General features: G+C 44.6%; 1 protein-coding gene and 1 long non-coding RNA gene across 4 annotated transcripts; both read left to right on the top strand.

The window, feature by feature from the left end:
• The first annotated feature begins 11,733 nt into the window (after positions 1-11,733).
• GDF6 (growth differentiation factor 6) lies at positions 11,734-30,169 on the top strand. Its single transcript, XM_060610959.2, has 2 exons — positions 11,734-12,208; positions 27,029-30,169. The coding sequence occupies exons 1-2, from the start codon at positions 11,785-11,787 to the stop codon at positions 27,991-27,993; spliced, it is 1,389 nt and encodes a 462-aa protein (XP_060466942.2). The 5' UTR covers positions 11,734-11,784; the 3' UTR covers positions 27,994-30,169.
• Positions 30,170-45,653: 15,484 nt separating this feature from the next.
• On the top strand, positions 45,654-52,978 carry LOC132664317 (uncharacterized). 3 transcript variants are annotated; one of them, XR_009603589.2, is made up of 5 exons: positions 45,654-45,760; positions 46,310-46,394; positions 47,737-47,948; positions 48,809-49,434; positions 52,779-52,978. It is a non-coding gene; the product is annotated as an uncharacterized LOC132664317 (long non-coding RNA). The 3 variants fall into 3 exon arrangements; XR_009603590.2 differs by lacking the exon at positions 46,310-46,394 and having other exon boundaries at positions 52,779-52,977; XR_009603588.2 differs by lacking the exons at positions 46,310-46,394; positions 47,737-47,948 and having other exon boundaries at positions 52,779-52,976.
• Positions 52,979-71,740: the final 18,762 nt, after the last annotated feature.

The following is a 71,740-nucleotide window of genomic DNA, read 5'->3' as shown; positions in this document are numbered from 1 at the left end:
GTCAAAAGGACAACTTTCAAGGCAAGACGGCAAGAAGAAACAGTCCTAGGAGGGCAGAAAATAGTGAGAATTCAATATAAATAAGGCATTGGAATAAGAGGGATCTGGGAGAAACTGTCTCCAAGAACCCCCAGAAATATCAGGAACAGAAAAGATGCTGGTTTTCCTATGTAAGACGTAGATTCTGGGTATTTTAAGGTTAATTATTAAAGAAAGGATGCCCCCACATGGCAGCAAGGTGCACCAGCACCCAGCTGGCTGGCCTGTGAATTACACCACCTTTCAGACTCTCCTAAGATTTTCCCACAGGCTCTTAATTCATTTCCTTATAGGTATTCAGCCACCTGGTTCTGAAGCATGTTAGCATCCCATGAGAATAAATAGCATGGATGGAGTTTTTCTACATTAAAAAATTGCAGACACAGTGATTTGACAGGAGCGAGGAAGAGGGTGAGGAATAACTGGGTTAAGTTTGCCTTCTATGTATTTGAGTTTAATAAAAGAGAGTCTTGAATGAAATAACCACACTGAACAGTTGCTGCGAAGGTCTCTTTGTGGAAGAGAATGGCAGCTTGAATTAATTGGCCTATTTTTTCTTTTTTTTTTAATCTCCAGCCGTGTGAGAAAGATAACCACAGGACTGTGGTAATTATAGAGTAATCAGAGTGATTTGTTAAAGGTAAACCTAGCTGGTGGTACTAGGGATTCTGTAAACATTTTGTCACTTTGCACATTTTGCAGACAACTTTTAAGGGAGCATCAGCTTGTTTAACAAGTTCCTTGGGTGAGCTCTGTCATTGGATACACGGACTTCAGCTTTTAATCCTTCTTCCATTTGAGCTGATGCCTTTAATATTTTTTCAGGCATCAATTATGTGGCCAGTGCAACATGTCCTGGTGAAAACTGGAAGGCTATGGTCAGGGCTCTGGGTCTGGCTGGCCCACGGGTTGGGTTTCCAGAGAATGGCAGCAATGAGCAGTCGCCTCCTGCAGCCCACTGTTCCTTTACTCTTCTTTTCTCCAGGTTCTTTTGCCTGGAATGACTGATATCATTACAGTAGGTGAGCACACAGGCGAAGGAATTAACAGAAAGGGGCTTTGCTGGCGGAGCCATGTATTCCAAAAAAATTAGGGAGGTTTTCCTCATTGGTTTCCTATTTTGTGGCTATATGCAATGCTAAGAAGTGTTAGACAATCTTTTGACAGAAGTGTTTTTTTTTTATGTCAACCGCATCCCTTAGAATTTTATGGGGGCAACCCACAACACATAGTCCCCACACAAACACTCCCACACACATACACACACACACCCTTCAAATAAAACTTTTCCATTAGAATATTTATACTATGCACAGGAATTCTGATCTGTTCTGTTCTGCTCCATTCCTTTCTTTTGCTTAAAAAAACTGCTGATCATTATCTATTGCTCTGATGTCACAACCCACAGTTTGTAAAATACTGCGATCTAGACCATTTGGCATTAGGTCACAACAGTAAAGCTGTCAATTTGTTTTTTAATACCGCATGGCAGGTAAATGATTAGAAGAAGGCATTAGTAGGAATCTCTGCTCTTTGGTCAGTCCTTTTCCTGCTCTATTTAATCATCCTTAAATAAAATCACTATGACCTTCATGAAGGGGCATCCGCCCTTCTCTTACTTGGTTGAATGGGGGTCAGGAAGACAAGGTTTTTCAGCCCAGCTCTTGTCCCCACTCTGTCACCAACTGTGAGACCTGGACAGGGTCCAACTCACCCTCATTTCTTTCATCTGTAAAATAATAGTACTATTAACAGCTAAAGTATTTCTATGCGCCACTCACTAGTCTAAGTGTTTTACATAAACTACTTCACTTAATCGTACCGCAAAGCTGTGAGTTTGAGGCTATGTTGACCCCACGTTATAGCAAAAAGTAAAGACCTAGAAAGGTTAGGAGATAGGTGAAGGCTGCAGACCTACAATGGCAGAGACAGGATTTGTGCCTGGGCAGCCCATAGCATTATTCTACACTACCTATTTGGGGCCAGTTAAGCTGGGTGGTCTCCTAGGCCTTTCTCAAATATGAGTTTCTGTGATTCTCCTTGTCATGGTAATTCGGAGTTTCTCAAAAGTGAGTCTCACGGAAATATTGTCCCTGTCGGTCTTCAGGAAAAGTTCTGTGATATATGACCTTAGAGAATATATGTCTTACATCTGTACGACAAACTCCAAGCACTGTTTCTTACTCTAGAAAGAGGTTGTGTGTATGTGTGGAGGTGGTCAGAGAACATGGAAGGCAGGAAAGTTGATAAAATCACCCAAGGAGGTTTTTTTCTTTATCCTTCATATCCACATATACTACAGCCTTTCCCCCTGCAGGACACATCAGGAGCTGTGGTCGAGGCAGGCACCATCAAATATGTCTGTTACAGTTAAGAAGTAGAGAAGTACAGTTAAGAAGGCAGTCAGGCCAGCCTTCCTGAAAGGACACATCCGTGAGCAGGAAGTAGGTGGCGAGAAAACACAGGCAGGTTCAGAAGAATCAGAAGAATCCAGCCATGTGTCAACACAACTGCCAGGCGTGTGCTCAGGAGTGATGGAAGACAAAGTTAAGGCTCAACGTAGCAGGCCTTGAATGCCAGAAGAAGCCAAAATGCCTATTGAAAAGACCTTTAGCATTAAAATTATACTTTCAGGTATTATTGAGTTACACTCCTCAAGTGATATTCTTGGCACGTTGGATACTGCCTAATATTGCTAAAATATGAACAAACTTCTAAGTGCGGGTCAAACAATCCATGGCAGCTATTTAAACCTTCAAAAAAAAAAAAAAAACCCCATCAAGGGAATCATAGTGTTGGCTCCATCCAATCGTAAAAATGCACCCCACAGAGAAATAATCAGTATTTATTTGATGCTATACTTAAATGAATATCAAATAATAAAATCCTTATGGGGAGATAGGGTTCCCCCCCCCACCATCAGGGCCACTGTGGGAAAATAAATCTATCAAGGGACACATTTAAATAAAAAGAAAAGTAGATTAGTTTCAAGTGGTAGGGTTTTGGGGTTTTTAAGGAGAAAAATATTTCAACTCACTCGGTGCTTAAATAAGGATCAACAGGAAAGCAAAGTTTTTTTAATGTGCTTCAGTCCCAAATTGTTCAAGGACAGGAATAGAAAGAGTGGTGGAATGAGGAGGAGAGAGAGGAAAGGAAGGCAGGGAGAAAGAAGAGGGGCGGGGACAGAAGGAGAGATTGAGGAACCAGGTGTGGGGATGAGAGCCAGTGGCCAAGCTGAGCCTGAAGAGCATTCTCGAAGGATGCTGTGACCGGAAAGTCTCAAGGAGTCAGGGAAGTGGAAACAACTGAAGGCGAACTGTGGTGCTCTTAACTGAGGGAATAAATAAGAGGAATTGAGGATGGTTCACATAATATAGCTGGAGAGGTGAAGAATTGGATTTTAATCCCCAAAAGACTAATATGAGTTTTCCACTTGAAACTTGTGTAGATAGGTATAAATTCACCCTTAGTTACGCGTATTAACAGAGTCTGTGCAAAGGGGTTAAAAAGCCAAAATTGTCAAAAAAAACTTGTCTAGATGTTTCTGCCTTTATAAACATTATTTTACAAATGGGCATTTCTTGAATTGTTTTATTAAATCTTTGTCTTTTTTTACTGAAGTAAAATATACACAACAAGAAAACTGCCCATTTTAGCAATTTTAAGCGTACAATTCAGCGGCATTAAGTATATTCATGTTGTTGTCTTATTGGGACCACCATCCATCTCCAGAATTTTCTCATTTTCCCAAATTGAAAATTTTTATTCATTAAACATTAACTTCCCATTCTGACCCCTACCCCTCACCCTGCCTAGGCCTTTGGCAACCACTATCTACTTTGTCTCTGTACTTTTTCTGAAGACCAATTCATTATGACTTGTAACTGTGACATTTCATAATCTTAGCATTTGGGAAACAAAATCAAGGAGAGAAGTCTTTTTGAGGAAAGGTAGGGCTTACACTGACTTTTCGAACCTTAAGTTCCATATTTATCAATTTCAAAATGAAATTTCAACCATTTCTCAGATTTAAAAGTGTTCATTTAATTAATGTTAAATGAAGAGGCAATGAATTTGACTTTATTTTTAGTGATTCCCAGACAAGATAGAGTACTGTTTTCTAAAAGTGCATGAAATTAAATAGTTACATCAGTCATTTCTATTTGACTGGAATATATTGAAACTAGTCAGTGTAGGTTCATGCCCTAAATATTAACATAAAACAAGTGAAATTGTTTCTAAAACAACTGAGGAAGCATGCACTATTTTTGATGGAGTAGTTAGTTGTTCTTTGCGACTTCTTTTACAAGTTAAACCTGGCCTTTAAACAAATGGAGAAGCGAGCAATAAACAATAGACACTGAAATCATTTAGCTAATACGATTTAGAGTTCTGAAGCAAAAATAGATTATGATACATTCATAGTAAATGTGACGTTCTTAGTGCATGTAAATAAACCCTGAATTTGAGAACCTTTGTTTTCCCAGAGCCCTAGTAAATACACTTTTAACAGAGATCTCATGTAAAGTAGCCATATGCTTATAATTATCCAAATATTGTAGATCCCCTGTGTGAGATTTCACATCTTTATTGCTTCTATTTTAATGTTTACAAAGTTGGTAGTAATTTTTAAAACCAAATCTGATCCCAAACAGGAAAGACAATTTCCTATGTAATTGTAATTCTCTATGCGAGATTTGGCAAGGAGCAAATCGTTTCTAGGATTTAATCATCTTTACTCTTGTAAGCATCCTCTACACTCATTTGAGAAGGCACTTTGTCTGCTCAGTTTAAGTATCCCAATACCTATTGGCAAACTGCAATGTGGTTTTAATCTAGAATATTTGGACAAACATAAAACATGTCGAATCATTACAGAAGAAAAGTGTTGCCACCAATCCACAGTGAAATACAGTAAAAGCTCACTATGTCAAACACATTTAGCCTTTTGAGAGGAGTTGCTTAACAAAAAGAAATTCTTAAGAGGACAAGAAAGCTAGTCAGACTGATGTTTTGAAATGTAATTTTGAAAAAAAGTAAAATGTAATTTTGGAGCAAATGTATAAAGATTGAGAACTACTAACAGAACTATTAACAGAACAGAGAACAGAGAACTATTAACAGAATTATTTGAGACTTAAATCCAAATGGTCAACTAATGAATGACCTCCATACTTACTAAACGTCTGCAATAAAAATTTATATGTGCTGTTGTATGTGTAATCTGCATAAAAAAAACCTAGAGGGACAGATTTTTACCTCCATCTGAGGGGACAAACGTAAAGTTAGAAGATTTTGTGTTCATGGAGCTAGAGAGTGAGACAGAGGTGGGATCTGGGATCAGAACCATCAGCTCCAATCCCCTCCTGTTTCTTTCACATCCGTAGTACATAAGATGTCTACACCCTGCTTCATTCTGATGCAGTTTCTGTCTCCCTTCCAGGTTCCAAACAGGCTCAACGTTGCTTACATCTAGAGATCTGACCAGATTAGGCACATTTGGCCTGCTATGACTGTAGACAATTAAATACACCTGGTTCGCGTGGGGAATGAAAATTATTTGCTCATTAGGAATAAGAATCACTAATTTGAGAATAAAGTTGCATACTATGCATTTCCTTTACAGCTTTCTCTTAAAAATCAAAGCATTTCTCGGGGCGCCTGGGTGGCTCAGTCGGTTAAGCATCCGACTTCGGCTCAGGTCATGATCTCGCGGTCCGTGAGTTCGAGCCCCATTTTGGGCTCTGTGCTGACTGCTCAGAGCCTGGAGCCTGTTTCAGATTCTGTGTCTCCCTCTCTCTCTGCCCGTTCCCTGTTCATGCTCTGTCTCTCTCTGTCTCAAAAATAAATAAAACGTTAAAAAAAATTTAAAAAAAAAATCAAAGCATTTCTCGAAGTTTTTGGCAGGTAGATTGCCCCTATTTCATGGCACAGACAGTGTGGACCAATGGTTCTCCAACCTAGGCAAGCATCAGAATCCCCCGAGGGCTTGTTGATGTGTAGGTCTCTAGGCCCCAGCCCCAGAGTTTCTGATTCAGTAGATCTGAGGTAAGGCCCAGGAATGTGCATTCCTAAAAAGCTTCCCGGTGATGTTGATGTGATGTCCCTGGTCCAGGGACCACCCTTTGAGGACTATTGGTATTGGCAAACTACAACATGGTTGGACATCTCTGTGCCACGCGGTGCAACCAAGCAAAGGAGAGCAGTGAGTGGCTGATGTGACACTCCAGTGGGTCTTTGTGCTTCTCGTGACATTCAGAACTGAAGCTCAAGTTCCCTGCCAATCTCAGTGCTGTCATACTGGAGGCAGGCGTGGGACCGGCCACATCTGAGTCAGCCGATGGAGTGGGGAAACCGAGGCCAGAGAGGTTGTGAGTAGGATACCAGAAGGCACGACGCTTCATTCTGTTTCATCTAACTTGTCTGTGATTCATTCTGGGAAAGAATGGGAGTGCCAAGACAACAAGCAGAGGAAACAACAGAAGAACCAGAATCATCAGTCCCAACACAACAGGAGGCTGTCAGAGCTGGTACCTCCCAGTCTGAGGTGTGAAGAAGTTGTATCTTACGTGTACCCTTTCCTCCAAGGTCTTTTTCCCATAGCGTTTGGTTAGGTTTGCTTTCGTCCCATCCTCTGCCGAGAATCGTCACCTTTTTCCTGCTGCTACATTTTTCACTCTTTAAGGAATGTTGTTCATTCATGACTCTAAGCCAATGGCTTCTTTTTTTCCTTTTGGAAGGAACTTTTCTGCAGGTGAAATTTTCTGAAAATGTCAAAAACATAAGAGCGGGGCTGCTCAGGTTGGAGTGAGTATGGTTGATGTGAGCCTCACCTGGCTGGCTTCCTCCTCAGCACTTTAAAAAAAAAATTTTTTTAATGTTTATTTATTTTTGAGAGACAGAGAAAGAGACAGAGCATGAGCGGGGAGGGGCAGAGAGAGAGGGAGACACAGTATCCGAAGCAGGCTCCAGGCTCTGAGCAGTCAGCACAGAGCCCAATGTGGGGCTGGAACTCATGAGCTGTGAGTTCATGACCTGAGCCGAAGTCGGACGCTCAACCGACTGAGCCACACAGGCGCCCCTCTCGTCAGAACTTTAAACCCACTTATTGGACCCTTTCTGTCATTTGCTTACTTTTAACCCAAATCTACCAATCTTGAATCTCATTTCTCTTGGTCCACATAGGTCACAACTAATCTTATCAGATGACCAGTTTATCAATTTATGCAGAATAGTATAACGCTGGTCATAAAATACGAATGGGGACTCTACTCAATAACATTTGTATTTTAACTCCAGAACCTTTAAAGAATGGTTACCTCACCTGTGGGTGGGGCCCACATTAAAATTCAAATCTCTGCAGTTACTTAAAAAAATTCTATTTATTTATTTTGAGAGAGAGAGAGAGCAAGCGAGCGAGCAGCGGAGAGGCAGAGAGAGATGGAGAGAGAGAATCCTAAGCAGGTTCTACTCCATCAGCACTGGGCCCGAGGCAGGGTTTGAACTCACGATCCGTGAGACCATGATCTGAACCGAAACCAAGTGTAGGACACTTAATGGACTGAACCACCCTGGCGCCCCTCTTCAGTTACTTTTACTAAAGTTGCTTTCCAAGTGACATTTCAATTAAAAATGACATAATAAAAGATACAAACTCCTTTATTTAAGAGCATCTTTCTCCTTGGGTAAATATGAAATTATAATTTAGAGACAATGGCAGCTCAGATTTCAGATAGTAACAGGCCATTTCTACTTGTTTTTGGTCCAATATTTCTGGGCAGGCACATCTCTCACCTATGGAGACTTTGTTGTCAAATGCTACACACATTCGAGAGTCAAATGACTCTCTAATTTCTTAAAATCATGTTCATAGATGTCCCTATCCCTCGCTGATCTTGGCAAGCTCCTATCAACATTCTGTGTCAGCATGGTTTGGGTGCTCCAAAGATAACTCCCTCGCTGTCCACAGGGGGGCAGGACATACCATACTGCACGTTGTCCCTATTCCCTTCTACGTGGGGGAAAATCTAACCGTGGAAAAGAATGCCCCAGGAAACTGCTAAAGGTGCCTACGCCAGACCTCAGTTCAGCTCAAGAAACTCTTACCCCTTTTTTATGTTCTTCATAGATGAAACCACAGAGGAAATATGAGAGAATTGAAGACTGGACTGAAACTTAACTCCTATCTACTATTTCAAATTCTCAAAATGTTGTGAGAAGATCTAAAAGCATATGTTCACTTGTAGTTTTTTCTCTGTATATTTTTACCACACACACACACACCCACACACACACACACATGCACAGCAAAGGCCTTGGCATGGCCTTACTAACATTGGGGTGAATTCCTATTTGAAACGTATCCATGAGGGAGGAAGAGATAAGACTTTATACATGACTGGGGATCATTGCCACGATATTTGAAATATGAGATGTTTTTTAATATATGGGAAGCCTTGGATTAGGAGTCACAATGACTTGCCTCCCAGGCCTGACTAGACTACTGACCAACGTTCGACCTTGGGCCCAGCCCCCGAGTTTATTTGCTCACCTGTAAGTCAGAGCTGCAGCCCATCAGGCAAAGGGCAGCCTACACTTTCCTTGCATAGACCAGAAATGGGTAGTTATGTAGGAGAGTAGTATTCCCCTCCCCACCGCCCCCCTGCCGGGGGAATCTTAGAGCTGGGAAGACAGACCACATCCTTTGTGGTCCCTGTCTCAGTGTCATTTACACTAACACATGACTCTATCTAGTGTGCTGAGAGATCCCAAGCCACAGCAAATAGGCTCATTACTTTGTTTCCTGTTTACCGATAACTTGTAGCTGATAATGATTGCTGTGAGCAAAATGAAGAGAGAACACGCTGGGTTGCAGTTACAGGCAGGAAGCATTCTTATTGGATGGAGGGTCTGAAACCATGAATCATCATTAACCAGACTCCATACTGATAGAAATTAAAACACTGATAACACAAACCACAAGTGTTCATTTCCCCGAGGGAAAGGATGGAGAGAGACCACAAGGAGGAAGCCTCTTCTGGATGACACTCAGGAGACGGATGTACAGAGCCAGAAGCGGGGCCAGGCCAGGAGAGACGGCGTGCATCCCAGGGGTGACAGGTAGGCAGAAGGGGGGAAATGCTGCTTCTGCAGGTGAGAAGTGACTTTTGAGTCTGTGGTTTTGCAGAGGTGGCATGTGCAGGCCTGGAGAAAGGGGGTGAAGACCTGCAGAGAGGGGCAGGAGGGCACAGGGGAGAGATGTGGGGGGAAATGGGCTTGGCCTTAATACAAAAAGCAAACAAAAGAATGAAAAGAAGGACCAGCAGATGTGCTTTGGGCATAATGTTAAGTGACAAGGGCAGGATACAGCACGGCATCTACCCCTGGATTGCAGTAATATGGAAATGATGTGCACAAAAAAGTAAAGAAGGAATGGAAGGGAACTCATAAAGGTAAAAACATTTTAATTTGGTGATTTGTTGGAGCAGCTAAAAATCTGAGAAACAACTTTTCCCCATTCAGTGTCATTCCCTTTTATGTTCCTAATTTAGTAAATAGTAAACAATTTTAATGCACAGACAGGAAAGAAGGCCATGGTAAAGCATCCCTTGAGTCTAAAGGTCAGAACCTGCCAATCACAAAGTTAAAACTAGGGGATGTACATGGGATTGCTATAGGGCCACAGGGGCATCTGTGGAGGAGATGAGGAGGAGAACAGCCAGCACAGACCCTGGAGCAGTGTGACCTGAGGTCTCAGTTTCCCTACCTGTAAAATAGGGATAATACAGCACTTATAAGACTATTTTGAAGATTAAATAAAATAATATGTGTAAAGGGCTTACAATCCTGCCAGTTCACAAGTTCTCTTAGGTGTTTGCTATTATCTGGGGGAGGCCAGTGCCGAAGAAGCCAAAGCAGAGCCCAAACCTTGAGAAAGTTAAGGCATGAAGGGAGAGGGGAAGAGCAACTTCCCCCTGCAGTCAAGCCAGTGGACCTCTGCAGGGACAGAAAAAGGCAGGGAGAAGCAAAAGTGAGAGGAAGGGGAATAGAAGACTGGCAACACATACATACAAAACAAGTGTGGGAGGAAATCATCTGAGATCAAATAAAACCATAAAGAAGAAAAAGGCACAAATGCGATAGAGGTTTAGGCTCCGCGATGCATTCTTCTATGTTGGAATGGGAACACTGGATTTGGGGTCTGTGCCCTTGGTTCTCTCCCTGGCTGCATGTCCTCTTGTCTGAGTGTCCTTGGAAAAGTCATTTATCCCCTGTCTCATTTTTTTAAATCTGTGAAAGTGAAAATGGTGAGGCCAACTGCACAAAGCTGTTGGGATGACTAAAGGAGAGCATGTTATGGTTGGTGGCTGAACACCCAAAAAATGCACAAGGAGATTCTAGGACCATAGCATTCCAGGGCACAGAGCACTGTGGGAGAGAAGCAGTCCTCCGCCTTGACTTCCAGCGTTCAGGCCCAGGAATGAGCGAGGCAGTGGGCGGGGAAGACACGCACGGGGAATCTGGGGACAGATAAAGGAAACTCGTGATGGGGCGAGGCTGGGCTGAAGAGAAACAGATTGGGGAAGAGCTGCAAAGGGAGGGGTCCGCTGAAAGAGGAGGGGGAGGCCGCGGAGGGAGAGGGTGGGAAGGCAGAGATGGGAGGGCAGTGTGAGAAGAAAAGCAGGCTGGGGAAAGAAGGATTGGAATGCAGAAGGAACTTAGGGAAGGAGAAAGTATTGAAGGCGGGAGGGAAAGACGAGTGGGAAAATGGGGATGCAGTGGAGCGGGGGACCAGGCCGCGCGAGGAAAGAGGACCCCGGGAAGAGACGGAGGAGAAAAGCGGCTAAAGCCAGCGCCAGAAGAGTCTGGGGACTTCGAGAAGAGAGGCTGGGGCCTGCAGTAGAGCGCGGCAGCTTTCAGCATCCATCCGGACTCTAAAGACTCGTGGCCTTTGCTTGACCTCGAGGGTCGGGAACAGACGCCCTGTCTTTGTGGAGAGCGGTACCCCACCGAGAGAATGGGGCTGTTCGGGGTTGGGCCCTGCGCCTGGAGCCCGGTGAGGCTTCGCTGGCCCCGGGAGGGCCCCTGAAGGCGACGAACGGCCAGCCTGGAGGTCGGGGCCGAGGAAGGAAGGTATCACCAGCCAGAGCCAGAGCGCAGTCCGCTGCAGACGCGCCTGCCGGGAGCAGTCTCTGGGGGGCGCCGCCGCCGCTTCCCTCCTCCGGGGCCGCTTGCTCCCCGAACAGTGGAGGCAGCGGGAGAGGACTTAGCGCCCGCGCTGCGCTGCAGGGGAGGTGAGGGGGCGGGGGCGAGCTTCCGACGGTGCTAGGGGGACTCTGGCGCTGCGGATGCTCCTGGCCTCCTCGCCGCCGGGCGACCGCGCCCGCCTTCCCTGGCCCAGCGCTCCCGGCCCGCTCTGCGCACGCCGCCCGGCAACCCCGCGCGCGTCCCGCGGGGGCGCTGCGTCTCCCAGCCACACCGGCACACCGCGGCCCCTCTCCCCCACACCTCCTGGCCACACCACCGGCCTCTCCTCCCACCCTCCGCTCCCCTCCTCCCCCCACCCCTCCCCTCCCGACGAGGGGCGGGAGGGGGCGTGGCAGGGCCGGGGTTTGTGTGGCTGGGACCCGGCTCCTTGCACTCTGAGTCCGCGCGAGGAGCCGGGCCCCGGCCGCTGTCCAGCCGCTCCGTGCCCCTCACGCCCTGCGCCGCCGCCTCTCTGGGAGACGCTGCCACTCGCTCGCCATGGATACCCCTAGGGTCCTGCTGTCGGCCGTCTTCCTCATCAGTTTCCTGTGGGATTTGCCCGGTTTCCAGCAGGCTTCCATCTCATCCTCCTCGTCGTCCGCGGAGCTGGGCTCCGCCAAGGGAATGCGAAGCCGCAAGGAAGGGAAGATACCGCGGGCGCCACGAGACAGTGCCACGGCCGGGGAGCCCCAGCAGCGCCACGAGCCACAACCGCGGCCACAGGATGAGCCCCGGCGGCGGCCGCCGCAGCAGCCCGAAGCGCAGGAGCCCCCCGGCAGGGGCCCACGCGTGGTGCCCCACGAGTACATGCTGTCAATCTACAGGACTTACTCCATCGCCGAGAAGCTGGGCATCAACGCCAGCTTTTTCCAGTCTTCCAAGTCGGCTAATACGATCACTAGCTTTGTAGACAGGGGACTAGGTAAGTGGCAAAGAAGACGCCCCACTCCTCTCTCCCTGGAACTCCGCAGCCAGGGCGCTGCTTCGGCTCTGGCAGGAGGCTGCGTTTGTGAATTACCATTCCGCTCTGGACGCCTCCCCCTTTCTTTTCTTAAATTGTTTTTCTCAAGCCCGAATAAGTTTGTGACTGCAGCTGCAGATTTGACTCCAGTTTTCAACCCTCCCTTCCTCGCTTCCTCCTTTCCCTTCCTTCCTTCTCTCTCGTCTTTCTTTCTCTTGTCTTTTGCAGAAAGCAGCGTGGTGGCCGCTCGTCTGGTGGCTGGTGGAGGAAGCGTGGAGGACGGGAGGTGGCAGGCAAATCACTGGGTCTGGAGAGGGGACGCGGCGGGGACTGACGGCACCCTTGCCACGGGGTCTCGGGGTGTGCGTGGTGCGCGGTACAAGGCCTGAGCTGTGGTGGCCGACCGGGAGGGCCCTGGGGCACGAGTGAGCAGTTGTAAAGCCCCGAGCTCCCGTTCGCTCCGGGAAAAGCCGGCAGAAGCAAGTCCCGCGGTCGGAGGAGCGAGTCCTTGAGCGGCGTCTGGCATTGCCCCGACCCAGCCGCAGCAAGGGTTCTCAGCTCACCCCAGCGCTGGATGTGGGGGGTATTAACAGCCTGGAGGGAGCCCCGCGCCCTCGGGCGTTTTTGCTCCTGCAGCGTGCTCTCTGCGGCTCCGAGGCGTCAACTTGGTCGTTTCTGCTAAGGCAGCCGCGAGCAACTGGCAGGGCGGGGCAGGGGCAGGACAACTAAGTTTGGGGTTTGTTGGTACTTAATCCATATGGGTGCATGGATGTGTTCATCCACCTTTCCCGGCCAGGCATCGCTCCTCTCTTTGAGCTTCTCCCAGGGGCCCTATTCGTGGTCCCCTCCGAGGGCGTGGGTGCATGAGTGGGTGCCTGCGGAAACTCGTGCACCAGCTCCTTGCCACCTGGGATGGCCCACGTGGTGAGTGCCTTCAAGAGAACCCCGCTCTCCCCATGGCCCCCAGAAACTGAGGAGGGATCCACAGGCACCAGGAACTCAGCAACTAAAGAGACAATAATGTGGAAGGAGGTAGGAAAGGAGGGGAGAAAAGGGAAAGAAAAGGGAAAGGGGAGGAAGGAGTCGAGAAGAAAGGGAGGAGGAGGTAAAAGAGAGCGAGATTTGGGGGCAGCTATCCATTCCACCATCCTGCCCAGACTTAGCTCCGCGGCTTTGACCGGTTCCCCTCCTCCTACTTCCAGGTCAGTGAAAGTGGGGTCGCTCAGGAACCCGCGAGCGCCAGGGTTCAGGCGGACAGGGCTGCTCCGCTCGGCCTGCCTTGAATACACGCAGGTCCTCGGACCTTTTCGGAGGAGGCTAACGGCCCCCGAGCCCCGGGCTCTTCCCGGGCTTCAGACCCCAGCCTCCACCCTTGCAGCCACCTTCCTTGCAGACCAGGGTTCCTGCCCACGCTGGATTCGCTGCTGCAGCTGAGGTCAGCGAGGTTCATGAGCTGCTGAAAGGTCCAGGCAGCAAATTAACGCCGGCTATTTTATGGTGATTTTAGGGCTACTAAAGTCACCTTTGCAGACACACGTGGCTTCTTCGTAGCGCTGCAACTGGATCCCCAACCTCGGTGCCGGCAGCGCAGCTCGCCCCCTCCCCCCACCCGGTCTTCTCCCTGCGTCTGTTGTCTCCCTCCCTCTAAATCCTGTTTACCGTCCGCCTTCTCTGCTACCCTAGTCAAAGACTACCCTACACTTCCCTGGTGGGGACACTAAAGAAGCTCAGAGAAAATTGCTTAAGAGGCCTTTTCCCAGGGGAAGAAATCCCGGAGGCCCAGGCTGGCGGGAGGCTGGGCGCCTGTTTTCTTTTCCCCAAAGGAAGTGGCAAGAGTCTCCGCCCCTCCCCCAAGCAGGCACCCCTAACTCGTAAGCTGCGCCCTCCGAGTTTGGCCCGGGACCAAGGGACCCTGCAGGCTGTCGGGAGGTGTCTACCGAAGCCTGTGGCGTGCAGGCAGGAGTGGGAGGTCTCTGGAGGGTTCAGCTCCCGCGCCGACGCGGCCTCCCTTCTCCACTGCTGGCGCTGCAGTCTCCCCCCGGGCACCGCACTGGGCGCCCCGGGCGCCGGAGGTAGGGAAAGGGACTGGCCGCGCGCCCAGGCCTGGGGGCCTCTGTTCCCCAGCCAGGTCTCCAGGCTAGCGGGACCAAGACCCAGACGTCGGCTTCAACTCTGGAACGCGGTCCCCAGCCGGAGGAGACGCGGAGTGACCACTTGGACCTCAGCTTCGAAGGCGCGGTCTCCTCCACTCTCTCAGGTTCCCAGAAAACGCGAAGAAAGGCAGTTAGTTGACTGGGAAGGCTGTGCGACTCGTCGCACGCCGCTCGGGGGCGAAGGCGTGCGGAGCTCGAGGCCGGAGGGGGCGCGCAGAGGAGGGGTTGCGTTGCGGGCTACAGCGCCAGCTTGATAAAGGGAAAGCCTCACTTTCCCTCTCACTGATTTTGATTTGATGTGTCACCGGCGGTGACCTCGGGCTGGACCTTCCGGGGCTTGCTTAGCATCGGGCCCCTGATTGGAGTGTTTCAACTCAGCGATCTAATTGAGGGTTCATGTCATAACACATCAAACGGTGTCTAGTCTCCCGTGATGGAAGGGACCCGCCAGCCGCGCATCCCCGGCTCCTGGCGAGGACTTCCGCCCCTCTCACGTGGGGACTCTGAACCGCGCCAAACCCTGCTACATCCCCTCCCCCAACCCGTGGATGGCAGGGCAAGTAGGAGAGAGCAGCGGCCAGCCGAGAGCTGGGCCCGCCGCGCTAACTTGGCGCCTTGCCTCGGGGATGTTTAAATCGCCGTCGAATGCGGCAGGCTTGGCTTGGAGCTGCAGGGTCCCTCAGGGGGAGGAGCAAAGAAAATGCAAGGAGTCCTGAAGCCGGTCCGGGAGGCAGGAACTCCTTACTTACCTACAGTATTTGTAAAAAGCCTTCCTCACCCGGGAACCCCGGAACCTCAAAAGTCACCCCTCAAGCTTGCGATTAAGAGTGGGCGAGTAGGGATAAATTCGTTCGGAAGTGAATGAAGAGCGCTTTGGGTCTATAAAGATAGCACGTTCTCTGTTACCTCACCCTTGCCACCTTCTCCCCACCCCATACACACACCTAATGAGGAGACCTGATTGCAACTTTAAAAAAAAGGTCCCTCCTTTCGGTTTGCTCTTCCAGCATCTAGGGGTGATAATAATAGCCAACATATATTGAGCATTTACTGTATACCAAGTACTGTGCTAAAATCTATTACCTGAATTATTTCATCTAATTCTAACAACGATCCCTGGGGAAAGTGCTATAAACAGTGTTTTACAGGTGAATTAAGGAAGACAGAGAGGTTAAGCAAGTTGCTTAAGGTCACACAGAGTGAGGGGTGAAACACACATCCAATTCTAGATCTTGCGTACTTAACGATGACACTATATGGATAGGATAAGGGGTGAGAAAGTTTCTAAAGGATGGTGGCAGGAAGCGGGAACAAAAAAAGGGAGGGGGGCAGATTTGCCACCCGGTCTAATATTCTATGATTTCTAAGAACCAGTTTGGAGTTGGAGCAGATCTTTGGATTTGATGGTCTGAATCTGTGCTGTGCTTTGTAGTCTCTGTAAAGGCACAAACCACATTATCCCTGATGTTTACAAATTCTTGCAATGACTTTGGATCCACAGAGATGGAAACTGCACGTTTGTGCTGGTGCAGTCATAAGATCAGAATAGATCAGTTTGGATACAGAGAAATTGCAATTAGCACATGATATAACCATTCAAAGGCCACTAGTACTGGAGTCCTGGGGCCTGGGAAAGGGAGACAATTAGAACTTTTATGAACTCAACATGGCTGAGAGATAGAGGATGAGAGAAAGAGAAACAAATCTGGAACTCTCAGCTTTGTAGTTAGAAGTGCCACATAAACAAGGGGAGAAAAAAACCTCCCCCTTGGTTTTGGAAGAAACCAAAATGAGTCTAGGAATACTGCTGTAAGTTTGGTTTCCAGATGATTTGGAAATAAGACTCTTTAAAAAAAAATTTTTTTCCCTGGTGGTGGTGGTGGTGGTTGTTACAATAGCCTTCTCAGAAAGGCGGCGGTAGGGGACAGATTAAAAACCAAAAATGAGATCGGAACATCCTTGAGGAACTTGACACCCTAGAAATGAATCGCTGGAAAGTCTGCCGTTGACTGTTGCCTTCTTGGTTTACCTTGTGGGTCTCCATTATCAGAGGGCAGGGCAGGACAATTGTGGGGATAGCCGGGCCGCGAGGAGGGCATTCTCAGAGCTGCAGAGTTCCCTCGAGATTGAAGTTTGTCCGGCACAGCATGTTTATGCAAAACAGCGAGTTTCTGGGTGGATCTGGGCCGCAGAGTGGCGTAATCAACGCAGCAGCGCTTTTGCCCCGACCCTGTTGTCGTTGGCAAACGGAAAATGAAATATAAGCAGGGAAGTATTTTAATGGGGACGGAGGGAATTCACAACTGTTAATTATTTGGTGACCTTGTATTCGATTTGTTTGAGTCCCTTATAAAAACACTAATGCAGACCAGACGGCCAAGTGAGGAAGCCGGCAGAAGGTTCCAATCTAGGCTTTATTTCCCCGGAAAGAGGGAACAGCCTTGGAAAAGGATTGCTGAGCGTTCAGAGTGTGCGCGTGAGGGTGCGCCCGAGTGAGCGTCCGCGTGGGGTTTGCTTTGCTGTCCAGGTTCATGATCTTCTACCAGGCCGGTGGACTGGAAGGTCCTGGGAAAAGGCCGAGGGTGAGGGAAGGAAGCTTTAAAGCAGAAGTTTGTTCCTCTCTTCTGGCGGGAAGGATTAAAACATTTTCAAGGCCACAAACCACAAACACCTAAGCCATTGGCTTGCTGTTAAATATCAGTTACTGTCACCCCCTTCCCTAAGGCCCTAAGGCCTTTGAAGACTCTTACAAGGGCCGCCTTAGCAAGTAAGCTAAGAACACCTAGTGTCTTCTGCAGCGAGAGTGCGAGTGTGGCCAGAATTCTGGGCGAGCTTCCTCTGCAGGGGAGGCTAATTTGACAGGGACACTGAACGTTTTCCCCGGCGCGGGAGGCTCTTGGGCTCTTCGAGTTTGCGCGATAGAGTTGCTGGTGGGGGAGGGGATCGAAAAACGTGCCCAAACATCCTTGCCTTTCCTCCACGCTAAAAGAAAACCAACCAACCAACCAACCAACCAACCAAACAAAAACAAAACAAAACAAAACAAAAACCAAAAAACAAGTTACCTAAGCCACAGCCCACGACAGGCCTTGAGAATCCCTTCCGCAAGCTGAAAGAAGACACGAAACCTCCCCCCTTGCGACCCGAGCGCTTGCGCGTCGCCCGGACCCGCGGGGAACGCGGGCGTTGCATAGATGGAGGTCCTAACGCAACCGGTTTTTTCTCCCAGTCTCAGTTCTCTGGGTTCTGGCGGCACACCTCCTAGCAATTGGTGTCGTCTTTCTGGGGCGGTGTAGGGAGAAGGAGAAGAGAACGGGACGGAGGGGCGGGAAAAAGATAGAGGGCAGAACGAAAACGTTTGCTTTCTGCCGGGACTGCTGCGTGCTTTAAACGACGCAGAGCAAATCAACAATAACCCCTGGGGGGCTTTTAAGGGAAGTGAAGGGCACTAATTCAATAAGTCCTCTGGTACAGAATAACCCTGGTCGAAGGATGCTGTCTAGATCTGGGGACAGTATCCCAGCGGAGGCCGCGACGTATGGCAAGCGGGACTGTGGCTCTCCGCGTCATTTCGTGGCTGGGGGCATCAAGCACCCCACACTACCCCCGTCTCCCTTCAAAGCCCTGGCTTTAAGCTCAATGGCAGTTAAGTGGTGCCCTCTGTTTACAGGAATGAAATCGGGCCTCGTAGGCCTAACGAGTTCCAGGGTTGCTGTTCCCTGCCTTCCAGGACCGTCCACTAGCGCTGCTGGGGGCAGAGGGTTGGGTCGGCGTGGGGTGAGAAGCTGCGGGAGCTAGGAGGGACTGGCGGCGGGCGGCGGGCCGCGCTGGCCAGCGTTCCCGGAGAAGCGCGCGCGGCGCAGCCAGTGGCCGGGGTGTCTGGGGGCGGAGCTCGGCTTAGGGACCGGGTAGTGGGCGTGCTGGAGAGGAGAGGGGCGGGCCTGTGGCCCAGGCGGACGCCGGTGGAGCTGAGTGAGCCGAGCGGAAAGTGGGGGCAGGAGCTGCGCGGAGGGTTGGTTTTGGGATCACGGGTGGTTTATACGGCCCCCTACCCCGTACTCTCCCTAAATAACGTGAGAACCAAAGAGAATCCTTGCGCCCGCTTTGCAAATCTGGCTTTGCAAGATGGTCCAGCCCTCATCCCACTTCACAGAACTGTTGCTCCTACGCCCCGTGGGGAGGGAAATTGAATGATGTTGGTCTATGGTCCATAGCTGCCACAGCGAATCTCATTTTGGTGCGACGTTATTTTGGAAGTCAGCTCAAGGTAAACTCATTGGAGCAGAGTTTCCACGATCCCAACCCTTTAAAGAAGACACACCATTGAGGTTTCTCCTACGCAGGACCCCTGGACGCCGAAGGTCCTATCCTGTCCGCACAACACGCCGGTTGGAACCCCTCTCCACACCTGCAACCTGAGAACTGGTCAGGGAGGAGAAACCAAATAAAATGGAACCTTTTCTTCTACTTTTGATCTCAAAATTCTCTAATCAAAAGGCCCGATCATGTTCCAACCGGGAAAGCTGGTTCACGTCGGCAATTCATCCTCCTGGCCAATCCTGGGTCTGTGTCACTCCAGTGGGCTCCCAGAGACCCTGCTGGTCAACAGGGCAGCGAGGGCGGCCCCTGGCAGATCAACCCGGTCCGGGCCCTGCGTGCGCAACTCCAAGGGAAGGGCAGTGACCTGCGGAGGACGGCAGGACTCCGCAGAAAGTTGGGGACAAAAGCTACAGCATGAGGGAATGGTACCAAGTTTCCGTCTGGATTTCATCTGCAGTGATGTCAAATTAAGATTTTGGGAGACCAGGGTGAGACTGCAGTGAAAAGAGACGCCTGTGAAGTGTTCTTGATCTAGGCTTTGAATCTCTGGCTCTTGAACCCCTCTCAAGAACTCGTAGCCAAGAGCATTTGCACTAAGTCCTTGGACACCACTTTACAAATGAATCCATTTCATTTTAGAGAAATGAAAGGATTCTCCTTGAAGCTTCTTTGCCTTCCGAGTCCTGCTGGGGGTGCGCAGTGCCCAGTGCTCCCGGGGAGGGCTGGCCGCCTTCTCCCGCCAGAACCTCACCTTCTGCCATTGAAGGCTGTGCTGAGGCTCCGGGTGTGCTGGAAGTTCAAAGTTCAGTCGGGTGGCATTCAGGGTTCGCCTTCCCTCCCCCTCCTCACGTTGGACCCAAGTGTGGTACTCGAACACTGGGATTTCTCTGTGGGATCCCCGCTGGCCACCAGACCTGCTGAATCGTATGGGGTTTACAAGGCCCAGACTCTTTGCAGGGAGGAGGGTGCCAGTCGGCCAGGCTTGGGAGAGAGGCTGGAAAAGCCTCTGAAGATTCCGTGGAGGACCCGCCTGAGGCCTCTCTGGTCTTTGAAAGGAGGAAAACAAGCTGACAAATTCTGGGCCAGCTATTGGAGAAAACACTGGGGAAGCCAAGAGATCTAGAGAGAAGCTAGATGGTTGACTGTGTGTGGTGATCACACACACACACACACACACACACACACACACACACACACACACACCGACCTATAGAGCCTTCTCAGGTGACTCAGTGGCTGGGCCTCTTCCCCACCAAATGTGCCTGGCTCTTTGCCCTGTGAAGATCACCCTCATCCCCACCCTGATTGCCTCTGTGGACAGATCATGCCCCACAAAAGGGCTCCAAAGTGGGAAGTGAGGGGTGGGGAAGGCTACTAACCCCCAGGCCTGTCTGGGCTGGGTCTGCCCAGCCAGGAACCAAATGCCAGGATTGGCATATGGGCCAGCACTGGTCCTGAACCCACAGAGGAGGGAACCTGCTAGGAGAGACCTATCTTTGATGAGATTCTGGCTGGAGGTTGGTTGCCCACCTGGAGGTTATGAGAGAGACCTTGGTGGTGGAGGGACATAATGACAGGAGCACTGAAAAGGGTCTGTGTGATGGGGGTGAAGCCACAACCCCTATAGGCCTTGCCCCTCACTGGACCTCAGATGAATAGAAGCTGGAAGCCCTTGCTTCTCTCTTCCTCCCAGCACCTCTCCTTCACTCACTTCTGGAAATCCTGTGGAAACAATTGGACTGCATCTCCTCAAAGAAGGCCAAGAGGAGTGCAGGTGCATCTTTTGCCTACCTGATTTGGGTGGTTACAGTAATCTTGGCTGTATTCATTGGGTGCTTCTGTGTGTCATGTACAGCTGGCCCTGGCTGCTTGACTCTGACTTTTACAATGACTCTGCAAGGTGGGGGGTGGTTCTCCCATTTTACAAGATGAGGCCTATGAGGCTGGGAGAGATTATACGACCTAGAGTATCCAAGGTCATCCAGCCGCTAAGTTACAGGTCAGGATTCAAATCTATGTCTCTTAGACTCTAGACTTTTGTGCTAATTCCACATTGTCAGTAGTAACTAACATTCACATGCGTCTTCAGATAAATGTCTTTCCTACTCTTCTCATTTGCCACCCCTCCCGCAGTGACTCTGTGAGTTGATGTTATCCTCATTTTGTAGATGAGAGAATTGTTTCCCTGTAAGTTCTCTTTCAAAAGTCCAACTGTTAACATCCCTTCAGTTCTGCTGTTTAGGAAGTGATTTACTCTTAGAGACTAGAGACCGATGCTCTTCCCCCAGGCATGGGCTGCATGAAAGAGCAGGAGCCTTCTCAGAGTTTCTACCAGACACAGAGATCAAGGGCTAGGATGTCCAGGGTGGTGGCACAGATTTCGGACCCAGATGGCCATGTTTACCTCTTAGTATCTTGGGCAAGTTACCATTCAGCAATCTGCATGTGAAGCTTTCTGGTCCATAACATGAGCATACTCGTGATATCCTTTTCTTTTTCATAGTTACTTTTGAGGCTTAAATGAGTTGTTATAAGGATTTAGATCATGCACAATAGATAGTGTTTGCTATCATGATTTCTATTCTGGATGGTCAAGCAAGTGCACCCTATGGAGGGTGAATTGCGTGGATGGCCTCTTGAATCTGCACCTCAGTGAGGAGGCTTCGTGAGATCAGCAGTTTGCAACAAATCTCAACAGAGGCAGGACTCAGGACAAGAATACAGGAGGATGCTCAAGATATTACTGTGTCCCAGGAGAGGGTAATCGTTGGAGCACAAATTACTCAGAGGCCTTCACGCCCCAGGAGAGAGGGCTGGTGGCTCATTTTTACTCACCCTGTTCATCTGGCTGTGTTTCTAACCTGTCGACTTTGGCACCTCAGGCAGTGCTGAAGCTGAGTAACTAGGCAGCAAGTGACTTCCAATCTAACCGTGAAATTCCTGCTTGGAGATCCTCCTTCTAGTAAAGGAAAAAAAAAATCCTTGGGGAACCCAGTTCGCCTTGAATTGATGGCATCGGTGATGAATCTGCGTCGCGTGTCTTTCTTCCCTCTTTGCTCCACCGCCCAACGAGTGCCCTGGAAGAGGCGTGGCCACAGGTCTGAGGGCCTCGGATAGAATTAAGACCTTCAGATCCTGTCCGTTACTAGTGGCAAGGCATTGGGCAAGTGAAGATAACTCATAGAATCCCAGTTTCTGCATCCATAAATGAGTGTAAAGTCGAACGGGTCTCACCGCCAGCGGTGAGGATTCAGGGACAGAGGCCATCAAAGCCCAAGCACTGGCCTGCCACAAAGGCGCGCCCCATACGCGTTCAGTGCGGCTGTTGGCCAAAAAATGAGGGGGTTGGGGGAAAGGGTTAGCTGCAAAGACGTCTGGAGTTTTAGTTGTAAAGATGGGTGACTATCCCGCCCCTTCTTACTCCCCCCTACCCCACCTAGGGAAGTGGGGGTGGGAAAGTCCACTATCATCTCGGCTTTCTGAGCCCCTGCCTAGTCGCAGGATCTGTACCATTGGAGGACGTGGGGTGGGACGCGTGGCGGGGTGTCGGGTGGAGGCGAGTGGGGCCCTCTAGGGTCACCTCAAATGCAAAGGACGAGAGCCCGGCACGCACTGAGGAGCCTAGAGAGCTGGAGCCGCGGGGGCACCCTGGAAGGGTGAGGGGCGAGAGACAAAAAAATCCCCGCAAGGACTCTCAAGCGGGACCTCAAGCTGTGTACCTATCTCAGGAATGTCTTGGAAAAAATGCAGTGTGTGAGCTTTCCGCCCCAAACCAAATGAAACTGCGGGTTTTCAGAAACTCTCCACTGGGTGGCCCAGCGGAGCTGGCCCCAGCGTGAGTAGCCCTGGGGGACCCTCGGGGCGCATTTCCTGCCGCCTGGAGTCCCTCGACGAGGCCGCCCTCCTGGGGCTCAGGTTCTTGGGTGTCAGGTCTTTGGTGCTGTGGGCAACCTTTCCTTTCCCATCTGGTGTTTGTTTCTTAGCTTTCTCCGGCCACGTACTGAGACTGCGACCCCGCATTGATGACTTTACCGTTCTAGGCCAGTTTTCTAATTTAAAATGGGCATTACAGTCCCTACCTTGCAAGTGATTCGTTTTTTTCTTGTGCCTTCATCTGTTTCCTTTTTAAATTGTTTGTCAAATTCCACACTAGATGTACATGTTTGAGGTGTCCTCAGCCTTTTACCAACTTGCTCTTAACTCAAAAACGGCTGACCTATTTATGAAGACTTCTCTTCAAGTATACAGATGTTTGTCCCTTCTCCTTCTCCCCTCCCCCTCCTTCCTCCATCCACCCACCTGGGAAAGTTGATAGGCACAAATCCAGCAACTGTAACTCGAAAGGTCTGTACGTCTAATACTCAACAAACACCGAGTAAACTGGAGTCTGAGCCAAGCTGTAACAAACCAGGTCGGTGCAAATTAAAAGCAAAATAAAAAGCTCCCATGATTACTGATTGATTTCAATTTAAAGGTGGAAACCTTAGGATTCCCTCCCAGGATGTAAGAAAGTACCACAAACAGAAGGGAAGGTTCATGTTTCTAGTGAGGAGGATGGGAGAGAGGGTCAATTGGTGATATCAGTCCTCATTTATACAGGACTTGGTGGGAGAGGAGGCTTGTGGGAAGGGAGTGTGAAGGGCTGGCTTCCTACCCAGAGGTGGCCATGACGGCAAGGCCAGGCTTTCTGATGCCAGGTCAGCAGTCAAATTGTCTTCAGGGTCACAGGGGATGGTGGTGTGTGCACTCCCCAGGTTGGATGCCTCCTTTGGGCGATTTCTGTGATTCATGGCCCCAGAGCAGGTCCAGACAGGTGGGGAATGTGGTCTGTAGGAGAGCTGCACAGAGAAGCCACCTTCTCGGACCCTCTGTTCAGGGGTTAGAGGTTCTGGAGACCCAGTGAGAGTACATGTAGCTGAAAGAGTACCAAAAATGTGGGGGTGGCTGTGAGGGGCAAAAAGGAGCTGGGAAGAATAGTGACTTGGTTCTAGTGAGTACGACCTTAGAGTCTGCCCTGGGTCCTGTGCTTTGGAGGACCCTGTTTTGCCTCACCTCCAGTGGTGCCCCACCCCACATGGTGGGGAATCTAAGGAGCCAAGGGGACATGCTCATGTAGATTCATGGCTCTTACAGTGAGATCCCAGACCAGCAGAATTAGGATTGCCTGGGAGCTTCAGAAAGATGCATTTTCTAGGCTCCATAAGAAACCTCTGGAACTTGAGAGAATTTGCATTTCTAAGAAGCTTGACGCTGTGTGGTGCTGATGGTGCAGACTTAAGGGGCCTCTCTACAGGTTTAGTGGCCTTGAGAGCTACTATTCTACTGTGGTTATTGAACCTTAGAGCTCTTGCCCAACTAGCCCAGAGTCCCCTTCAAGCGCCTGGACAACTTCTTCATTAGGTTTGTCCTCCTAAGAGTGTATCTGCCCCAGATATATGCCTGGAAGCTTACACCTGTTGCACCTGTGAGCAAGGGAGTCCACATTGGTGCAGGTGAGGCTGTTGGAGCTGCGATGGAAAGAGAAAGGAGCAGGTTAGACTGAAGCCCCCATTTGCACTCTTTCCCTGAGCCCTGGAAAGATTAAGAGCTGGCTGATCTTGCTAGAAAGACCATCAGAAATCCCAAGGCTGCACAATCAGTAGAACTCTCTCTCTACAGATGCTTTCCTCTGTTCTGACACCTCTTGAGAACTAGAGAAAAGTAATTCAGCTGTGCAGACTAACCATTATTAGCCCACACTTAAAAAAAAAAAGAGTAGAAACAAAATAGGCTGCTTTCTCCATGTTTCATGAGAGATATATAAATAAATCATTACCCCTTGCACCTTTCTATGCTCTCCAGCCAGTGACAAATTGTCTCAAGAGTTATGTAAGCAGGGATGGAAATGATTTCCTTAAGGAGTCCATGTTTTATTCCTAGCAAGCCCTGAAAATACAGTTTGGACTGTATCCCCCCATCCCTTATACCCCAGCCATTCCTGGTTGCTTTTAAACTCTAGTACCTGGACTACAATGGAGAGGCAATGGGGCTTAGGGACTAAATGCTCCAACTCTGGAATTAAACAGACCTAAGTCTGGATCTCAACTTCACCACTTACTAGCTGTCAGACTTTGGTAATTAACTTAATTTCCCCAAACCTTGGTTTTCCCACCTGTAAAATGGGAACAATAAGAATATCTACCTTACAGAACTGGTCTGTGTTTGTGGATAAAGTAAGGATGAAAAATACATCAGCCCTCACAATATTTAGCTGGTGCAGCAAATGCCTTCTGTTTGTCCATCTCATCACACCCTTAGTTTAGGGAGAGAGAAATATGAGAGGCAAGAAAGTGAAGCCTAAGGCAATAGGTCCAGAGATCTGGGTGGTGGCTGAGGGTTGTCAGACACAGGTTTCTTTAAAGGAGGAGAAGAAAGTGTGCTGAGTTCCCACTGATTTTAATGTGACCCTGGCCGGTTTGAAGGTCTTGGCTTCCATAAATCAACCGCCTCCAGCAGCTTTTCCCTCTTCACCTCTCTAACCCTTCCCACAGCTCCATCTCAGGTCAGGACTTGTGCGTTAGAGTGAGGTAGCCAGCCATGCAGTCAGCCTAGAGTGGGGACTGGGTGTGGCTGAGGCTCCAGACCCAGTGCCCTGGGGCTACATCTGGATAGGCAGGGAGGGTCGGACCCAGGACCCAGTGACGCTTTTACTATTGAAATCGAACCAAACTTTACTAGCTTCTGGGGAAAGCTGGGGGCTTTGGGGATTTTTGTATTTGCTGGGTTGTAAATATTTTATGAGAAGGCAGCCCAGGAAAATCTGGTTAACTTTCCGCCTTGCACATTGAAGTGGGGTTGGCTTCATGCACAAATGCATCAAAAAAGAAGTCAAGTTGTGCCTTGGTCCCAAAGAATTCATCTTGGATTTTAAAAGCTTGTTATTCCCACCACCCACCCCCTGCCATCATGTGCCCCAAATTTCTTTTTCTTATTTGTAATCAAAAATTTAATCTTCAAGATGAGTTGCAAAGCAAGAAGATTTCAAGTTGGGTGGGTGGGTGAAGGGGAGAGTGTGTGTGTGTGTGTGTGTGTGTTTGAGGTATTCTCCTTACTGGTGTATTTCTCTTTGACTGAGGGATCTTCTTAATGGATAGATGCCTGGTGTGTGTGTTTGTTCCTTTGCCCCCTGCAGACTTCTGAAAGCTTCATTGCTCTTTTGTTTGTTGTTAAAATGGTAGGCGAATTTGAGAAAGGAAGGAAGGAAGGAAGGAAGGAAGGAAGGAAGGAAGGAAGGAAGGAAGGGGAAGGAAGGAAGGAAGGAGAAGGAAGGAAGGAAGAAAGGAAGGAAGGAAGGAACAGATCATATAGTCAATCTTCAATGTGTCAGCTTTGTGTTGGGCCTAAATGCTTCAGCAAAACTGTCTAATAGGCAGCAACATCCCCCCAGACCAGTGGGTCTAAACTAGAGCTGCATCTTCAAATCGTCTTGGAGCTTAAAAACAAACAAACAAACAAACAAACAAACCTGACAAAAACCCAGTACCCAGGCTCTACCCTCAGATATTCATGCAATTGGTTAAAGCAAGCCCTGGCACTGGTAATTATTAACTTCTCTAGATGATTATAATGGGCACCCAGAATGCGAATAGCTACGTTTCTCACTTATTGCCCAGCATGTACTCCAGCTGGCACAGCTGCACCGGCTGCGGTGAGCAAGATGGACATGACATGGTCCTAGCTCCTATGGGTCAGTGGAGGGGGGCAGGATGTTGCTGGGAAAGACCACTAAAGAGACAAATATAAGCAAGTGTTTGTAGATAATGCTAAGTGCCGGGAAGATAATAAGCCAGGTCCTGTGATAGTGACCAAGGAAGGCTACTTTAGATCAGGGTGGTCGAAGATGGCCTCACGGAGGAGGTGACATTTGAACCGAGACGTGAATGATGAGAACGAGCCAGCCAGCCAAAAGGAGGTCTAGGGGAAGCGCGGCCCAGGTCCACGACCACAAAGGGCACATTAGTGGTTACGCAGGCTCCTTGGAGGGGAAACCGGGGAGGCCGCCGCCACCGCCGCCTCTCCGGCAGCCAACGACTTCCGCCCTGGGAGCCCCCGGCTGACAGGAGGAGGGGGGCCTGCCCCGATGCTCCCCCTCCTCTGGCTGCGCACCGGCCAGGCGGGGAGCTCGGGTGGTCAGGCCCCGGGCTGGCCGAGCTGGACTCCCAGCCGGCCTGCCCCGCTCCCCGCCCTTTTCCTCCCGGGGGCGGCCGCAGAGCACCGGACTGATCTCCCCCTTAAGTGAAACTGACTGTAATTATTTTTTATCTCGCAGACGATCTCTCGCACACTCCTCTCCGGAGACAGAAGTATTTGTTTGATGTGTCCACGCTCTCAGACAAAGAAGAGCTGGTGGGCGCGGAGCTGCGGCTCTTTCGCCAGGCGCCCGCAGCGCCCTGGGGGCCGCCGGCCGGGCCGCTCCACGTGCAGCTCTTCCCCTGCCTGTCGCCCCAGCTGCTGGACGCGCGGACCCTGGACCCGCAGGGGGCGCCCCGGGCCGGCTGGGAAGTCTTCGACGTGTGGCAGGGCCTGCGCCAGCAGCCCTGGAAGCAGCTGTGCTTGGAGCTGCGGGCCGCGTGGGGCGAGCCGGGAGCTGGGGAGGCCGAGGCACGCGCGCCGGGGCCGCAGCAGCAGCCACCGCCCCCGGACCTGCGGAGTCTGGGCTTCGGCCGGAGGGTGCGGCCCCCCCAGGAGCGCGCCCTGCTCGTCGTGTTCACCAGATCCCAGCGCAAGAACCTGTTCGCCGAGATGCGCGAGCAGCTGGGCTCGGCCGAGGTCGCGGGCCCGGGCGCCGGCGCCGAGGGGTCGTGGCCGCCGCCGTCGGGCGCCCCGGACGCCGGGCCTTGGCTGCCCTCACCCGGCCGCCGGCGGCGGCGCACGGCATTCGCCAGCCGCCACGGCAAGCGGCATGGCAAGAAGTCGAGGCTGCGCTGCAGCAAGAAGCCCCTGCACGTGAACTTCAAGGAGCTGGGCTGGGACGACTGGATTATCGCGCCCTTGGAGTACGAGGCCTACCACTGCGAAGGCGTGTGCGACTTCCCGCTGCGCTCGCACCTGGAGCCCACCAACCACGCCATCATCCAGACGTTGATGAACTCCATGGATCCCGGCTCCACCCCGCCCAGCTGCTGCGTGCCCACCAAATTGACTCCCATCAGCATCCTGTACATCGACGCCGGCAATAACGTGGTCTACAAGCAGTACGAGGACATGGTGGTGGAGTCCTGCGGCTGCAGGTAGCGGCGCCTTTCCTGCTGCCTTGGCCCCTGACCGCAGGGGAGGCTTGACTAAAGAGAGGCGGAGTTGGAGCTGGCCTTGGAGGAGGCAGAGGGTGGGGGAACAGCCTGGACATGCAGCCCGGTGGGAGAAGAGGGAGCGCAGCCTTCCCAGAACCTTCCACCTGCCAGCCCAGAGGGAGATACGGATTTTCACACCTCGCCTGGCCACCCTGGAAAAACAAGCCAAGGAGGATTTCTTTAGTTTTTTTTTTTTTTTTCTTTATTATTGTGGCTTTGGATTTCCTTGTGTGTCTCACAGGTTTTGATAGGAGGTGGGGGGCGGGGAGACGCATACCTGTTTCTCAACCGCTCCAAGGATTGAAAATTTTGTAGCTTAAGAAGAGAAACAGTGTGGGAGGAAGAATCACCTTTGACCACATCTTGGTTTGATTGTTTTCTATCCGTGTAAAGAAGGTGGGTTTTTTGTTTGTTTGTTTGTTTTTTCTGGCCATGGCCTAGCCTATGCCTTGTGACCTCCCAAGCAGAAGAGTGTTCAAATAGAGGAATTGGCACCGGGAACAGGAAAGCCAGGAACGGCCCTAGCTTTAGAAGAACTTGCTTTTATACCTGGCTGCCCTGGGCTCTCCCAGGAGAGGGAGCTGGCAACTGGCATCTCACTCAAGGGGGCTCAGGTCCTTTCTGTTGCTTTTTCTGGTAGGGGAAAGGGGGACTGGTATGGATGGAATGACAAGAATGAGTCCAAATGGAACCCCCTGAAGGATAATGAGAAACCACAAGGCCTGCCTCTGATGGGGCTGACACTGAGGTGTATTAGCCAGGCTGGAGGTAACCCAGGAAAAACCCTTCTGTGGTGTCTGTTTCTAATTGATTTTTTTTGAACAGAATTTGCCAAAATTCAGACATCCCCTTTTAAGGGGAAGGAGATTTTCCAGTTAAACAAAAAGTGAGTAGGGACGGGAAGCTATGTAACTAAGGTAAGAGGTGCAGAGGAGGGGAAATGAGCCAAGAAGCTGAGGATGAAGTCAGGACGGGAGGTCGTGGGCCCCAAGGAAGGATGGGGAGAAGGGGGCAGGCCGGAAGCAGGGAAGAGAGGATGAAAGGGGACACAGGTCCCTGTGCCCGTAGATTTCTTTAAAATCTATGTTTTCTCCCCTCTCTCTAACATTCCTGAAAGATTACCAACCAGCAATAGCCCAGGGCTCCCCCAAAAGAATTGTTTCAGATTGTAATTACCAGTTAGGCAATGTTTTTAAAACTTAGTAATGAGAAACTGTGAAAAGAGCTAAGTGTTACATTGAGCTTGGAGTGGGAGATGGGGAAGGGACAGTGAGGGAGGAGGCAGGGGCGGTATTCATCTTCCGAAAGGAAGCAGGAGAGAGCACAACACAATTTCAATACCATTCCCAGATTGTCAGAAACATGAACTTTCCCCCAGCCTGCACCAGTATTATTTTCAAACATTGCCCATATGTAGGCCCTTTGCAGCATTAGTTTCCTTCCTAGCTTTGACCATGAAATGGTTTAAACAAGGGAACTTGTACCAACCATTAAAAAAAAAAAAAAGTTTTTGTTTTTTCCTAAGTGGTTTTGCTCTCTCTCGATCTAAACCTGTTGCTTGTTTGGTTCAGAGAACTACAAACTGTCCAAGAAAGGGTGAGAATGAGTTTTAAAAAATGCTAATATAAAATGCTAAGTAAAAAAAAAAAAAAAAAAAAAAAAAGACTTGGCCAGGAGAAATAATTTAAAATGCACATTTGCTTTGGATGCACTGTTGTTCTGTTACGGCTGTATATATTTGTTTATTTAAGGTGGCTGAAAGTGCAAAGGGGAAATGGACAGCATGCAATTCATCTTAATGTACAAACCTTATATGCACTCAAATGTTATAGTTTCTAATATTTTAAAAGTTTATATTCGAGTTGTACAAAGTTACGCATTAATCAGATATTTCATTCTTTCATAATGTTATCATTTTCTTAAATATTATTACAAAATTTTAAGTCTGTCTAATGGAGAGTTTTTTTAAACTGTCTACCTCACTATAATACAAGTATTTACAACACTAAAGTTACCGGAGGTCAATTTTATATTCAAAACATTTTTTACAGTACACTTTACTTGGATGATACGCAGTCTAATACTGTATTATTAAACTCATTTTCCCCCTTAATCACTCAGCCTGGTTTATATGGATCTATTTAGAAAAATCATTTTCTCACGGAACTGTTGTCAGTGGTATTTTGGTCCAGTATGGGACTGAATGTCTGGAAAGGCACTGGTTATTTGAAAGTGCATCATTTAGAGCATTGCACTTTTTCTTCATAACTCTTCCATGACTCTTCGTGAAATTTTCATTTACCAGATTAAAGCCAAATCCTCGTCAACTCTTAGAAAGTGTTGATAAAGCCTGTAATGCACTCCAGCATCTCAAGACCCCAAATAAGAATTGGGATTATTTCTTGGCCTCTTTAACGTTGAGAAAAAGGCTGTAAATTATTTAAGCCCACCAAGATGTCAGTAACTACTGTCTTCATGTATGGCATACTGCAAGCAGAAGATATGAGACGTTCTCTGTTCACTTACTGTAAATCAGGCTCGTACTTGCTGTACACACAAGTGCAAGTCTGAGCCCTCGCTGTAGGTCAGGCACAATGATGTATGTGCATTATTTCATTTAAACCCCTCAGAAACTCCATGATATAGGTATCATTTTTTTTCAACGTTTTTTTTTTTATTTATTTTTGGGACAGAGAGAGACAGAGCATGAACGGGGGAGGGGCAGAGAGAGAGGGAGACACAGAATCTGAAACAGGCTCCAGGCTCCGAGCCATCAGCCCAGAGCCTGACGCGGGGCTCGAACTCACAGACCGCGAGATCGTGACCTGGCTGAAGTCGGACGCTTAACCGACTGCGCCACCCAGGCGCCCCTAGGTATCATTTTTATCTCCATTTTACAGACCAGGAAACTGAGGTGCAGAGAGGTTAAGCAACCTGTCAGTGGTCATGTAGCCAGGGCATGGCACTGAGGTTTTAAACCTACTTCTTTCAGACTGTAGAGCCTGAGGCATCAACCCCTATACAATTCTCCCCCAACCTCATCTACCTGCTCTCTGGTTGGTGCCTAAATGTCAGTGTGGGGAATCTGCAATTAGTCACAATTCTGGAGGTTGGTGAGCTGTCACAGGGGCGACCATCGCTGCGTGCGGGTTTGGAATATGTGAATTGTGTGACTGCTAGGGTGGGGGAAGCTGAAATGTGGGTACAGATTGCAAAGCTCAGTGAGTTCTTAGCTTAGGCTTGCCCCGGGAAACCCCGTAGTTTAGGTCATTGCTGGGTTTCTGCAGTGTCTCTGCAGTTTTTTGGAACTGCCTGGGTGTGGTTTTGTGAGTGGGTTCTCACAATAATGGTCAATTTACAGATAGGTTATGTTTCAATAGACTGGTTGTAAGTGGTCTGTGTAAAGGTGAGAAACATTTTCCTATGGAAACAATAATGTTGGTTTGAGTTTCCATGTCATTTTGCATAAGTTTTATTTACCCAAATGGAACTTTTTAATAAAGCAATTTTGACTTCTGGGTTTTGGGGACAGATAATCACCTGGGGAAAAAAAAAAAAAAAAAAAAAAAGAGGCTCTTGCTCTTCTCTTTCCTGGGTGGAGGTGGGTTTTGAAATAGTTGAGAATTCTTTGCGCTCTCCACCACTCTTTCTGTATCCCTCACCCAATTCCCCAAGCTCCCCAGCTACCCCTGGGACTGCCAGCCCTGCCCTGTAGTGTGTCCCCAATCCAGAGATTTCCCTTTTCTGCATAAATATTTCCAGCCCCAAAGTTATTTTTCTCTCTTCCTTCCATCAGAAAGTTTATTCCTTCACTCAGATGGTAGAAGAAACACGATCAGATTGAATTACATGAAGATGTAAATATCTCCTAGTTCCTTAACCTTGGAGACATTTGCATTTTAAGAAAAGAACCTTGGGTAACTCAGATTTCTTGGGAGTGATGTCAAAGACTAAATAGAAGATTCAACACTCCAGCCACACACAATTTTGAGGCTGAATATGAGCTAGGCACTAAAGATACAGGGTGAATGGAAAGAACTGTCAATGTGAATTTTTTGATGTCCTTTAAGGTACATCGCTATTTATAGCTAATGTTTTAAAAATTAAATGCAATGCATTAAAGCAAAAACATTTAATAACTTAGTTTTTTCTAAAGCTCTTACGTTTAATGAGTGTAGGCCCCATAAAGAATTTGTTGCCCTTGTTTTTACTCATTGCTATATTCTTAGCATCCAAAATAATGCCTAACACATAGCATACACTCAATAAATATGCTGAATGATTTTACAAATCCTATTTTACTTGTTAATATAATAATTTTAGTAAGCACTTTGAAGGGAGCCTTAGATTTATGCCTCTTCCACTCAAATTGAACGGATCAGCCTCCCTTAATTCTGGTTACAAACCTAATTAATAGACTTCCTTTAAATATTGCACACTGCTTTTATCAATTTAATATATTCTTTTTTCTTTTAGAGCCCTTCAAATTTCTCTAATAAGAAAAAAAAACTTCTTATATATTTAAACCCCTCTTAAGTAAAGCTAATAAATTAAACTTCTTAAGATGATTCTTAAGCATTTCAATACTGTTTATATCATTTGGCTTAACATCATGAATCTAAAATTAGTTACCCAATTATCCATTTAAATTGATTTCAGAAGGCTAACCTGCTAGATACCTTAATAGACAACATTTTTTAAAGCTTGAAAATGTTTTAAATACCAAATATATACAAATTGTCTGAATAATTTAAAAAAAACCCTATTTTTGGGGCACCTGGGTGGCTCAGTCGGTTAAGTGTCCGACTTTGGCTCAGGTCATGATCTCACAGCTCCTGAGTTTGAGCCCCTTGTCAGATTCCATGCTGACAGCTTAGAGCCTGCTTCAGCTTCTGTGTCTCCCTCTCTCTCTGCTCCTCTCCCACTCATGCTCTGTCTCTTTCTCAAAAATAAATAAACATTAAAAAAAGTTAAAAAAAAAAACCTATTTTTGAACGTAGTACACAGTGTTAATGATTGAGATTCGATTTACTTAATCTTTGTACTCTATTCCAAAATTTCTTTGGGTTAAAAACATTAGCCCACTCCTGAAATTGTAGTGTCACAAGCAAAGTAGAGCGGCCATTTCAGCAGACGACTGTGGCTGCAAATCTACCAAAAGTTTCAGTTGAGAAAGGAGATGGATTCTCCCTGGGACACTGACCACATGCCAACTCCCTTTTAACACTCACTAACTACATGAACTCCAGACTCCTGTCTTTTATGAGGTGATCTCTCTTGGTTTCAAGATAGGTCATTAACTAATTTTTCCACCCTTGTTGGGTAAATTGAATTCCACACCCCTTATTAAGATTATAGCTAACTTTCTTCACTGATTAATTGGATTTCACATTTATTTAATGATCTTAGGACTTACCTTTTTTTAAAAAAAATTTTAATGTTTATTTTTGAGAGAGAGTGCGCACACATGTGCACAAGTGGGGGAAGGGCAGAGAGAGAGGGAGACACAGAATCCGAAGCAGGCTCCAGGCTCTGAACTGTCAGTAGCCCGACGTGGGGCTCGAACTCATGAGTCAAACCATGAGATCATGACCTGAGCCGAAGTTGGACGCCCAACCAACTGAGCCAGCCAGGTGCCCCAAGACATATCTTTGTTTTCGCCTTTGGTTTTAAAATTACTGCCATTTTATTGAATTATTCTGCCCTTACACAATTCTTCCACAACCTCTTCTGACTTTATTTATTTTTCCTATAATCTTCCTTTGTGGAAGAGCTACAACTCTTACAGATATTAAAATGGCGTCTGATGGAAGCTGCACATCCCTTGTTCTTGGTCTAGTTCTATGGTCACTGTACTAAAACCATGTTAATAAAAACACAATCCCTGTGCTTGAGGAGTTCATAGGAATATTATTATTATGATGACTATTATCTTATGAGGTAATCTTTATGAAAACCCTAATTCTTATCACTCTGCCTTACAGATGAGAAAACTGTGGCTTAGCCAGGGTCAGCCACTTCCTTGAAAGGAGTTAGGATGCAATCTGGTAGAATCCAGAGCCCAGTCTCATCTGCTCACTCATTTGGCAGCTGATTCGTAAATTCTCGTAGCATGGTATGCATTGTTTGAGGCTCGAGGAAACTTTACGAATTGAACCGGAGATACAGGCAGTTCCAAAATTGAATTCGTAGATTTTGCAGACTCCTAAAGGCAGAATGCTCTCTTTATCTACATTCTGCATTTTTATACTTTATTTGTTTCCTTGCCAACTCACAAATTCCCTGAAAGCTTAACCTACCCTTTTCCGTAGCTGTTGAGGAAGCAGGGAGAATAGGATTCAGGTTTGAGGGATGGAGAAACATTTACAGCCATGAGTTCTTTACCATCCAGATATTCAAAATTACAAAGGATACAATGCTGACCCTTCCAAGTAGTCCAAACTTATTGGAAGTAAAATGTGTTTGATTTAAAAAGAAGAAATTTAATAAATATTTGTTATGTATTAGTGTCATCTGTGACTAGAGGCAGAATTTCCTAGATGTAACTGAGAATGATCACCTGAGTGGAAATTAGAACCTCTTGATGTAATTTTGTTTTCAAAAATTCATATTTCCAAGTGATTATTCTTTTACCTCTACTGGGAATCCTTAATCATGATAATGAGGGGGCCTGGGTGGCTCAGTTGGTTAAGCATCCAACTCTTGATTTCCGCTCAGGTCATGATCTCAGGGTTTGTGATATGGAGCCCCTGTTGGGCTCTGCGTTGTTAACATAGCAGAGTCTGCTTGGGAATTTCTTTTCTCTCTCTCTCTCCCCCTCCCCCACTTGCTCACTTGCTCTGTCTCTCTCTCTCTCTCCCCCATAAATATATAAATAAACTATATATATATATATATATATATACATACATATATATATGTGTATATATATACATACACATATATATATGTATGTATATATATATATATATATATATATATATATATATATATATAAATAAAATTATGATAATGGTTCAGCAGCAGGAATGTGAGACTAGTTAATGTACTTTTTCATCTCGAAACAGCTAGAAAACCAATAGTATGTGTCCAGGGAATTTTAAAACAGGTTTAACAGGATTATTTAGTCTTGACCTAGGGCAATGACCAAATAGGATTACATCCATGATGCGATTTGGCCATCTACGGCTCCATGTTTGGTTGTCCCTCTTTGGAACAGAGGGAATCTTGTGTCTTTACCCAGAAGACCTGATGATTTACTTGTGAATGCCAACATACTTACACCAGCCAGGTGTGCCCTAAACTTTTCTTTTTTTAAATTCTTGATTAGATCCTTACTTTCTGAATTTTTGTAAGTTCTCCAGAAATGACAGTTCCAATTTGTTGGAAGAAAGGAATAATTGAACTGCCAAATGTCTTCACTCCTTTCCTTTGAAATTCATATTCTCATTTCCACAGGGGATTATTTACTTGTCTCTGTTGAGATTGTCTTAAAAGTCTTGGAGTTTCAGTTTGAATTTTGAGACTTGCCTTATCTCCAGTTTTATACCTAAAATCTCTGATGAGTTGAGAAAACCATGGAGATAATTAGCTTCTGAGTTATATTATTATTTTTTTTCCTTACTAGTAGATAATGTTTATTGGATACCACTAGTGTTCAAATCATGGTAGAAGATTTAAATTTATCCAAGGCCCTTGGTTAGATGGCTCAGTTAATAATTTATTCCCACCAGAAAGAACTTTTAATGTTGCTTACTTTAAAATTACTGTCCAGAGCAAATGGACATTTACCTTATAAGAATGTTTGGTTTAGGCTTAAACAAAATTATGTATTCTTTCCAGATTTCAATTTTGCCAAAACTTGAAGTTTGTTGGGAGTGGGTTGCCAGTGAGCAAGAGCCTCTGACACTGCAGTGAACAGATGGTTCTTCAAAATAAATAGGTAAGGGGCGCCTGAGTCGCTTAGTTGATGGAGCGTCTGACTTTGGCTCAAGTCATGATCTTGCGGGTTTGTGGGTTCAAGCCCCGCATCAGGCTCTGCAGCTGACAGCTTGGAGCCTGGAGCCTGCTTCAGATTCTGTGTCTCCCTCTCTCTCTGCCCCTCCCCTACTTGCTCTCTCTCTCTCAAAAATAAAATAAACATTAACAAAAAAGAAAATTAAAAAATAGATAATAGTTTCATTAAAAAACAATGATCTGATTTCTAAAGATTACTTATATCAATTGGAAAGTGACTTCCTAGCCAGCACATTGTAGTTGTTGTTACCTAGTTGTCAGTGGGAGTACCCTGGATTGAGCACTGGGACAGCATAGTGGTTAAAAATTCACTTCAGGCATGATCTGAAAAGCCACTGTATCTTAGAATTCCTCCAAATCTCAGAATTTGGGCTATTTGTCTAGCGGTGGGGTACACAGACAGGCAGATCTGACTCCTTTGTATCACTGTCTCCCAATCTCTTGGTGTGACCCAGGCTGTGGGTGCTTATCCTATGATCATGTTTCCTGGGTCTGGGGTGATCCGCCCTTGTTCTCTAGCAGGGAAGTAGCCAGGAATTCATATGCTCCCTAGAAGTTCAAGAATGTAAGGGAGACATGATTAGGACAGGAATTTTGCTCAGTCTTGCTGGAATGTTGGTGGATTTTGTGGTTGGTGATGAGATTCGACTGTTTACTAGTTATATAATATCATAGACGATAGTGGTGGTGACAGTGTTTGTAGTGTCAGCCGTTTAACCATTAGTAGTTAGAGATAAAGTTTCGACAATAAAAGATGGTTGGATCACTTAGGCCTTTGTTCAGTTTTATTTAACAGAAGCCCTCAGGTTAAGACTAGCTTAAATTTTAGAAATTTAGCTTTCACACACAAAAAGTTCAATGACAGGCAGTCCAGGGATAAATGAGGGTTCTGCAATGTCTTTCAGAGCCTAAGTTTCCTATATTTCTGCTTCACCATTCTAGTGCATAGCTTTCATATTCAAAGTTAACTTATGGTCCAACATGGCAACTGAAGTCCAGCCATCACATCCCAGCTGTAGGCCAAAAGAAAGAGGAAAGTCAGAAGGGAAAAAAAAGGGCTTCTTCCAGCTGGACCAGCTCCTTTTAAGCAGCCTTCCCAAAAGTCCCAAACAACATTTCTCTTTATTTTTCATTGGCCAGAGCAAACCCACACCTGGCTTCCATGGAGACCAGGAAATGTAGTCTTACTCAATAAAGCATGATTGTTCTTTGGTTAGGCAACACATAGCCTCATAATCCTAGGGTTTTAAGGCATGGACCCAATCTTATCAGTTACATCTCCTCTTCCCTGAAGGTGTCCTAACTCTGAGAGCTCCTCACAGAGAGTTCAGTTAGCTAGAAAAGAAAGCAAGTGTCCCTAAAGTGATGGTAGAGAAGCGCAGGCCCTGCAGTAAAAGCTTGACTGGAGAACCAAGCTGAGGAAGATAAGCCTTTTGCTCTCTCACTCCAGAAAATGTCTGGATCTATACGGCACACTCTGATTTAGCAACTTAATTGTAGGAACAAAGAAGGTTAAACTGAAAGAACAGAACAAGTACTTATTGAAGGAAATGTTGACCAGTAAGGCAAAAGCTTTGACCAGTCACATTAGAAGCTCCTCCTCCTGTGGGAAGGCACTGACAAGGGAAAGAGCATAAGGTAGAAGATCCCATCTCAACCTTAGCTTTCTTACTGCAGGTGTTCTTGTTGGGCTGTGTGTATATCTAGACATAGATACTTATAAATGTATAAATAATCCAATTACTATATACACATAGAAATATTCTATATCTTTATATATTCCCTATGTATACGTAATATACTGCATAGTCTTATAACTCTGAGCTCTGCAGCCAACAGGCCCTCAAGGATTAAGGTGTACTGAGATATCGGGCCCGGGGCGGCCAAAGCCTATAGCAGATCACCTCTCTCCAAGAGCAGGCTCTTCTGTTTGCCCCAGTGTGTTCCACAAACATTACCACTTTCACTGTGAGCTCTGGGCCCCCAAAGGCAATGAATTAGTTTATTCTAGGCAGCCTCATGGTATGTGTCACAGGAATATCACTTTTATTGTCATCTATCAGCGATGGAAAATTAGTGGAAACTTAAGTCAGTTGTAGGCATCAAGCCACAGTCTGACTGAAATGCAGTGCTGACCTGGGCTCTTCATCAGTGAATAGAGGTGAAGAACTAATCAGGCTAACCACGGCGAAGAACCAAAACCTCTTACCTTCCAGATCAAACATCTTTAGTGAGATAGATGAAAAGACCAGGTTACTCCTAGAAATTACAGTTGACTCTTGAACAACTCAAGCGTTAGGGGTGTCTACCTTGCACAGTTGAAAATCTGAGTATAACTTTTGACTCCCCTAAAACTTAACTACCAATAATAGCCTCTTGTTGACCGGAAACCTTACCAACAAGTAAACAGTCAACTAACATATATTTTGTATGTTATGTGTATTATCTACTGCATTCTTACAATAAAATAAGCTAGACAAAAGAAAATTATTTAAGAGAATTATAAGGAAGAGAAAATACATTTACAGTGCTGTATTGCATTTATCGAAAACAAATCCACACATAAGAGGACCCATGCAGATCAAACTCATGCTATTTCAGAGTCAGTTGGCACTGATAATAATAGTGTCATGATATTTGTGACATTTTCTGTGATAAAAATCAAAACCAAAAGCGATATTTCACTACTTGGATGTTTTGGGGGGTGGAGAAGGGCGGGAGTTTGTGAGGTCTTGCCATTCAAACAGCACCTTTTACCTCACACCAAAAACATCCTATGTTATTAGTAATTTAACATTGATGTTTATTCCACAGATGGGCAAAATGGTCAATTATATGAATGTTAAAAGTTGAGTTTCTATCATGGACCAACCTTCAGTGTCCAATAACCTCATAGGTCATTTTGCTTCCTAAAGGTAGATTACAGAACAAAAATTTCTTACAAAAATGTGCTCAATAAGACATTCAGAAGCCAGTTCAGCCTCTGTGAATGTGAGGTGGTCCATGTCAGTGGTCATTGTACCAAATCACACGACTTCTTTTAAGACTATGTGTGGTCTGAAAGCATGGACCATAGGTAAAGATAAAATATAGAAATACACACACACACACACACACACACACACACACAGCTCTCTTACAGAGCTTTTTCAAGCTTAGCAAATGACCTAGTATGTAGAAAGTATTCAGTAATTATTAATTATTATTATTGTATTTTTTGGATAGATCTTTGAAAGCTACATTAATCTTTGGTGATAGAAATGAGAGTTCTGATAGTTCCAATAAGCCTCTAATAAGGGACATCATTGATTCATTAAGGAGTGGTGACTTTTGGGGCATCTATCATTTGCCAGGTGCTATGCTAGGCACTCAGAATACAGACTTAAATAGGAGAGTCTCTGTAAAAGAGAAGACTTGCTAAAATCATTGCAGCACAATATGGGAAGCATTATTAGGATTTGAACATCATGCTGAAGAGGAGAAAGCAGCACCCCTTCACACAAAAGTGACATCCCCTTGAGTTTTAGTGAGCCATTCACCCTGATTGGTAATCTCTCACATTGGTGAGGTGGGTTGCCAACTTAGTGTGCAGCATGTGATTACAAAATTATTTTTTCTCTCTACCTAAAATGAAATAAGCCTTTGGAAAATCAAAGTTCTGACATACATCTTATTAACCCTGCTGAGCAAATGCACCTGGGCTATATATTTTACTAGGCTACTTAAAGGTTACAGGGTGGTCAGTGTAATAAACCTTGTTATGTTATCTCGGGTAGAACAAACTCTGAGAACAGATATTCAGATGAGCCAATGCAGAGAATTCATCCTGGAGTCAAAAAAAAAAAAAAAAAAAAAAAAGGAACAGAAAGGTGTGTCAATAGGGTCAAGTTCATCTGCATAAAACAGAAAGCCCCAAATAACAGTGGCTCAAAACAGATAGTTTATTTCTCTCCCATAAAATAAATTTGGAATTTGATACTGTAGGGTTGATATGGCGATTTCTTAGACATCAAGGAATTTTTCATCATTTAAATGTGCTTTTTATCTTCAAGTTTGCCACATAGTCCAAGATAGCTGTTGGAGCTCCTGGCATCTCATCCCTATTCCAGTAGGCAGGAGAGAGAAAGAAGGAAAGGCAAGAAGGGTGCACTCTCATCCTAGCAGTGTAGATTACCTTTATAGAGCCTTTATGAAGTTTCACATAATACTTAAGCTTGCATCTCATTGACTAGAACTTAGTCACAAGACCTCACCATGGCTACAGGGGAGGGTGGGAATGTAGTCTTTTGCTTGGATACATTGTTGCTGGAAATAACACTGAGTTTCTGTAATCATGGAAGGAGGAAGAACAGGCATATTGGGAAGATACTGGCAGTCTGTGAGATAATAGGCATGACAGGTTGCAAGGTTTTTAAGAGGAGTATTGACATAACATAATACAAGCCACATATGAAAAACCCACAGTTAACATAATACTTAATGGTGAAAAGCTGAGAGCTTTCCCCCTAAGGTCAGGAATAAGCCAGGGATGTCCACTTTTACCACTTTTACTTAACGTTAAGTACTGGAAGTCCTAGTCACAGCCATCAGACAAGAAAAAGAAATAAAAGACACCCGCATTAATAAGGAGGAAGTAAAACTTTCACTCTTTGCAGATGACAGGATACTATATATAGAAAACTCTAAAGATTTGACCAAAAAACTACTAGAAGTGATCAATGAATTCAGTAAGGTCACAGGATATAAAATCCACACGTAGAAATCCATTGCATTTCCATACACTAATAATGAAGTAGCAGAAAGAGAAATTAAGAAAATAATACCATTTACAATTACACCAGAAATAATAAAATACCTAGGAATAAACTTAACCAAGGAGGTGAAAGACTTGTATAAAACATTGATGAGAGAAATTGAAGACAATACCAACAAATGGAAAGATATCCCATGCTTATGGACTAGAAGAACAAATATTATTAAAATGCCCATACTACCCACAGCAATCTACAGATTTAATGCAATCCCTACCACAATACCAAAGGCTTTTTTCACAGAACTAGAACAAACAATCCTAAAATTTTGTATGGAACTCCAAAAGACCCTGAGTAGCCAAAGCCATCTTGAAAAAGAAGAACAAAACTGCAGCTATCACAATTCCAGATTTCAAGATACACTACAAAGTTGTAGTAATCAAAACAGTATGATACTGGCAGAAAATAGACACATAGGTCAGTAGAACAGAATGGTGAGCCCAGAAATAAACCCATTATTACATGGCGAATTAATCTTTGACAAAGGAGGCAAGAATACGCAATGTGAAAAAGACAGTCTTCTCAACAAACGGCGTTGGGAAAACATGCAGAAGCAGCATGCAGAAGAATGAAACTGAACCACTTTCTTACACAATACACAAAATAAACTCAAAATGGATTAAGAACCTAAATGTGATACCTGAAACCATAAAAATTCTAGCAGAGAGAAAAGGCAGTAATTTCTCTGGCAACAGCCAGAGCACCATTTTTGTAGATATGTCTTTTAAGGCAAGTGAAACAAAAGCACGCATAAATGATTGGGACTATATCAAAATAAAAAGCTTCTGAACAGCAAAGGAAATAATCAACAAAACTAAAAGGCAACATACTGAATGGGAGAAGATGTTTGCAAATGACATATCTGCTAAAGGGTTTGTATCCAACATACATAACATACATACATAAAGAACTTATACAACTTAACGCCAAAAACTCCACAAATAATCCAATGTAAAAATGGGCAGAAGATATGAATATACATTTCTCCAAATTCAGACATTCAGGTGGCCAATAGGCACATGAAAAGATGCTCAACATCACTAATCCTCAGGGAACTGCAAATCAGAACCACAATGAAATATCACCTCACACCTGTCAGAATATCTAAAATCAAACACACAAGAAACGGCAAGTATTGGCGAGAATGTGGAGCAAAGAATACCCAAAGAATACAAAAACGTTAGCTCAACAAGATACATGCATCTGCATATTATTGCTGCATTATTTACAATAGCTAAATTATGGAAACAACACAAGGGCCCATCGATAGATGGACAGATAAAGAAGATGTGGTATTTATGTGATGGATTATTACTTGAAAAAGAATGAAATCTTGCCATTTGCAACTGTATGGGCCGATCTACAGGGTTTAATGCTAAGTGAAATAGAGAAAGACAAATTCCATATGATTTCACTCATATGTGGAATTTAAGAAACAAAATACATGAGCAAAGAAGAAAGAGACAAACTAAAAAGCATACTCTTAGCTACACAGCACAAACTGGTGGTTGCCGGAGGGGAAGCCGTGGGGCGGGGTGGGGGGGGTGGGGGGGGGTGGGGGGGGGGCCAGTGATGAAATAGGTGAGGGGATCAAAAGTACATTTATCACGATGAGCACTCAGCAATGTATAGAATTGCTGAGTTACTATATTGTACACCTGAAACTAATATAACTACACTTGACTTAAAATAATTAAAAAATAAAAATAATAAGTAGAATAAAATAAGGAAGAGTGTTGCATAAATTCTCCCTAGTAGTATGGGACACGGCAATGGGAATAGAGAAGCAGAGGAGTCAGCAACATAGGGTGAGCATTCAAATTAAAAAAAAAAAGACAAAACAGGGGCGCCTGGGTGACTCAGTCAGTTAATCATCTGACTTTGGCTCAGGTCATGATCTCACAGTTTGTGGGATTGAGTCCCACATTGGGCTCTGTGTTGACAGCTCGGAGCCTGGAGCCTGCTTTGGATTCTGTGTGTGTGTCTCTCTCTCTCTCTTTGCCCCTCCCCCAGCTTATGCTTTCTCTGTCTCCTGAAAATAAATAAACATTAAAAAAAAAAAAAAAAAGAAAAAGTTGCCTATTTTTCTTAATTGTGAAGAGGACTTCTCGTTAATATCATTAAGTGGTATTGTCTGATGTGCATTTAAGATATTGCTTTCTTGAATTATCTGGAAAACGACGATTTTGTGAGGGAGAAAGCTCTTGTCATGGGAGCTGAGGGCAAGGGTGTTCATTTATGTGCCCTAAAGAGCGGTGGCAATCGGTTTTCCATGCAATGGATGGCAGTGGAAGGGTTAATGTGTTAGTGCTTGCCCGGGGCTGGAAGATGAAAACCAGTAGGCTGGGATATTATTTTTATTGTGTTGACACAGATGCATTTTCGTAAAGATTTATAAGAAACTTTTAATTTTTCAAAATACTCTGCCTCTTGCTTTTCAAATTCCATTTTACTTATGTATGTGTCATCTACACTATGGCCTCACTGGGGGAGAACAACAACAAAAAATATTTCTCTTTTCTTTGAGGTTTTACATTCACGTGGAACATTTTTACTGAGTCAATAAATCGTTGCTTACCAGCGAGGGTGCCCCGGAGATCTTCAGAAAATTTTCTGAAATTTGGGCGAACCCAGTAATCATTCAGGAAGAGGGAGCAAACAAACTGAATCTATTAACTTCCAAGAGAAGCAGAAGGTTTGGCATGATAATATCACCACTACCAATAATAATAATAAAAACCAGCAACCATTATAGACTGCTTGCACTGGGACCTCGCAAAGCTTAGTGCTGTCCACACATCCTGCTCCTCTCCCCTTTCCTCCTCTCTACTTGTACTCTTCCCAATGCACAGACAAGAAAACCGAGGCTCAGAGAGGTTAAGTAAAGTGCCTGTGAAAAAGGAAAAAAGGCCGGAAAAAAAGCACAACTGGGACTCATACCAGGCAATCTGATCTCACAGTCCACAGCAGTCTTAACCACTGTGTAATATCGTCTCACAAACATCCCCAGAATCTGCTCCATCCCTTATCACCGACAAAGCCTTGGATTTGCTGGGAGAGAAAAAAATGCTTGAAATCTAACTGGGCTCTTCTAGTATCTGTTTTGACAGCCGAAATTAATTGTCCATTTTCTGAGCACTTTTTGGCAACGCTCTGTAATGACCCGAACTGCCGTCCCCTTCCTTTTCAGTTTGGCAGGGCTCCCTGGTGTCAGGCTGACAGGGAGAGGGGTGGGCCGTGCACTCCAGCCATAGGTGCCTGGCAGGGTTGCCGGCTTTGATGAGAAAGGGAGCGATTGTTCTCACTCTCCGGAGTTGCTGAGAACGATGGTGGGCATTTTCGGTCTCTCTGATTAGAATGAAAAGCCTCACAAAGCTGATTAAACCAAATGTGATAATTGAGTAGAGCCTATCTCCCATCTTTGTGTTTGTCCTGTCAAAGTAAGACGAACTGTCTTTCTCACTCTCCGCCTCCCGCACCCCTGCCTCTCCACTTTCCCTCAGTGCTGACCAGAAGAGGGAGCAGCAGCAGCCGGAAGGTGAGAAATGTGCAGGCACGTGTCAGAATGGACACCCATCTTTAAATGTGCTCATGCCTTTAGGACTAAAAACATTTGTTAAATTGAAAAATGCCACTGAGAACAGAAAATTATCAACATTTCTTCTTGTAGCTCTGAGCCTCTAGGTACCTTTTTGGGCAACTTTATTTTGAAGAAAGCTGAAGCCGCCCCCAAAAGTTCATGAATAATCACTTGAGAAAGCCCTTAACATCCTTGATACTTATATTATCAAGATACAAGGAGTCCTAAGTGCAAGGTGCTTATAGGGTAAAACGCAAAAAAGATTGTGTGGATAAACACTGTAATTTCCACCTCCCCTCTTTATTTTCTCTGTGTTTCTCTCCTGTAAATAATGTAGTATGCAAATAAATGGGGGGGGGTCAATATTTGCCTTTTGATAGCAGTATTTTCTCCCCTGATTCCTCACCATCATTCCAGGTGAAGGTGAACTTCACATTGGGTTTCAATTAGGAGGAGAAAAGTAAATTGGAACGGCGACGGGGAGGTGATTCCTATAGGTGAGCACTGCCTGAAGAAGAAACAGAGAGGAAAATGAACCAAGAATAAAAGTCACCAGTGGCTACTTGACATAAGATGGAGCAAAGGGTTTGGATCAGGTAGACTCTCAGCAAACTGCAGGAGGAGGAGAGGAGGAGGATGAATTTGATGCTAAAGGCAGGGGAAGTGCTGGAAGTCTTGAGGCTGGAATAAAGAGAAGGGAGATGATGCTGGGCATGCTTAGACCCCAGTGGAAGCATTTAAAGCAGTGGATCCTGCTGGGCGGGTCAAATAAGAAAGGAGGCCACATGTACTGATTGGCCAGGGAGGGTCCCAGTTTATACCTGCTGAAACTATTCATAGCTCCCTTGTTCATTGCCCAAGCATCTTGGCTTAGATGGTAAATTATATAGTCCCCTTAACCTTAGTTTACACACGATTCATGGTCAAGGGATAGATCACATATGGAGGGGGAAGGATAGCTTTTGGAGAGGTTGCTGTAAAACAAACAAACAGACAAAGCAGGATGATGGGAACAGTAAAAAGGGACCTAAATGGTGATCTCTTGACACAAGGGGATATGAGGGGGACCATGAGGGAGCAATGCATTGCTCCATGTGGTGGCAGGATCCCCAGGGACAACTGATATTTATTACATGAAAGTGTTGAGCAAACAATACATACTTGTGAGGTAGATGAAGTCATGCACAGGTGGAGGAAGCAGAGCCTGATGTGAAGAAGGCAAGATCAGAGCCCCAGCGGGAGCTTTTGGAAGCAAAAGTGATTTTCGAGAGAAAAGATATCTAGGAAGAAGTGTGGAGGGCATGGTGGGTTCTCGATCCTGGTGGATCAGAAATGGGGGCAGAAGAGAAAATAGAGAGGCGATGGTCTGGGGAATAAAATAGATGCACAGAAGATGAAGCTTCAAGAACAGAGGCACAGTTCAGATGCCACATGAGGCATCAGGGACAGAGTCGAGTGATGTGTGGAGGCAGCCCTCACAGTGTTCATGGTCTGGAATCTAAGACCATCACAAATAAGCAGTTACAAATCAAAGTGATAGTGTTAGAGGAGTACAGTAGGAAGGGCTTCGTCTTGTTTTAAGATGGGATGAAGGTCCTGTGGGTGAGGGGCCAATATGAGCATCAGATTGTTGGAGATGGCTGATGGGGGCCTCGAGGAAAGAAGAGGAATTTTCCAGTTGTGGGAGTGGCAGGAGGGAAGATGAGAACATTATTCCAGGTGGATCCATGGGGTGAGCACGTGCAGGGCGGTGCACCTGGCACACAGGGTATCTGTGGGATTAAGACCACAGAGGAGGGCACAGGAAGAGCACTGGGAGTTCAAAGCTAGAGCATATAACTTTGGTTCCGCAGCTCACCATGCAAAATTGTTAAAGAGGGGGAGTGTTCCACAAGTGAACTTTGAGCAGTGGACGATGGAAGGGCAGATTGAAGGAAGGTGAGACTGGAACAAGGGAGAGGGGGAGGGGGACAGCACTCTTGCAGGGTGAAAGGAACAGAGAGGAGGGGAGGGAGGGAACTAGGGGACACCTGTAGGGTCTGTTTGCAAGGTCTGCAGGGCAATTTGGATGTGGAAGGTGAGGGAGAGAGGAGACGCAAATATTTTGACTATGAGGAAATCTCTGAGAGGGTGGTGAAAGGAAGCAGCTCCAGAAACAGGGCTTCAGGGATGTGAGAAGCGAGTTTGGTGAAAGAAAGCAGAGATGGGTGGGGAGAGAGTGGAAGGCTGGAGGGGCTGAGATGGGGTGACAGTGTGATGGGGAAACAGGGAGGAGGGGTGCTGGGGGTGGGCACACTGCCAAGGCTGAAGGAAAGTGGTTAATCTTGTTTCCTGAGATGGATAGGGGAAGCCTGGGTATATTTGGTTTTGATGGGGTTATAGAAACAGGAGGTAAAAGCTGATGAAAAGTGAGGGAGAGTCTGTGGTCACTAGAGAAAGCAAATAGTTCCAGCTGATGTTACAGTTTTAGTACTAGGCTTACCCCCAGCAGGTACTCTAATTCTTGTAGATGATGGTTGTGAGTTCAAATCTAGATGGAAATTGGTGGGGAGGCAGGAGAAGAAAGATGGCTGAAGAGGCAGAGAGCAGCCAGGGGTGAAATGGCACTAATATGTGTTTGACAAAGGGACCGAGATATCAATAGAGATACCAGTAGAGAAGGAAAGAGAAAGAAAGGGAACGTAATATGCAGCCATGTGGGTGCAGAGATACAAGAAAAGATAAGAAAACCAGAAAGCAAGTTTAAGGTGGTTGTGAGTGTTTGTTGTCTTTACCACCTGACATTCATACCTACTTTTTAAAAATTTTTTAAAAATATTTTTATTTATTTTTGAGAGAGAGAGAGAGAGAGAGCACAAGCAGGGGAGGGGCAGGGAAAGGGGCACAAGATCCAAAGCAGGCTCCACACTGACAGCAGTGAGCTTGATGTGGGGCCTGAACTCATGAACCACAAGATCATGACCTGAGCTGAAGTTGGACGCTCAACCAACTGAGCCGTCCAGGCGCCCCCATACCTACTTCTTGAAGCAAGAATGCCCTGAGTGTCTTTCGGGGAAACCACCCTTATTCAATGTTCAGATCAAGTGCTTAGCATTTAGCTGACTTCACTGAACCCAGCACTGGAATGTGAGACTAGGTCCAGTCCTAACGTTGTATTTCACCCCCTGTGCATTGTGGCTGGTACAGGCATATACACTTAGCTCCAGTCAGACCTAGGGAAGCTCAACTCTGGGATTCATTACTGAGCTGTTGAGGGACAGGGCCCTGTTTTTAATGCTAGACTTGAACCTAGAAGGATACAAGCTGGAGTGGCAAGAGACAACTCTAGAGCCTTGAGGGGAGAGCCTATCACAGAATATGGACAACATGGTGGAGTGCACAAGTAATAGAGTGAGAAACTGGGTCTTCATGATATCCTCTGAGTCCTATGTCTGAAGCTAGCCTCATCACTAGATTTTCAGCTTTATGAGCAATAGACAGATTCTTTTTCAGGTAAGCCATTTGGATCGGGCTTTCTTATTTGCCATAGAAAGAGCTACAACTGATAAAGGATATACACATCGACCTAGGATTTGAAGCTGCCCTTGGGATTCAAATTTTTCCTCTCATGTACACTTAGACAACAGCTTGTGGTAATGTTAATCACGCTGTGGAATACTGATAGAAGCTCATTCATTCATTCTCCCAGTAAAAGTTTATCAGCATCTGCAAAACACTATATTGTAAGAATTAGAAGGTGGAAAAGACATGATCTCTTCCCTAGAAGTGCTTTAATGAGACAGGGCAGCAGACAGATGCCATCCTAGCGCTGGGCACTCTGCAGACTGGGGATAAATCCAGGAGTCTGAGCTTGGAGGGGGCCAGAGAGAGGTATCTACATGGCCATAATAAGTTCATAAAAGTTGTGCAGCTAACAGATGCCTCCGAAAGCTGCTAGTTTTGGCATGGGCAGTCTAGGTGAGCTTTGTTCTCTCTTGGAGTCTTGGTCCCATGGTGGGAAAAGAGGAACCAGATAAACATGGTTCTCTCTGTTTTCCTGTTCTATTTCTCTTAATGCAAATGGACACTTGCTTATTAACTCTGGTTATTGACCTCTGGTTATTGTAGGATGCTGTTCATTTAGGCAGTCAGATGTGGATTTTGAAAGTCCTCTTGACTTTCACAAACTGGTTGCAGTAAGTATAGTTGCTGTTATTTTTTAAAATCAGTATATCGACTATTTTGTCCACCTAGGTTGAACAGGCTCACCCTATGTGCCTCTCAGAACAGTGCGTCTAAGCAGCTGCAACACATATTTGATGCAATGAAAAAAGCAATTTTTGTCCTTAAAATAAACAAATTTTCTCTTTCAGTAAGCCTGTCCGGATGATCAAAAGCCAGACAAGACCTTCAAGCAAATTCCCTTTTACCATTTGCAATGTAAAACACTCCTTGGTTCCCCGGTGAATCCTCCCGTTTCATGAATGGAAACACAGCTCTTATCTTGATGTATGTGTAGCTGGTGCCTCTTCAGTTCTGACAACAAGAAAAGTGAGCCAGGGAACATAATGGAGCCCTGAAAAATTGCTGTCCTCATACCACTGAAATTTCTCCTTTCAAGCCAAATCCACCCAAGGGTCATGTTTGAGAAATGAAGCCCGGAAGAGATATCTGTGAAGCTGACAGTCTGCAAAATATTTTTCTTTTCTTTTCAATAGCCAGTGATTGCCAAGTCATTGGCCAGTCTCGAACAATTTTCTGGGTAAAGTGACAGTTATTGGAAGGGGAAGACGCTCTCTTTTGCCCTTCAGAAGCTTCTAACTGGAAAAGGGCAAAAACAATTAGAAAAATAAATGAGGTACAAGAGCTACAGAGTCTGGGGATCTCTGGACTCACATTCAGTGGCTGCAGCTTCCCAGGCCAGGTCCCATTCTTAAAGTGTGTGATAAACAGAAAAAAAGGTATGATTCTGAGTCTGAGGTTCTCCACCTACTTTGAGGTGAGTAAAAAATAAAAATAAATTCTACCCCTGACGGGACCCTTGCCTACCCAAACTGTGCAGTATGGCGATCACGTGGGTGCTGAGTTCTGGCTGGTGTTCAGTGATGAGCACAGCACTGCACCCACCACTACTCGCAAGGGAGCAGCAATCTAGTGAGAGCAGATCTCCAGATGTTGCAATGGAGCTTCAGGTAGTCTATTTGCTCCTCATGTCATCTAGGATGATTATAAATCAAGGACTGTGAAATATGTTTGCTCAAGTCCTTTTGGCTAGATCTTCAGGTCAGACAACTTTGTCTTTAGTCAGTTTGGAGCAGACAAGGGCCACAGAAAGGAGGAAGCAGAGATGACAGTCTCCGTCATGATAAGACAGCTAAGATTATCTGAATAACCACTCAGACTCCCTCATGGTAAGATACCCAGGGCACATAAAGGTGTTACAGGCTTCAGGATTTCCTGCTGACTCTGTGTGGGGGACATGAGCTCTGGCATGGCCACGGTTCTCATCTTCAAGGTCTACGACCAGGCCCCTGAGCACCTCTTGGTAAGCTTTAGCTTGAGTTTCAGACACCTTGGCCAAGTATCATCTTCTTTGTCTACTGGTTGGTGGAGACCATTAATAATGGAGTACTCTATAATTTGCTCCTGAAACTTCAAGCTAACCACTCTAATAGACAGTGGCCCAAGTGTTAGGGAATGCACGTTTGTGTACCCCCTAAATCTATATGCTACGCTGAAGTCCTAGTCTCCAAAGGGATGGTATTTGGAGATAAGGCCTAAAGGAAGTAATTTGGCTAGGAAGGTGGAGTCCTCATGATGGGATTAGTGCCCTTATAAGAAGAGGCATGAGAGAGCTTGCTTTCTTCACCATGACCCACAATCCTTCTCTGCCATGTGAGGATACAGCAAGAAGGCATCCATCCACAAACCAGGAAGTGGGCTCTTAGCAGGAATTGAGTTGGCCAACACTTTGACCTTGGACTTTTCAGCCTCCAGACTGTTAGAAATAAATATTAATTGCCTAAGCCACCTAGTCTATAGTATTTTCATTAGACCAGCTCAAACTGACTAAGACATCTGAGTCACCTCATCTTGGTCTGCCTGTCTTCATTTCCCTGGGCAATTCAACACTAACTTCTATAAGCTGGTGGTCTGCCTGGTCCCTATTTATTACCTCACATTTCTATGCTGGGTTTTACCTCACCTACAAGCCTAGACAACTGGTAGTACTGAGCTCCGACTGAACCAAAATTTACCCAGCAAAACCTGAATGTCAACGCAAAATGGCAGCATGTGACCCATGTCATGCTGCAACACCATTTCCGTCATTTTCTGAGGGCAAAAGTCTATGAAGAAAGTAGATAAACAGATCCCCAACTGAAGAATGAGAGCAGCAGCTCCTAAAAAAAATATATCCCCAGAAATATCAAGACAATGTCTACAACATTCTACTCCATGGGCTCAAGGTAGCCATTGGCAAAATCTGCTATCTAAGAACTCTTCGTGGGAATCTCCTTGTCTGAGCAGTTCAGTGCCAAGTCCTGTCAGAAAGCTTCCTCTGCTAGAGCACAGGAAAAGGAGTGGATGAAATAGAATTTCTGGAGGATGAGATGAACAAGAACACCCTTGTTTCAGGAAATCAGTGGTATTAGGATGCTACAAGAAAGAGAGAGATTTCATGGAAGAAGCCAAGAAGGAGGCCTGAAGGAGGACACCAACCCCTTAGTCTTCTCAGTTTACCCAGATTTCACTGTGGCCCCATTCCCCACCCCCTTCAGAATTAGGAGGATCTCTTCCTACCCTCCCATTAAGTCCAGTGGAATATTTCCATCTAGGACTTCCCCCACCACACCCCTGCTCAGAGTCTACTGCTAAGTGCCCATGGTTTGGATGGCCTGATCTGAGCCCAGATTATGGCCAAGAGAAAAAGAAGACTAAGACTATTGACTCTTAGCAAGTAGAACCACACGGTCAATCCTGACTTTCTCCCTCATGTACCACCTCCAGGTGTTTCCTTGACTTTCCTACCTTCCCTTCCCTTTCTCTTCTACCTCAGCTTCAGAGCTAGATGTTGGTGGTGTTATTCTTGTTGTTGAGTTCTCCTCCGAGTTCTGCTCTGAGCCCTCATTTTCCTCTGGAAGAGACTGTTCCACTCTGTTGAATTGGTTACCCTATTTTACCTCCTTTCTTGGGGGCAGCCAGAAAGTTGGGGAAACTGCCTTGATATCTAGGCTCCTGGGGACGATGCCCCTCCTCCTCTTTCCTTGCTCATTACATCCATAAAATAGGAAAAGGAATGCATTTTCAGCTAAAAAGAGAGTAACATTTTCCCCAGGATGGGGGGTCAGAGGGTACCCCACCATCAGTCCTTTGTCATTTTCTCTTTTTCTTCCATTGCTGGGCTGCTTCTCCTGTTTTCCTGGTCTGCCATTTAGTTTTTGTTTTGCGTGGAATCTGTTGTGTTTTTGAAAAGGTGATGTTCTCTGAGCCAAAACCAAATAGAAAATGGAAAAAAAAAAAACTGAGCTAAGGCGCTCAGACTTAACGCTTTTGCTTTCATTCAACACACCTTCATTAAGCAGCTAGTGTGGGCACACATACACTGTGTGTGTGTGTGTGGCCGGCAGGGGCAGGGGTGGGGGGGTGGGGGTGGGGGTGGTGGCAGCAGCAAGTCTTGCTTCCCCTCTGGTGGGAGCTGAGCCAGAAGAGAGCTGAGGAATGGCTATTCTCTGGAAGGTAGGGATGAAAGCTGGATGGAGGTGCTAAAAGTGAATGACCAGGGCTGCAATGATGAGAAGTGTGTTGGGATTATTTTCTGTGATATGTAACTCTTCAAAGCCCCACTGGAATATTGAAATTTTCAGTTTAAGGGAAATCACCTTTGCCCAGTGGGGCATAGCCATTGAGATACACATTTATATAATTTTCATTGTTTATTCTAAAACAGTGGTTCTCAATCAGGGGAAGCTTGCCCACCCTCCCCCTTCCCCTTTTCAGGGACATTTATTAATGTCTGGAGGCATTTTTGATTGTTACAATTGGGGTGAGGAAGCAGAGATGGGGGAAGGAAGGATGATTATTCCTGGCATCCAGTAGGTAGAGGTCAGGGATAGGTAAATATGCCTCAGTACAGACAGCCTCCGACAACCAAGATTCCTCAGGTCCACATTGTCATTAGTGCTGAGGCGGAGAAACCCTGTCCTAAAGGAGGAGACCCTGGACCCCTCACTATACAATGCAAGTGATAACTAGCATTGCCAAACACTTGCCATATGTCAGAAATTGTTCTTAGGGTTTTACATGTGGCATCTCATTTATTTCTCACAACTGATCACTACATAGGTTCTACAATCATCACCGTTTTTCTGGATGAGAAGAGTGAATCCTGGAGAGATTAAGACTTTTGCTGAAATCAAGGCTGGAAAACAGCGGGGTCAGGATCTGAACCACCACAGCCTGAGTCCAGCACACCTGCACCTGACCACTTCATTGTGCCCCTCTGGCAAACTAAAGTCCATTGTTCCCAGTTGGGAAGTTACTCTTTTTGTTTGTTTGTTTGTTTGATGGCTGGGTGATTATGGAAACCTAGAAGAGGGAATAGAGGAGAAGGGACAATCTCAACAACTTGTCTTTGTAATGAAAATAATCGAGGTTACTGTCTCTAAATGGCTGCACTGGGGTGGGTGAGTACTGATGAACGTGAAAGAAGAGGTGCACCTGACCAGACAGGACCCGCATGAATGAGAGGACACCCTGTGTCAAGCACACCACTCCTCTTAAACCACACTCACCCTGACTGGCTGACATCCCGGCATCAGAAACTAGGTCTGCAGCCTCAGCCAGACTTGGAACCCTTTGAAATACCACGTTGGAAACTTCTTGGCAAAGCCTAACAATGGAAACCATAAGCAGATTCTAAATTACCATTATCATTAATCGGGGTTGACATTTAACAACCCTCTCCTAAGTACTGTTCAATCATTGTCCCTTTTCATTCCTTTCTCCAGATTCCCACAGGCCTCCTTAGAGTGAAGGGTACCTGAGCCCTGCCCGTGTGTGGTCCTCGATGGAACAATGGAGGCAAAGTAATCCCTGACAGAGCAGGCTGGGACCTTGGACATAAAGCAGATATGGGGGCACAGCCAGGGCCCTGCAATCTGAGAGAGGGCCACAGGGAGCGGTGCAGAAAAGGGAAGAGGATGTGGGAGAGAGGCCAGGCATTAAGGGGTGGGTGGGAAAGAAACGAGGACAGCCAATAATCCAAAGTGGGGGAAATGGAGCTCAAGCGCATGTTTGTGTTCATACATACGCCTAGTTGTCACTTTAATGGATTCCAAAGAAGGAGGCAGACATGTTCTACAGGTAGCCTGAGAAACCAGCTTCATATGGGAGAATTTTTTAAAAACCGCTTAATTCAGGTAACCTATTTGTAAATTACTGTCTTAGAGCATTTTTTAAAGTAAGTATTAGCTATGCTTCAGATTTTTTTTTACTTAATTTAATTTTTTCCCAATGCATGTAGGTTTTAGAAACTGCAAAAGGCCTGGGCCCCAACTCTGATCTGTCCATTCATTCATTCATTTATTCTGTGAATATTTGTTGAGATCCTACTAAGTGCCAAGCAGTATTCCAAGGATTGGGAATATAGGTGTGGGCAAAATAGACATGACCTTGCCCTTAGGGGCCATACCCTCATTCTAGAGGGAGACAATAAAAGAGTAAATACAAGAAATAAGTAAGCGACTTCTGTGCATCAAAGAATACAATCTACAGAATGAAAAGGCAATCTGTGGAATTGGAGCAAATTTTTGCAAATCATGTATCTGATAAGGGGTTAATATCTAGAATATATAAAGAACTTTTATAACTCAACAACTACAAAAACTAAAAAAACTGAGCTAAGGCGCTCAGACTTAACGCTTTTGCTTTCATTCAACACACCTTCATTAAGCAGCTAGTGTGTGCCATACACTGTGTGGCCGGATTAAAAGATGGGCAAAGAACTTGAACAGAGGTTTCTCCAAAGGTATACAAATGTCCAACAAGCACACGAAAAGATGCTCAACAGCACTAGACACTAGAGAAATGCAAATTAAAGCCACAACAAGAGGACACTTCGTATTCATTAAGATGGCTACTACAAAACACACACACACACACAAACAGAAAATAACAAGTATTGGCCAGAAACGGAGAGCAGTTGGAACCCCTGGTGCACTGCGGTGGGAATGTAAAACGGTGCAGCTGCTGTGGAAAACAGTATGGCAGGTCCTTAAAAATGTAAAAATAAAATTAACATAGCATTCAGCAATTCCACTTCTGAGTATATAATATGCCCCAAAGAATCGCAGGCAGTGTCCCAAAGAGATATTTATACACCCATGTTCATAGAAGCCTTATGCACAGCAGCCAAAACGTGGAAGCTACCCAAGTGTCCATTGATGGATAAACAAAGTGGCGTATATTCGTGAAATATTATTCAGCCTTAAAAAGGAAAGGAATTCTGACACATGCCACAATATGGATGAAACTTGAGGGCAGTATGCTAAGTAAAATAAGGCAGCCACAAAAAACCACAAATACTGCACGGTTCCTCTTACATGAGGTACCTGGAGTAAGCAGTCAAATTTATGGAGACGGAAATTAGAACAGTGGTTGCTGGCAGTGGGATGGGGGTTTGGGGATGGAGAGTTGTTGTTTAATGGGGACAGGTGACACGTGTCCTGGAGATGGATTGCACAGCAGTGTGAATGTACTTAACATGGCTACACTGTACACTAAAAAATGGTTAAGATGATAAACTTCGTGATGTGTATTTTACCACAATTAAAAAAAAAATAAGGTGAGTGTCATGGAGACATGGAAATAAAGCAATGTGACAGGGAGTGGATGAAGTTGGTGTTGCAACTTAAACACTGAAGTTTTTAGGTAAGCCTCCCTGAGAGAGTGACATCGGAGCAAAGGCTTGTAATTGGTGAGGGAGTGAGCCATATGGATCTAGGCAGGGGGTGCTGCTAGGACCAAGGCTTTAGGTAGGTTGGCATGTTTGAGGGACAGGAGCCCAGCGAGGATTGAGCCAGGTGAGTAAGGGAGAGAGAGGCAGCAGATTGTGCTGGGCCTTGGAAGCCATTGTAAGGATCTGGCTTTTATCCTGAGTAAGGGTGAAGTCACTGGAGAACTGAATAGAAAAGAGCAAGGAGCTGCCTGATGTTTTAATGGGATCACTCCATCTGCTGTGAGAAAGGACTGCGGAAGGCACAAAGGAAGTCTGGAAACCAGGTGGAAGCTACTGCACCAACTCAAATGAATAAATTATGGTGGCTTGGACCCAGGCGGGAGCAGAGAAGCGTTGAGAAGTGGCTGGATTCTAAACGTAAAGGTAAAGTCCACTGAGTTTCTTGCTGAATTGGAATTGTTTGTGAAAGAAAAAAAAAAATGAGTCAAGGATGATCTCAAGACTTTTGTCCTGAGCAACTGGAAGAATGGAATTAGTGTGAACTGCAATGGGGAGAGCAGCAGGGGAAACAGGTTTGGGGAGGAAGAGCTGGTGTTTGATTTAGACATGCTGAGTCGGAGATGATGATCATACATTCAACAAGGACATCTGTGGACATACGGGCCTGGAGTCCAGGGGGAAGCTTCCCGCTGGAGAAGTCGACCGGGAAGCCATCAGTATGTAAATGGTGTAGGTTGAAAGCCATGGGTCTGGAGGAGGTCTCCAGAGTGTAGGTAGAGAAGGGAGGAGGCTCTAACATGCTCCAAGGAGGACCTAATGTTTTTAGGTTTAGAGAAAAGGAGGAACCAGAGCAGGGGACTGAGAGGGACAGACAGAAGCTACTGTTCAGGGCCCACAGTAACTGCAGAGAATCTCCAAAATGGAGCATGCACATCGGCATGTCGGAGGTAAGGAGAAATGGAGTCCCAGAAGGAAGAAGTGACATGCTCAAGTCACAAAGCTAGACAATGACAGGCTGAAAGTAAGTACTTTTCATGGGAACCTGCCTATTGAGGAGTCAGAAACAAAACACCTAATTTTAAGGGGGTGCAGACCAACCCTTCAGTAAAGAAGAAAATTTCTTTCTTTGAAGCTCATCTAGACCAGCATGTAACCAGTACAATACAGACGCTAGAAAACTGATGATACAATAAGCAAAGCTAAAGGGAAGAACACTTAACGGTGGATCCTGGTGACTTATTGGGGGTTGCACAGTTAATAAGATGGCAGCACTAACACTGTTACAAATTTAACTTTCCAATCTGCTTCCTCTGAGACATTCGTCACTCTGCCCTATTAAAAACTTCTCATTTTGTCAAAACTTTTAAAAATCACTAGACCCATCAGAATACCTGGAAATGTTTTGGACACCTGTGTTGTAGACATTTTCTCAAAGTTCACCAGGTAGAATAAACAGAGTTTTGCAACCAGATGTTATCTGTAAAATGAAGTCTGAAGAGATGTGAATTGTGTATTTTGGGACAGTCAGTGCAACGTATAACATGGCTGTGCTTTAAAAGTTTTTCCCGGGGTGCCTGGGTGGCTCAGTCAGCTAAGCATCCCATTTTTGATTTTGGCTCAGGTCATGATCTCATTGTTTGTGGGCTTCAGCTCTGCAATGGGCTCCTCGCTGACAGCGGGGAGCCTGTTTGGGATTCTCTCTCTCCCTCTTTATCCCTGTCCCTTCCCTACTCATGCGTGCATGTTCTCTCTAAATAAACAAACTTAAAAAAATGTTTTTCCTACATTATCACTTCAATGGCACTCTTAACACACTGCATATTATACCTTGCCTGATCTGTCTTCAAAAAGATTTTTTAAATTGACATTGTAAATACTTTCAATAACATCTCAATCATATTTTTTCCCCACAGTACAGGTACTTTTTATTGTTTCCTTCTTTCCCTAATGGCAGTCCCATATCTCATCCTTTATAGGTACAGATTTTCAGAAAAACTTAGAAGAGGGAAGAAAAGAAATAAGTCAAATCACCCATATGATCATTTTCTAGAATCAATCGCCACTACTAACATTTTAACATGTTTACTTCCAGTGGATTTCTTCCCCCTTATTAATGATTATATAAGCATAATACTTTAGGTTATTCACACTTCCCAACCAGCCAGACTATTCTGGGTTCATTGCTTCTGGAGAAATCTGTGTGACTGAGTAGAGAGTGGAGAAAATAAGAATCTCTCTCTGGCTTTAGGGTTTGAAAAGCCAACATGCTTAGGTGTATAGAGACCATAGACCATAGAACAGGATTTGAGGAGTATAGGACGTTCTCTTTCTCCCCACATCCTCAATACACACACACACACACACACACACACACACACACACACACACACACACACAACTTCCCCTGGGAGAAGGAACAAAACATTGGAGTCCTAGGCCCTGTTCTCCATGTTTACCTCCAGGAAAATGGCAACAACTCAGCACAGATTGTCAGATCTGAAAGCAGAGGAACTTGTTCCCATTTTCCAGGTGGGACCTGGGAAAGTGGTAAAATTGCAGAGAAGAAAAGAAGTGGCTGTGGGTGAGTCTAGACAACAAAGCCTAATCAGTGTCACAGAATGTCCTGTACCTCACTGTGGTTTGGAAGCAGCAAGATGACCCCACTGGAAGTTGACTTTGGTTGGAAATGAGGACCATGGCCAGGTTGGGGGATGGACTTTTCCATAGATGCCCAAGTGCTTTGTTGATACTGAAAAGCAGCTCGGAGAAAGGAAGAAACATGGATTCCGAGGTTCAGTTTCTAGTCCTCTAGACTAGAGGGGAAATTAAATTGTTATAAAAAGTATTTGTTCACCCTTGGGTTTGTGGACTAAAATCTGTACTTGTTAACTATTCTATAGATTTATTTTATATCCAGATTTTTTTCCCCATTATTTTCAAGACTTCTATCTGAACATAATTTTTAATACTGGCTTAATATTTTACTCAGTGGATGTCATAATTTTTTAACCAATTCCTTATTGTTAAACATTTTGGTTATTTCCAATTTTTTGCAATTTTAATTAATCATGTGTATATCATTAGACACAAGCATCCGGGGTGAGGGGTTTAAAATAAATTCCAGAAGTGGGGTTATTGGTCAAAAGGTGTGAACAATTTTAATTCCCAAAATACATAGTGCCAAACTGCTTTTTTTTAAAGGTTTATTTTTGAGAGAGCACAAGAGAAGAAGGGGCAGACAGAGGGGGACAGACCATCTGAAGTGGGCTCTGCGCTGACAGCAGCCAGCCCCATGTGGGGCTTGAACTCTCAACCTGCGAGATCGTGACCTGAGCTGAAGTCAGACGCCCAACCCGCTGGGCCACCCAGGTGCCCCGCAAAACTGCTTTTGTGAAAGTTTTGTAGAAATGTGTACTCTCAGGGTGCCTGGGTGGTGCAGTTGGTTAAGCATCCGACTCTTGATCTCAGCTCAGGTCATGTTCTCACAGTTGGTGAGTTTGAGCCCCACATTGGGTTCTGCACTGATGGTGTGGAGCCTCCTTGGGATTCTGTCTCTCCTTCTCTCTGCCCTTCCCCTGCTTGGGCTCTCTCTCTCTCTCAAAATAAATAAATAAACTTAAAAAAATAAAAAAAAAAAAGAAATGTGTACTCTCATGAGTCATCTATAAGAGTTCATTGTTAGAATTCAACATTAGATCAGCATCAAATGACTATTTTATACTTGAAGAAGAGATTTCACTGGTTTATAAATAATATATATCATTTTTCTCTGATTAAAAAAGCAAAATATGTTCATTTTAGAAAATTTGGAAAATACAGAAAAATACAAAAAAAATAACTAATAATCTCATACTTGAAAATGGTCACTGCCCACATGCCGGTGTACATCTCCTCATCCCTCTAGGAGTATGCATGTATCACATGCAGTCATATGTGCCTCTATTTTGCTGCTTACAAAGGTAGAATTATTGTATATGTCATTTTTTATTTAACAAAGCTATATTTTCCAATATCATAAAATATTCTTCTAAAACGGTAATTTACACTATTATTAACGTCCTAAACCTGCCTTAAATACAAAACACTCAATAATAGCTTGCTGTTGACATGATGAAATGGGGATATACATACACAAACAGACACACACACCTATTTCACGTGGATGCTGGCATGTGATTCTGGCACTCAAAATATATGATAGTTTGCAGTATAGTGTAGTAGAATGAGCACTGATGTCAGAAAATAAGGACTTTGAGTTTGATTCCATTGTTTAGCAGTCATGAGACTTTGACCAAGTATCACCACCCTTTGCCTACCTTTGTCTTAGGGGTTTACCAAGAGTGTGAATAAAAAATGAGTAGGAGGGGAGCCTGAGTGGCTACATCAGTTGAGCATTTGACTCTTGATTTGGCTCAGGTCATGATTTCACGGTTCTTGAGTTTGAGCCCAGCATCGTGCTCTGCAGTGACAGAGCGGAGCCTGCCTGGGATTCTCTCTCTTCCCCTGTATCTGCCCCTACCCTGCTCATGTTTTCTCTCACTCAAAATAAATAAGTTTTAAAAATGAATAGGAAATGTCATAAGTCTGACATCTTTGACTCACATAGTGTGTCTCCACAAAACTTGATACTTAAAGTCACAAAACCTGGGGCGCCTGGGTGGCTCAGTCGGTTAAGTGTCTGACTTTGGCTCAGGTCACGATCATACAGTTCATGAGTTGAAGCCCTGCATCGGGCTCTGTGCTGACAGCTCAGAGCCTGGAGGCTGCTTCGGATTCTGTGTCTCCTTCCCCTGCTCCCAGTCTGTCTCTCTCTCTCAAAAATAAATAAATATTTAAAAAATTAAAAATAAAATAAAGTCACAATACCCAACTAATTAGCTGAGACTTGGAGCCTAAAACATTTCTGATTTGGCATCTCAGGGCTTTGTCCCTATCCAGTCAATGTACCAAAGTGCCTGTGAGATGTAGGACCACCAGTATAGGGTAACCACTAGATCTAGATACCATTTTTTTTTTAAGAACTAGACTAGAAAAGAATACTTTTTTATCAGATTATCTTCTGCTTAGTGATGAGTTGGCTGCCAATCGGCTTTCGTCATTTGGCTCTACCACAGGCGACTGCTAAATACTCAGTTCTCGGGAGTAATTGCCACTTCCTCTCACTTTTATACAGGAGTGGTCTGTTTAAAAAGCTGTCCCAGTAAGTGGAGCAGCTTCTAAATAGGCTGCCTTACATTCAGCAAAGCGATTATGACAAAACCCGGCCAGGGTTTGCCTTGCAATTGTGGAGAGGCTTTCAGCTGTGAGCCTCAGCGTATAATGTGAGCTGTCTGACCCAACTTGACCTAACTTGCATGTTGCATTTACCCTCCTCATTCAAAGAGATTCTCACTTTTGAGGCTCTGGCTACTGGAAAATACGTGAGTTACCTGAGGGGAGAGACCCAGGGCCCCATCCTTATTCAGGCGAATCTCAGGTAATAGTAGGGGTTTAACCCATCGTGTTTATTGGCAGTATTTTAGCAGCAAGATGTAGTTTTTAAAGGTATGTTATTATTAAGATTTATTATTGTGCTACTTCTAAAATATTGATTGATCTGGATGCTTAGGAAAAAGACTGAATTATTGTTTAGCAAATATTTTTAAAAACTCATTTAGAAAACGTCCCCAATTTTTCTACAAATGACTCAGGAAGACTCTGCAGCCAATTCCCTTAGTACCATTGAGAAAATCAATTTAGCCTTGCTTCACTTTAGTTTCTTAAATATAAAAACAAATGTTTGGGTCCTTTAGAATTTCTTGAAACCTTTAGAGAAAAGAGGCCTTTGAGAAGATTCAGAGGAGGAGAGTGTGATAGGAGGTTACTTTGCTCTCTGAGTCTTAGGATGTGTCCCCTATGGAAATGTTTTCTTCTCACCTTGGTTGTTGAAATAGGTTGGGTCACTGGGGGAATCATGGTTTCCTTACCTACTCAGGGGAATTTTGCTGTGGACACTTCCCTCCTCTTGCCACCTATGTGTACGTATGCACACACACACACATTCACACACACATGCATACGTATACACTCGTGTGCGTTCCTACTTGTCTTCAAGTATTCAAGTGTATGTACCTACTTGTATTCAAGATTCAAGGATTTTGGAGAGCAGACATGATTGGAAAGACGCTTCAGTGAACAATTAGAATAGTATTTATTGGACGCTTACTATGAATTGGGCACAGTTTGTGATATCTCATTTTATACCTTATTTTATTGTCATCCAAAAACTGTCCCCTGAGGTGGGACAGTTGCAGATGAGAAAAGTGGGGCTCAAAGCAATTACATTACTTGCTCATGCTCACACGGCTATTCCGTGACAGAGCCAGAATTCAAATCCAGGTCTGGCTGACTCTGAAGTCAGATCCACATCAGAATGTGAGAGCCTGTGGGCTCTAGACTTCTTAGAAATCTGACCTGGGGGCAGTGCAGAATTACCTCAGGACCTTCAGTCTCTCACCTGGTGTGGGGTCTGTGAGGATAGGAAGTGGGCACTGAAGGCCCTGGAAGGTGCTGACGTGGTGGGCTCATCCCCCTAACATGGATCATCTGCTCTCATTTCCTCTTGTGAACCTGTTATGGTTAATTATATGTGTCAACTTGGCTGAGCTACAGTGCCCAGATATTTGTTCATGCATTACTCTGGATGCTTTTGTGAGGGTGTTTTTTTGGATGAGCTTCAGGAACATTTAAATTGGTAGACTTTGAGTTAAGCCAGTTGCCTGCCATGACATAGGTGGACCGTGTCTAATCAGTTGAAGGCCTTAAGAGAACAAAGACTGACTTTCCTCTCAGAAGCCTTCCTCTCAGAAGTCTATCTGCAGACTGCATTTGGACTCAAACTGCTGCACTTTCCTGGGCCTCCAGCCTGTTGGCCTGCCCTGAGGATTTTGGACTCACCAAGGCTACATCATTATATGAGCCAATTCCTTAAAATCTTTCTCTCTCTTCCTATATGTATGTTTGTGTGTGTGTGTGTGTGTTGTGCATATACACACATACGCACTACACACACACACACACACACACACACACACACACACAAATCCTATTGGTGCTGTTTCTCTGGAGAACCCTAACCAATACATAATATGTCTAATTTAGGTCAGAATCCCTTTAAAACTGATAGTGAAAAGTTAGATAACTCTTCCTTTAGGATTTCCTGCAGCTTATTACTTCTTTACTCCTGGAAAGCTCTGTCCAAATGCTAATGAGCATCCCAAAGACATGTTCTCTTCTAATTTTTAAAAATTACAACTATTTCCCTACTTACCTTTTTCTCAACAGATTGCTTTTTTTTTTTAACGTTTATTTATTTTGAGAGAGAGCACGAGCTGGGGAGGGGCAGAGAGAGAGAGGGAGAGAGAGAATCCCAAGAAGACTCCGTGTTGTCAGCACAGAGCCTGAGGCACAGGGCTTGATTTCATGAACTACATGATCATGACCTGAACTGAAATCAAGAGCTGGATGCTCAACTGACTGAACCACCCAGGCGTCTTATAAGATTGCTTTCTGACAGTGAACTTGGTGGGGTTGAGAGTTTCTGGTCCACAGTGGGCTCCCCACCTTTTCTGTCCACTCTCACTCCAGGTGCCCTGCCCTTCTTATGCTTTGACAGGGCTCCTCCTGGGCTTTGCATTCGAGGCTTGTGGTGCCTGAAATAATATCCTGTGAGATACATATCCCCTTCTGTTTTCCTCTCCACATTCGGGCTCTGGCTTACAGATTGACTCCTAGGAAGTTTTCTAAGGCCCAGGACAGAGCAACTCTCCAGTCTCTTTCTAGCACCTGCCCTATTTCACTGTCTTCCTTGCAGGTATCACTTCTGATGTGTCCTATTTCTTTACTTGTTTAGTGTTGCTCTTTCCCTACCGGAATGTCAACTTTGTGAAAGTCTGCCTGGCCTTTTTTTGTCTTCTCACTGCTATATACCTAGAGCCTAGAACATTGCCAAGTTTGCACAGGAGCTCAATGAACAGTTGTTGAGTGAGTGGATGAATGAACGAATGAACGGATGGATGAATGAATAAATACATTTTATTGAAGCACTTGGCAAGTGAGACACACAGGTGTGCAGGTGTGTGATATCCTACTGGTGAGAAGAGAGTAAATTGTTCATTTTGTAGGTGCATTAACTCTTTCAGGCCCCTAGGGTAACATTTAGTTCAGTGGAACAGTAATTTACCAAACAGTACCTTAGGGGCTTAAAAAAGTTAATGCACCTCCAAAAGTTTCTAATTTACACCAGGGAGCAGTTTATGTACCCAGCAGGGTTTGACCTAATAGGTCTTAACTTCATTTAAGAGAGTCATAAGGACTTTATCACTTTTCCACCTTCACGTTTCCTACCCTAAGCATCTATCTGTTTGTGGAATACTTGTGGCCAGTTGCTGGTGTGCACGTGCATGTGCTTCTGCTCACGTGTGCATGTGTACACATGCACACACCCATATCCATAGCAATGCCAAGACCTGAGAAGGACATTGCCATTAATATAAATGTTTCATGTATATTTTAGTTTGCATAATTTTTAAAAATCTGCATATTGTAGTCCTTTCAGATAATGTTATTTTTTAGTGGCTTCTTGGTATATATAACAAACTAATTGCTTAATTAGTTAACATTTGTTTTTTATCCAATAATTCAATCGCAAATATTACAGAATGTAAAAGATTCTCTGCATTTGGGTTACCAAGCTTTATCTATAACATGTAGTCTATTTTATATTTTATTTTATTTCATTTTTATTTTTATTTTTATTTTTGTTGCTGTTTCAAATAGTAAAGCTGTTTCCACTCCTGATCTTGGATACTTTTGTTCTGAGGTTTTCCAGATTTTCCCTAATCTTTCCTCTTTTAGTAATTACTGTCAATGTTGTATTGTTGCCAAAAAAGTCTCCTCCACTCCTGGGTTTATTTTTTAAAAGCTCACCCTCACTGATTCAAGCTATGGAAGTATCTTTTTAAAAATTATTGTCAAACTGATGTTACAGGACTAGGTGAAATGTTTTTCTTAAAACTTTGGGGTCAAATCAGGTATGACTGTTATCAGCAATAGGTATAACACAGGTTGTGGGCAGAGAGTTGCAAAAATGGTAAAAACCTGTTAATTAAGAGTTTCCTAATTTTGACTGATAATTCATCCTGAACTGACAATATGCCCTTGCTGTGGAATGAGGGGTTTGCTAAGCAAATAATTGTGTAAACCAGATGGAAGAGAACAAACTCTTTTGAGAACATTAGCACAGTACAGTCAAATCTTGATAGGTTCCTTTAATTTTTTGCATAACAAAGTTTTGTTGTTGTTAAACATTGTAAAAATATATCCCCTTCTGTTTTGGCTAATGTGGTAATTGAATTCAATTTATGGGTATTGTATTTCCTCGGGGATATTACGCTGGACAATAGTCACAAGTTTGCATAAGTCCAGTAGATGTTAAAAATTAAGATATTGGTTCTATGTTTTATTTGCTTGTTTGTTTGTTTATTTAAAAAGGTTTTATTTTTAAGTAATCTCTACACCCAACGTGGGGCTCAAATTTACAACCCGATCACAAGTGGCACGCTCCACCGACTGAGCTAGCTGGGCACCCCTGGGTCTGTGGATGTTTTAAAACATATTTTTGATGCAGATTTATGGTTTTGTGAGTTAATACATTCTTTAAATGTTGGTTGTAGTAAAACATCAACAGTATCTAGAGAAATAGAAGATTTTCTTTAAGATAGTAGAGATTCTCTAATTTCCTTTTTTTTTGTTTTTTTTTGTTATTTTGAGAGAAATTGAAAGAGCAAGTGAGCATGAGCAATAGAGGGAGAGAGAGAGAATCTCAAGCAGGCTCCAACGCTCAGTGTGGAGACTGGTGTGGGATTCAATCTCACAACCCTGAGATCATGACCTAAGCCAAAATCAAGAGTTGAATGCTTAACCAACTGAGCCGTCCAGGCTCCCAGAGATTCTCTAATTTCTAACAGATTATTTACTATAGCAAGCAGTTTATGTATTTGAAATAAACAGATTTTATTTTAACATTCTATTATTTCAGACTTTTCACTAATTCAGAATTTATTTTTCCTGTTAATTAAAGTAGTTGTCTGAACTATTACTGCACTAGAAAAACATTTTTAGTAGGTGTATTTCAAAAGTGAGCTTTGCTACAGTATTTCTTTTGTGTCTTCTTTAGAAAAAAATAACATTAAAACTGGGCTTTATAATAGAAATACAGTGTTGCAGAGGTGTTTGAATGAGTGCTGTTGCCATGGCAACTTTTGTTGGTGTCCTGACACAGAGATTTTCCTACCTCTGTGTTATCAACAGGTGGTAACGATATTTAAAAGATCAAGGGTCTAACTTCACTAACTTGACCCTGGCATTCTGAAGAGCTACCCCTTAAATTCCTAGGTCCTTAATGGGCCTCATACTTGGCTGTCGGGTTGTAGCAGTAGCTGGTACCCTGTGTTCTGATTCTATTTCATATCCTTAGATTTGAAAGCTGTATCTAAATTCACATTTCTTTTTTCCTGAGCCCTACCATATGACCTTGCTTTCATCTGACAGCGAAGGGTGAAAAACTATATCCTGAAAATGGTCTTTTCTTGCAAATAGAGAAGTCTGAGCTGGTTCATCATCGACTGTCTGAGTTACTTTCAGGAATATAATTTGAGTCTTGTCTTTTTTTTTTTTTTAATATTTATTTTGGCTTCCAAAGTATGAAAGACATCCAGAGGGTAAGAAGTTACACAACAGATTCATGTCAGCAGATAGGAAGAGTATGTTAGGAAGCAATATCAAGCTGGGTATTTAGTTAAATGTGATTGTTTTAGTCAAAATGTCTTGTTTGGTGCTACCCTTGTGTGTCTTAAAATGTTTGAATGACACTTAATTTTGTATAACTGTGTAGCTCTCCTTTCTTGATTCTTTTAGTTAGATAACGTTTTAAGTCCTGATGAAAACCAATTCTGATTCAAACATAATCAGATTGAAAACTATTCCCTATAGTCTACAAGAAAGCAGATAAAGTTCACATGAAAAAATCCTAAATGTTCCAGGATGCATACAAGGTCCTAAGTGTTCTAGGAGTGGTGAGGCATTATTCTGTTTTAATTTATTATTGGAAATTCTATGCTTTCAGGCAATTTGTTCTATATTTGTTGGTAATTTTTCACAACATTTCACTACACTGGAGAAATATGTAAATATGTGTGAGAAAGTGGTAGTTAGCCTCAAGTGACAAATAGTAATCGTTATTTTAATCTCATATTTCAATTAGCCTTAATCTTGTGTTTGTATAGCCTTGAAAAGCTGTAAAAATCAGTCATTACAGTTTAATTACTAACCATTATCCCGGGTGGCTAACTCTACTTCCTTCTAAACAAGCTCCTTCTTTCATTTCGTTTTTAAATGCCTCTACTGGTATTCTCTAACCAGTATTACCCTTTATATAGCAGGTATTGTAAGTTACATTGTAGAGTATTTGAAATTTTGTTGCTTCTTCCTGGTACCAGAGAGCTGCTGCTTCTTTTTCTTCTTCTCCCCCCCCCCCCCCCCCCCAACAATCCCTTCTGAACTGGCCTGTTTGCTGTTCCACTCAGAATAGAATCACACTTAAGTTTTACATAATGACAGAAGTTGACTGTTTCCTGCTCTAGTGTTTATTTAGTAAAACATTTTACATTCCTGGATAGATACCAGTCCGTCATTAATGGATTCTTGGCTTTGGGCCAATAGCTAATAGTTTTATTGGTCCTCATAACATAGCTATGTGATTTTTGTAACCACAAGGGGCTCTTTGCTGTGTTTTTCTTTCTTTTTTTTTCCTTGAAAAAATAACCTAACAGCCCAGAGATGCCCCAAATTTAAGAACACAGCATTTCTCTTTAAATCATTATCTACTCCTCTTCATTCATTCTTTCTGCTTTTCGGTAATTCTCACATATCTTGGTGTATTTTGAACAAGGTTGGAACTCAATTGTGTGATTCTATTCCCAGCTTTCTCATTGCCTTAGCTAAAGAGGCCTGGCAAGGCTCATTTTCTCTGCTAGATGGTGTTGATTTGCCCACCTAAATAGGGGAGAGGCAGGAGGGGTTATTTATAGTATGGGCTTTTTTCCCCCCAAGGTTTATTTGATTGCTTTAAGCATTGAGTAAGGAGGACCAACATTTGGAGATCTTGAAATTGGGTAACCAAAAAAGGAAAAAAAGTCTTTACAACTGGGTGAGTGTAAGTGAAGCTTATGCATTTCATGTATTCCTCCCTTAGACGCATAGGTGTTAGTTGTGAATTCAGAACTTGCCTCTTTGCTCCTGCCCTCACACAAAGCTATGCTGCGGTGCCTTTATAATTCTGATGCCTATTTCTTCTTGGTGCCATTTGCTGTTTAGATCTTTCTCCTCCAACTCTCCATGTATTTTAAAATGGAAGTTAAAGTACTTTGTGTCTTTAAGTTCCCCCCCAAACTCAATCTTTCCTAACACATAAGTTACTATGAAATTCCAGGATCATAAAAACATCTTAAAATCAGTTAGAAATCGGTCATGGTGATAAGTAGGTTGTGTTTCAGGGATGGCTGGTCCTTTTCCTTTGTTTTAATATATATGAGACAGCAACAACCAAGCATGGAGGTAATTAGTAAAATTGTGGAAATGTTGGAAAATATACAGAATATAGAATAGGGTAATCACTCTCAACTTCCAATCTCCACTCCCCTCGCCAACCCGTCACAATGATAGATAGCATTTTCACCTATTTCTCTTTTTTTAAGGTTTATTTGTTTGAGAGAGAGAGAGAGAGAGAGAGAGAGAGAGAGAGAGAGAGACAGGGAGACAGAGAGAGAGAGAGACAGAGAAAGAATGTGTGAGCAGGGGAGGGGCAGAGACAGAGGGACAGAAAGAATTCCAAGCAAGCCCCACACTATCAGTACAGAGCCCCATGCAGGGCTAGATCTTACAAACCATGAGATCATGACCTGAGCCAAAATCAAGAGCCGGAGGTCCAACCAACTGAGCCACCCAGACGCCCCTCGCCTATTTCTTTGAGTAGTTGTTATTCTCTACTTCACACATACTTTGCATCCTGATTGATTTACTTGTTATATAATTCTCATTTCCCCCTGCCAGCCGAACTATTAACATAATTTTAAAGGATGTATAATATTTCATCACAGGATTATACCATAATTTACTCAATCATTTCCAAATATTGGGCATTTTGTTTTTCTTTTCTTTTCCTTTCCAATCATGAAGAATGTTGCAGTAAGCATGTTTGTGCATAAATAAATCTTTGCCTGATTCTTAGAATTCTTGGAGATGGCTCAGTTTTTAATACTACCCCATCGTAATCAGAGGAGTCCAGTCGAATTGGTGGAATCTCACCTCTGGCGGCTAATTCCAGGGAAAATACTTTGCCCAGGGACTAGTAAATAAGAATGCTTTATTTTGGAGCAAGAGTTTTGCCTTCAAAAAGAGCGAAGAGTCTCAGGGTTTGGTAGGTGAGGAGAAGGTCCTAATTATTTTTCAGAAAGAGGTTTACTTTTGCTCTTCTGGAGAAGTTAGGGTATGACATACGTGCAAACATGTTTCAGCTGCATGACACAGCTGGAGAGGAAGGCATGCTTTGGTGCCACAGGTCAAGTTTATTTAACACTGTGATGTTTTAAAACAGGTTGATGCCAGCTCAATCAAATAACCCAGAACAACAGTGTGTTGTTGTTGCAAGGCAGTTCTTTGACAAACAAAACAAGTGTTTTCCACTTTTGAAAACAATGCCTACAAATAAGCCAGAGATACTACATAAAACACACCAGCCACAATATAAAATGTATTAGAAAAGCCAAGAGAGAAGTCTCTGGATAAAGGTATCACTAATAACCTTTTAGTCCCTTAGCTGCAATAGCCAACTTTTGGGCGTGTGTGGAATTAATGTGTTTTGCTGTTATGTTAATAATTATGTATGGGTTTATGGAACTCAAAAAAGTAATAGCTGAAAATAAAAGCCCATAATGCAAACTGGTGCAGCCACTCTGGAAAACAGTAGGGAGTTTCCTCCAAAAGTTAAAAATAGAACTATCCTACAATCCTGCAGTTGCACCACTAGGTATTTATCCAAAGAGTATGAAAATACTAATTCAAAGGGATACATGCAACCCAATGTTTATAGAAGCATTATCTACAATAGCTCAAGTGTTCATCAACTGATGAGTGGGTAAAGAAGATGTGGCATATATATCTACACACACACACACACACACACACACACACACACCACACACACACACCACACACACACCACACACACACACACACACACACACACACACACACAGAGGAATATTACTCAGCCATAAAAAAGAACGAAATCCTGACATTTGTAACAACATGGATGGAACTAGATAGTATTATGTTAAGTGAAATAAGTCAGTCAGAGAAAGACAAATATCATACGATTTCATGCCTATGTGGAATTTAAGAAACAAAACAAATGAGCAAAGGGAAAAACAGAGAGAGGCAAGGTAAGAAACAGACTCTTAACTACAGACAACGAACTGATGGTCACCAGAGGGAAGGTGGGTGAGGGGATGGGGGAAATAAGTGATGGGGATTAAGGAGGGCACTTGCTGTGATGAACACTGAGTGATGCATGGAATTGTTGAAATCACTACATTGTACACTTGAAACTAATATCACATTGTATGTTAACTGGAATTTAAATAAAACTTAAAGTAAAATCCCATGTTTTCATGTGATAAGATTATTGTCAACATTTTTATTTGCTTAGCTGGTGCTTTTAACTAGTAGCATGTTCCTACTATTGAGTTCAACCTCACCCTCTCTTCCTGTTAATATCAGAGCCAGGTATATTTGGAAGTTGAATGGAGGGATAGAAATGGGTTATTGCTCTTGCTGTTCCTGATTATTAAGTTAAGACCATTGCTTATCAGATTTTGGGGAGGACCTTTTCTCCCCTCTGAATACCCCAGAACTCCTTTTGTGTAAGTTCTGTCTGGGCCACCGAGCCTAGTTATGAATTTTGTTAACGAACTTGGTTGATGGTTTGGTAAAATCTCCTCCATCAGGCCAGCCAGGAGAGAACAGCTTCTCTCTTGAGTTACTTTTTTTTTTTTTAATGTTTATTTTTGAGTGAGAAAGAGAGCATGAGTGAGTGGGGATGGGGCAAAGAGAGAAGGGGTTCAGAGGATCCGAAGCAGACTTCATGCTGACAGCACAGAGCCACATGTGGGGCTTGAACTCACGAAGCGTGAGATCATGACCTGAGCTGAAGTCAGACGCTTAACTGACTGAGCCACCCAGGGACCCCTCTCTTGAGTTACTTTTGTATGAAAATCCAGGCTGACCAAATGGATTTTACACCCAGTGAGATGGTATGATATTCAGAGTAGGCCTCTGGGTCTCTGAGAGGTCCCACAACTGGCACTCCAACTCTGGCTGGAAGAGAGTGTGGTGATTTGGCTGTGGCCAACACTTTAGTTTGGTTTTTGCCCAGGAAATAACTAGTCAAGAGGCAGGATTTGATTTCCTATAGTAGCAGCAAAACCCCAATTTATCTGAAAAACTATGTGGAGCAACCTCTGGGCCTAACCACGAAGCCAAGAGAAGAGAGAAGCCTGGGTTCTTTGAAGATAAGAGCCACATTTTCTTCATCTTTATCTGTCCCTTGGCTCTTTGCAGCATGCTTTGTATATGGTATTCGATCACTGAACATTTGTTGAATGAATCATCCAACAAATCAATTGGGATCAGGTATTAGAAGATGAAGTATATTAAAAGAGCCACATCTTGTGCCAAGTTGAGGAGTAGGTATTTTTGCCTGTAGTTCGTGAGGCCATAGGTCACGGGGATAAAGGAATCCTAGGGACTCCCTGTGTATCATGGTTCCGGATCTGCCGAGGAGCAGTAAGAATGGATGACTTGTTTTGAAGTAGACTCTGAGAAGGGGACTGAGCAGGAGGTGGCCACCTGGTCTGCAATGAATTCTCACCAAGTAGGGCCTACTATAAACAGGAGTGCTTTAAAATAGCAGGATGATAACGTGAGGGATTTCACAAGTGATCATTTCTCTCTCAAGTTTTCTCTTCGTAAATGGGTTATGAAGTAATGCTCTTGTCTATGCACTTTCCTTTCATTTTGAACTCCCCATCTCGGCCTGAGCAAGAATTTTGCAAGCTTTGAAATATGTCAACATAAAATAAGCTTTGAGACAGCTTGAAAAATGTAAGATTCATAATGGACTCCACTAAAAATATGGTTTGTTAAAAAAACAAACCAGGCTCGATCTTCCTCACTTGGAAAAACAATCAGA

Source organism: Panthera onca, chromosome F2, assembly GCF_046562875.1.
Source record: "Panthera onca isolate mPanOnc1 chromosome F2, mPanOnc1 haplotype 2, whole genome shotgun sequence".
NCBI classification, from domain to species: domain Eukaryota; kingdom Metazoa; phylum Chordata; class Mammalia; order Carnivora; family Felidae; genus Panthera; species Panthera onca.
This window is presented reverse-complemented; position numbering and strand designations above follow the sequence as displayed.

What these genes read in the sequence shown, in the direction of transcription:
- GDF6 (XM_060610959.2), top strand. Translation starts at nt 11,785, where the DNA reads ATGGATACCCCTAGGGTCCTGCTGTCGGCCGTCTTCCTCATCAGTTTC. An exon ending in CTTTGTAGACAGGGGACTAG is followed by an intron (nt 12,209 to 27,028) that starts GTAAGTGGCAAA and finishes TTTATCTCGCAG; the next exon opens with ACGATCTCTCGCACACTCCT.